Here is a 72,089-nt window from a genome sequence, read left to right on the forward strand (position 1 = left end):
TTCAGATGTTCAGAGCAGGAGAGCTCCAACAAGACCAGGACTGTGTATTTTCCACCATCTGCTGACATCACAATATAACTGCTTACTGTTAGTAGTGCAGTGTCAGTGGATGCATTTGACCAAAACCAGAGTGGAAACGCTCATAGATGTGGTGTTTCTTCAAGCAGGCTGTGAGGTGGGCAGCAAGCGGCTTCTCAACAAGCTTTGACCTGAAAGAGAAACTGATCTATAATGTTGATGTAATGTTGGATCTAAGCTGGGTTTGCTGAGCTTTGCTTCCACAACGGCATGTTTGAAAAAGCTGGAACACTCCAGTCTGAAGAAAAGCGTTAAAAGGTTTACAAGGCAAAAAGCTTTGTGGGGAGAATCTCTGAGGGAGCTGCAGACGGCTGATTCTCATCAAATGTCACAGGTGTAAAAGTAGAGCAGCAGTGAGCTGCACAACAAGAACGCTCTGGGGGGGGTTTGTCATTGATTTCTGTGATCTACAGAAAATCAGACTTTTGTTGCTGTCTGCTTTAGAGCCACATTTATAGGTGAGGCAGCTCAAGACGCAACAGCTGATTGTGTCAAACAAAACTTTGAATTTCTCCCATTTTCTGATCTGAGTTTTGTTTCTGAGGTTTCAAATAGACTCATTTATCCAATGGCACGTCCTCAAGTGAAGGTCAACAAAGACGCAGCTGTGGTCACTCAAAGCTACATCCTCCACAGACACGTTGCTGATGCTGAGGCCCAAAGAAAGGAAGCGTGTGAGACATGGCCGACTGTGGAGGCTCAGTCTGTCTGTTCTTCTTCATCCAACATGTCTGCAGCTCTTTACAGGACGCTGCAGACTAGTTACCAAAGAACGAGTCAGGAACACATCAGGAACAAACTGAGACACACAAGTTTTACAGAGACCCAACGAAGATGAAGAGAAAGCTGCTGTAACCTGGAGACCTCAGTCTGACCCTGAAATACCCACAGATGGAGACACAAACACCTCCACCTGCACCGTCTGCAGCAGGGAGGAAACATCCTGCTGAAGAAACAAGTGCTGCTCACTGTCAGGGCTCAGTGCTGTAGATGCAGGTCAGAGGTCAGAGGTCATGGTGGGACCAGTTTACTCCATTGAATCCATTCAGCCTGTGGCTGATAATGTTTCTAATAATGACAAACTGGAAACACAACTTTACGATTGTTTCTTTAACATCATATTTCCTGAAGTATTCAGACACTTCTTTGAAGCCCCTTCAGCAGGAATCACAGCAGCAGCTGTTTTTGATGCAACGAGCCTCGTCCCACACCTGGAGTTTCTGTCCTTCTACTTTCTAAATACTCACAGGCTCAGGCAGTGGGCTCACAAAGAGGTGGCTCTGAGCCCTTCATCGTTTGCAGTGCTGATGAACACTCTGATGTTTGCAGACAAAGTTATGACCTGTAGTGAGAGTGAGGAGGAGAGTCTGGAGAGAAGAGAAAGTACAAACAAGGAGAGATGAGGAGGAGGTCAGGGCTGATTTATGACAGGAGGAGAGCAGTAAGAGTGAAGAGGAGGAGATGGCAGTGAGACCTGCTGTGATGGAGACGGTGGCACACAGACAGGAGGAGCTGCAGGTGGCAGAGCTGAAGATGCTGAGAGTTTGGTTGGAGGTGAGCAGGATGGACAGGATTAGAAAGAAGAAGATCAGAGGGATCGCTCAGGTCCAGCAGAGCTGCAGTCAGACTGTGTGCTGGATGCTCCACAAACTGACTCAGTGTGTGTGTCAAGTTCACACAGTGCAGAAACAAACTCACTTTACAACATGATCACAGGTTTATTGATCCATCAGAGCAGCTGGAAGGAAGAGACGAGCTCCTGAACATTTCCTGACGCTGCTCCACAAACAAAGTGATTCATTATTAATTTGATTAGATCTTTGATGTCACAGCTGTCTGAAACATGCTGATGTCACACAGTTTGATCAGACTGTGCATTGGTGCATAGTGTTGGTTTTACCTGCATTATTGTCATATTTATGTTTGTTTATTTAAATATCAGGTTTTATCCTGATATTGTGTGTTAGTGTTGTTGCACAATATTCTTTTAATCCACTGTGGACTAAGATAAGATAGATAAGATAACTCTTTATTGTCATTGCACAGTCATACATAGTACAATAGTACAATGAAATTGGAAAACTGTCCTACGTCGGCACTACATGTAACACAACACAACACGACACGATACGACACATAATAATGCAACACAAACAACACAACACAGTATAATAACTTAGTAATAAAAAAGAAGAATAAGTGTATTTGTATTACTGTTATTATTGCACATTAATTATTATTGCACCTTGTTATAAATATAAATATTATTATTATTATTATTACTGTTTTTACCGTTATTAACGGTAAGTCCAGGTAGGTAGCCAGTCAGGTCAGCTATTTGCATTGATTAGGGCTATTGCCCTGTTGTAAAAGCTGTCCTTGAGTCTGTTTGTTTGGGACCTCAGCAGCCTGAACCTCCTGCCAGACGGCAGCAGCTTAAACATCCGGTGTCCTGGGTGTCTACAGTCTCGTAGGATGCTGCGTGCTCTCTTGAGACAGCGAGTGCTGTACAGGTCCTTCAGGGAGGGAAGAGGATGTCCAATGATTTTTTGGGCCATATTGATGACCCTCTGGAGTGCCTTTCTGTGTGCTGTGGTGCAGCTGGAGAACCATACACCGATGCAATATGTCAGCACACTTTCAATGGAGCAGCGGTAGAAGACGGTCAGCAGCTCCTTCTTCAGGTCCATTTTTCTGAGGATTCTCAGAAAGTGGAGACGCTGTTGGGCCTTCTTTAAGACCGCAGAGGTGTTAGAGCTCCATTGGAGGTCTGTGTCTATGTGCACACCCAGAAACTTGAAACTGGAGACCCTTTCCACACACTCCCCGTTGATGCTGACAGGCTGCAGCTCAGACTTCCTCCTTCTGAAATCAACTACCAGTTCTTTGTCTTGTTGGTATTGAGGTCCAGGTTGTTATCTACACACCAATCTGACAGCCTCTGAACTTCAGCTCTGTACGCCGTCTCATCTCCCCCAGAGATGAGTCCCACCACGGTGGTATCATCTGCAAACTTGATGACTGCGTTGTCTGGGTGGGTACTAACACAGTCATGTGTGTACAGAGTGTACAGTAGGGGACTCAGTACACAGCCTTGTGGGGAGCCGGTGTTAAGGCTGAGGGCTGAGGAAAGATGAGGCCCCACTCTAACTCTCTGTACACGATCTGAGAGGAAGTCTCTGATCCAGTGGCAGGTGGTAGAAGGAAGTCCGATTTCCAGCAGTTTAACTATTAGTCTGTCCGGGAGTATCGTATTGAAAGCAGAGCTAAAGTCAACAAAGAGCAGCCTGGCATAACGGCCCGGCACTTCCAGGTGAGAGATGGCGGTGTGGAGCGTTGTAGCAATGGCATCTTCAGTTGATCTGTTAGCTCTGTATGCGAACTGGAGCGGGTCGAGGTTGGGTGGCAAGCAGGACATGATGTGACGTCGGACCAGTTTCTCAAAGCACTTCATTATAACAGGTGTTAGAGCAACTGGTCGGTAGTCGTTGAGGCTGCTAATGTTAGTACGCTTTGGCAGTGGGACAATTGTGGCTGACTTAAGGCACGGTGGGATGCAGGACTGGGACAGTGAAGTGTTGAAGATCTTAGTAAAGACCCCAGCCAGCTGGTCTGCACACTCTTTAAGGACACTTGCGGTTACCCCATCTGGTCTGGCGGCCTTCCTGGGGTTCACTGCCCTCAGTGTGCGCCTCACCTCATATTCCTGCACGTTGAGGCTTGGGCTGCTGCTGCTGTCTGATGTTTTTGCTGCTGCTGCCTCTGGTCCCTTCGCCTCAAAGCATGTGAAGACGTGGTTCAGCTCCTCCGCAAGCGCCGCGTTACCCTCAGTCAACGTGGTATTGCAGGGTTTGTAGTTGGTTAAGTGCTGAACTCCCTGCCATACCTGTCGTGAGTTGTTGGTGCTGAAGTGGTCTTCGATCCTTCTCTTGTACGCTGCCTTGGCTTCTCTGATGCCTCTTTTCAGCTCAGATCTGGCTGCACTGTACTGCATACCATCACCGGATCTAAAAGCGGCATCACGTTGCTTCAGCAGGACCTGGACCTCTTTAGTCATCCAGGGTTTCTGGTTGGAATACACCCGGAGACGTTTGTCCACAGTGACACTGTTGACACAGAAGTTAATATATGAGAGCACTGATGTTGTGTGCTCTTCAAGGTCCTGATGTTCAAACACACTCCAGTCCGTGTTTTCAAAACAGTCCTGCAGCTGATCTGATGCCCCTTCTGGCCAGGTTTTCACAGTTTTTGTCACTGGGGGGGCTCTTCTCCTAACTGGAGTGTATGCAGGGATCAGCAGCACGGACATGTGGTCTGACAAACCTAGATGTGGAAGAGGGGTTGCTCTGTAGCCTTTTTGGATGTTGCTGTATGCTTTATCCAGTGTGTTTTTCCCCCTCGTTGCACATTTAATATGCTGTTCAAATCTGGGGAATACTGACCTTAAGTCAGCATGGTTGAAGTCCCCCGCTATAATGTGCACTGCGTTTGGGTAGGAATTTGGCTGATTGCTTATTGTCTTGTGCAGCTCCTCCATGGCCGAGTTAGCATTAGCATCGGGTGGTACATACACGGCCGTTACCATGACAACAGTAAACTCGCGAGGTATGTAGACGGGTCTGCTGCGCTTCACGGTAAAATATTCCTAAGCGCACAATAGTAGCACCTGTGGAGGTGGGGGCGTTCCCCGAGGCGGCCTATCAGCCGCCAGGCTGACCTGTTAAAGGGGATGGTGAGCGCAGAGACGGGAAGGCGACGCACGAAAGGCGAGCAGGAGGAAAAGAAACGCACGCAAGCCAGCATAGTGGGAGGCGATGCAATCCACAGCAGGGCGGGGGTGTCCCTCTGCCTGCATCTGGCGGTGCTACGACGGAGGCCGTGTTCAGGTGTGGAGTGGGGCGGGACTGTGACGCGCTGTCAGGAGGAGACAGGTCTGCGACAGGAGCCCCGCCCCCTTGTTCTTCTGGCCGGCGTGGTTTCCGTCCCGGAAGAGAAATTCCTCTCCTGTTTCAGACCAAGAGCACCTGGCTGCAGCCACTGTGGAGCTCCACAGTAACCGGATACACGTGACCTCCACACTAACCGGAAACACGTGACCTCCACACTAACCGGAAACACGTGACCTCCACAGTAGCCGGAAACACGTGACAGCGAAAACTAAATTGCGTTTTTGTTACTATTGATGCTGCTGAGAAATAAAAATGGTTTTAAGTGGGGTTTTTTAACACTCTGGGTTTGTTCAAAAAAAATTCACCATCCCCTAAATTGTTCGTGGCCAAAAGTGTACAGTGATCCCTCGCTATAACGCGGCGCACCTTCCGCGACACTCACTGTTTCGCTGATTTTTTTTTTTTTTTTTTTACAGCACATCGTGTTGTGCGTTCTGATTGCTGTAGACCATTGTCAATCGATCTAGTCCAGTGTCTCTTGTACAGGAGCGATCCCTAATAGGCCCACGGACCGGTACCGGTCCGCGACAGTTGAGGCTCCGGTGTGAAATGTATGGTTGTAGTTGTGTGTCTTATTTTGAAAGAACTATTTACGCGTTACCATAGCGACCAGAGAGCATTAAGAAGCAGAGAGGAGGACGTCACTGTGATTGTTGTTGGCGCACAGCTCAAGTCACGTTTATTATTATATTTACAAAATACCACAGTTTCTTTTTTATTCTTTTGTTGTATTTATCCGCGACACCTTAAAGGTCGTTCCCTGAAAACATTGTATGACATTAAAGTGGTCCGTGGTGCAAAAAAGGTTGGGGAGCGCTGCTGTACAGTACAGAATGCTTGTCGAATTTACATAAATCTTCGATCGCTAGCAGTGTAACTCTAAAGTGCTGCACTGTATGTTTGTAAGTTTTCTCCCAAACAAACACAACAATGCCGACGAAACGTTTTGCACCCTCAAATGCACCTTTTGGTTTCATTCCATAATACTGGACTTATGTTTCTACGAAGGTTTGAACTCTAAGAGCGTTTAAACAAAAGAGAAAAGTATGACAATGTTCATGCCTGTCTGAGAAAAGTGTATAAAGCATGTAGTGAGGGGTTTTACAGTCTTAACATCTATAATAATTGTAAAAAATAAAGTTGGCTGCTTCATGGATTTCACCTACCGCGGGTTATTTTTAGAACGTAACTCCTGCGATAAACGAGGGACTGCTGTATTATTAATAGTAGAGTCTGGGACATCTAATTGATTAACATCAACATTGATTATTATGCACTGTTATTTTTGTTCAAGGAGAGCAAAAAATATAAAACTCTCTCAGCTTGTTTGTTGCCAAAAATGGCCACTTTTTGTGTATGTTCACAAAATGCTATAAAATGTATATTTCTTAAAACATTTATCTACTTTTACCGACGTGACTCTTTAAAATAGCACCAGTCCTTTTCATCAAAATCAAAATTGTATCTAATTTTTTTACTCTTTATAGCCAGTTAGGTTATATATTACCATTAACTGTTCAGATAAAACGGTGATAAAGTCCTAATGTTTTCATGAAACTTCCTTCTTTTCCCAGCATCGGGGAAAAGGCTGTTTTGCAATTGGTGAGGTCACTAGTGTGTGCCCCATTTCTTCCAGGATCACTCTCTTTATAGGTTTTAGTGGACTCCTAGTACTGTGAAATGGTTTCATGGGACAAAGGCATTGTATTCCAAGATCTGGGAGATTGTAGAAATGAGCAGTGATGCCCTTGCTACCATCTTTCCAGAAAAATAAGTGATCTGGAAGCTGTTAGGCTTACTTACAGCAGCAGCACTTTCTGCACCTGCATAAACTCCCGGACACATTTACTAACAGTGTTTGTTGCTGTATGTGCTGCAGCTTTGAATTTTTATTAATATATATTTTGTTAATATTTTGGCTATGGTGTCTTTTATGAAATGTACAAGAGTAAAAGTGTTTTTAGCATGTGTTTCAAAGCTAAGTTTGACTGGGAAACTCAAATCTCATTAGCCAGTATCAACAAAAATTCACTGCAGCCTGTGTAATATTTGATGAGTCATTATTTATTTCAGTCTATCTTGCAAATACATATTTGTGTTGCAATGTCATGCACAAACACACAGAAGTATTAGATCCTTAAGATCAAACCTGCATCATTCTTTTGGTCCACTGCAGTGTAGCAGTCAAAAAAAAAAAAAAAAAGGTCAAGCCAAGCCACAAATGGCCAGGATAGAGCCCAGAGGGTAATGCGTAAAATGTATAAAAATATTATTGATTACAGGGTAATATATTAATGTTAATATCAACAAACAATGCTGTTGCATTTACACTTAATTTTTTTACTATAACATGGAAACAAGTGAATATTTAATAATAAGTTTAACTGGAATTCTGTACACTGAAAAACAAACAACAACACATAAAAAACACAAACAAACAGCCAGTGCCTTCATCTGTCCATTAAATGTCAAACATCGCATTGACCCGTAGTCCCTGCTCATCAGCACAAGCTTTTAAAAAGAGCTCCATGTCCTCTGCAAACTGAAAAACAAAGAGGAAGAAGTCCCTCTACACAAAAACACTGCAGATGACAAGCCAGGCAAACATCTATTTGAATGCCTCCTCATCATGAGAGCCTTGAAGTTTTTTTTAAGAAGACTAAGACCACAGTGAGGGCGTTTCATTTTCAAGGACTTTCCACAAGCCGCAGTTTCATTTAGCACAGAGGGTAGAGCACATGAATGTTCTACTGAAGATTCAGAAAATGGTTTAGATACTGGAGACAAGACATCGAGAGGGAGATGGGGCTCCTCGGAGAGTTCAGTGGGGAGCAGTCCTGAATCCTGACATGAGAAAATTTGCCTTGCCATATCCCAACGCTGTATGACTGTCATGTTACAGACAGGGCAGTGAAAGTGTCTGTAAGAGAGAGAAAAAAAGAAAACAAACAACAACATGTAATTTAAATGCAGTTGTATAGAATGCAATCAGTTTATCTAACAATCGGATTGTACATATTAACAAAAATATCCAAGCCATCCTCAATAATGAAAGCAAAATGGTGTGGATCACAAGAGCTGTCAGGAAATGTGGTGAACAGGAAAAAAAAATTTTTTAATGAAAACACGCTTTTTTCTCTTGCTGATGAATGCACTGAACTGTACAATGTGAAAAGCAACTTTTAAGTCAACAAAGAGACTGCAGAAGTGCTGAAAAGAAGAGCATATTTATAACTTTAACTATGAGGTATATTTAATATCAACATACCTTTGAAAGGCAAAGCATTTTTAATGTGTCCATTTATATGCTCCTCAATCTTTGCCTTGACAGTAGGGCTGAAAGTGGGGCACAGAGGGCAGTGAAAGAGTCTTCTGCAACATGTTGTGCATTCCTGCAATTCTGGATTGGTGGCAGAACTCCAAATTGATATGAGCATCTAAAACAGAGAGAAAAACAGATAAACACCATATACACATTTAAGTTCAGGTTTTAGCAGAAATACCACATTACAGTTAGCATGTAAGAGATTTGGTGAGAAAATTCTTTACAAAAGCATAATTTACAAAACACTTTTATTTGTGGCATACATATCTATTGACATATAACAGACAATTTAACAAAGGCTAATTAAAGTCTGGGCAATAAAAAAGCAGAACAGAATGGAATAGAGAATATTAGTATTTATACATATATAAACCTCTTTGTGACGACCTTGTTACAATGTTTTTGCAGGTGGAATGAAAGACATGAATAAAGTGCAATATGCAGTAAATGGAGCAATGTGCATTGATGTTACAGATAGTGAAAAGTAGTTCAATAACAAGCAAAAAATAAATACGTTTGAAACTGACCACTAAATGCTAACCAGAGGTGTCAAAAGTACACACACTCCTTGCTAAAGTTTAGATACTTCGGAGGTATGACCGTTTTTGTAACGCTAACGAAGTGCCAAAGTAATCAGTGTAAGCAAACTAGATGATTCCTAAAAATATATAATTATTAACGGCAAAAAAAAAAAAATTATACATGAAAGACTCTGTCCCAACCTTTAGGATCCACTTGCAAGATTTCCACAGTCGATGATCCACGCAGGAACGTATTTCTGCCTACTGTGGAGGTCACGTGTTTCCGGTTACTGTGGAGGTCACGTGTTTCCGGTTACTGTGGAGCTCCACAGTGGCTGCAGCCAGACCCTTCTCTCCTCTGGCTCCAAATTTGCAAGATGGCAGCCTCCACAAGCGGGATATTTTGGCTTCATTTTTGCACAATGGTAGGAGGTGGAGTCGCGTCGTCCATGTTTTCTACAGTCAATGCTCCAAAGCCCTATGGCAGGAGGCGGTACTTCCCCCTGTATACTTCAAGGACCATCAGGACATTATAGACATCTTCTGTTTTATTAATTCTCAACAAAATAATTTAACTTAATAAAACTTAACAGTGAACTCAAAATACTAACATCGCTCATAACACACTAAAACCCTTAGTAACTCACCAGGGTTACAATATAGTGTATTATCTTACTTTTTTCATTGATTGTACTTATTTGTGTTTTTGTATTTCCTTCTGATATCTGTACCTAAGCTGAGGTGACGCAAAAATTTCCCCGTTGTGGGATCAATAAAGTCTTATCTTATCTTAATGCAATGTAGCATTTTTCCACTGAACACTTGCAGTCATGGAAACTGTCTGTTGGATCTGTGTGACGTTGCTTTCTTGTGTTGCTTTCTTGGTTAGAGTTCCTCACAAATGTCCAGATTATTCTTCTAATGAGGCGTCGACCATGTTTTCAGTTCTTTGGAAGAAAACTTACTTTTCTTTGACTTCTTCAAATGCAGCTGAACTCCAGCTGGTATTTGATTGGACTTTGCAGCTGTTTCTGGTCATCAGTTCATTCCTGCAAACCTCTGAACCTGAACAACAATGATGCTGCATTGCTGGCTGATCCCAAAAGGTTGATTCTGTTCATCTGGACGTTTTCAGAAACGTTTGCTCACTGATCAGGTGACTTCTTCAGTCTCAGCTGACTGCAGCTTTACAACCTTACAAACAGCACATTTGCACAATGACTGAAACCAGCAGCACCTGATATATATGATACTAATATAATACATATACATATATAATCCATACTAATGATGAAGGAACTGAGCTCACAGTGTTCATTCAGTGAACTACTCAGTTTATTTTGGGCCTCAGAAATGCTCACTCTGTTTGTACATCACTGTCAGCAATAGACTCATTCTGCTGTGGACAGGAACACATGTGACATCACTTCCTGTTTGTTTGTGACTGAAGAGGAAGAAGTTTACAAGGAATCATTTAGAAGAGTTTCAAACATCAACTGATTGAATCCATGAATGTGAAAACGTGTTTGTGAGTGAAAGAGACAGACATGTACAGACTGAACTATCTGTTCAACAGTCAGAGTGTTTCTCTAACAGGAGACACTCTTTACACTCAGCACAGGGACACTGAGGCACCAGGAGACCAGAACATAAACCCAGGATAAAGAGTTTGAGTGAATGTGGTGTTGAAGGTGTGGAGGTGGATCAGAGTGTCAGAGGAGACTCTGTAGAAGGACAGAGTGCCAGCAGGACAGTCCACATACACTGCTGCTCTGTTAGAGACAGAGGAGGAGGAGGAGGAGGAGATGATGGATGTTTCTCTCTTATTGTGCCTGACAAACTGAGGACCATCATCAGAGCAGTACAGACTCCAGGACTGATCATTGAATCCAAACCCACAGTCATCTCTGCCTCCTTTCCTTCTGATTCTTCTGTAACTCACTGATATATAAACTCTTCCTCTCCACTCGACCTCCCAGTAACAGCGACCAGTCAGACCATTTCTACACAGCAGCTGATGAACATCAAATCTGTCTGGATGATCAGGATATGACTGAACCTTCCACACACGTGTCACCTTCCTGTTGTTGTCAGACAGTTGGAGCTTTGTGTTCACTGTGTTTGTGTCGATTGTGAGTTGACAGGAATCTGATGGAGAGAACAAACACAATCCAGCTGCAGTTATTGATCCATCATCTGTTCATTGATTGAAACTTTGATGATGACTCCTGACATGATGAAGATGGTTGAATGTGTGCTGCTTTGTTTTCATGAATCCCATTAAAAACACACTTACACTTCCTCAGACCTGGTCTCAACCATCGGACTCCAGCAGGCTCCACCCTGAAAGGAGGAGGGGTCAGAGCAGCACAGTCAGCATGTCACATGGACATTACATGGCTCTCATACACACACTGTTACACACTGATAAAGGAACAGTCCAACATTTTCACAGATACACTTCAATCCATCCGTGGATCAACCTGCTGATGATTGGACTGATCCTAGATCAGTTCATCACTGTATTGAATGAAATATGACTGATTCAAACTGTGACCTTCACTATCTTTATATTCCTCTTCTGTTTAGGTGGAAAGGACACCTCCCTGCCTTTGCTGCCAGCTGGTTTTCTCCTCTTGGAAACACATTTACCATGGCTGAGACTTTATTAGGTACACAGTGGCCACTGTCTCAGGTACAGTACACCTGTGACCTAATAAAGTGGCGGTCTCTTGTTTATGAGCCGTCTCCCTTCAGCTTTTTTAGACGACCTGTTTACCTCCAACTTTGTATCAGCAGCAGCGACACAGACCGAGTCCAGCAGGAGCAACAATCCCACCACAACTTCTCCAGAAATGACCTCGTCTGGTTTCATTGTTATTTTATTTCCACACAGAACAGACTGGATGTTATCAGCACACAGAACATGAACTTGTGCATTAAAACATGTTAGTGGATTATCCACCAATGAATGAGGAGATATTGACGTGTTAACAGATGACAGATTAGGCCTGGGTCTGTAATACTGTTAGCAAACACAGAATATTAACCAGGAACAGCTCTTTCATTTCCATCATTTAAGTTGGCTGATACAAACCACACCTCATCTCCTAATGCACTGAGCTTTCCTCATCTCTGACTCTAACTGACTGCTGGTCCATGGTGTTCCTCCCCCTGCTGAGAAGGTGCAAACAGCTGCCTCCTTTGTGTCACATACATCAGTCTGTCCACTGTCATTCTGTCCGTGACTTTCCCTGGATGAGATGTTAGAGCTGTAGGCCTATAACCTGTGGTCTTAGTCGGGTCTTTCCCTGGTTTCACAGAGCATCCTCTAACTGCTTCATCATGATGTGACACACCTGATCCTTCCCAGGTGGAGTCATTTTTATGCATTTAAGAGCTGCTTTGAATTCAAACAGTACAAACTGAACATTAGAACTATCCTCCTCTCCAGGATTTTCCTTATTTAACATTTCAATATGATCCATTTTTGTTCTCTCACATCTGACGTCATCACTTCAATTATTCCCACTGTGGATTTGATCAAATTGTTTGCCCAGCATCTCTACATTTTCCCATCCACACTACCTGTAGCTCATTAATACTATTAATATTGGAAACTGCTGTTGAAGCCTGATGGTGACACTTTATGGTGAAGAAGTTAAAGGCAGTAACAGGACTGGCTGGCTTATGATACACTGGACATTTCCATCAGTTTATGAAGCCACTGTGACAGGTAATAACAGGTTTATTACCTGTCAGGACCTTTGTGGTTATTAGTTTATTGCACGGCCTGTTAATGTGTGTCGAGAGGAGTTGTTGTTGAAGCTAACAGTATCATTATTATTTCACCTGTTTAACAGGTATTATGTAAACTACATTTATATTTCACTCATTGTGGGAGAATCAAAAGCGCTTTGTTTGCTCTGCTCACAGACAGCACAGATACACACATGTATATACAGCCCACGTCCAGCTCTGCATGTACTCCTTCTGCTCCATTTCTATAGAACAGGGGTAGGCAACCTTTCTGATGGCGAGTGCCATTTAAAATTTCCTCAGAAGTCAGTGTGCCATATGATTGCATTAGCAATAAATTTAATAACGCTCTATATTAACAGTTACACATTATATAGAACCACTTTATAGAAGTATATTTGGTCGCAGCTATCAGCGAATAGTTATCAGCTATTTTGAAACAAAAACAAAAAAAACTTCCATAACAAGAACTCCATAACAGCAAATACAGAAAATACAAATGCTATTTATGGTCTCCTCACAACAATGATAAGAAAAATAAACTGAGCCAATATGGCATGTTTGTTAATACAGAGACACACATGTTAATGTGATCTCTGGTCTCCCACTCAGAGACACAGGTCTCAGAGTGTCCAACATTCAGACAGCTACCTGAGGACACTCATGTGAGAGAAAATCTGCTCACACAGATATGTAGAGCCAAATACTGTCAATAAGGCCTCTGCAATGTTCTGAAGACAGTTAAACTTGTCAGGTAGTGATGTCCAGCAGGTGAAAATGCAAGCTCCATGAACATGCACAGCTGTGGATTCCAGCTGCTTCGATGTTATATGTATGATTTCTATACATTTTATGTCAGATAAAAACTTTGGTTGTAAGCTTCAGATAATTATTTAATAACAGCCAGACATTTTAAATGAGAATAAGAAAGCATTGCTTTGTGCCCCCCTTTCCCTGTTAATGCCCTACCTGGCCCCCTGGCAAAACTTTGCTAGACCCGCCCCTGCACAGTTACCAGCTGTCAGCTACATAGAAAAGGATCCTGGTGTTATTTGTCTCTCAGAAACAGTTCATAACTTCCCTTCAACTCATTCATGTCACCTAAAAGGTAAACCTGTTTCTCCATCACCTGTTCAGCTCTGATGATTCAGTAAGGACATCTCCTGGTTTCATCTGCATGTTTCCCTCTCACCAGATAACCAAACCGATATCATGACCAGCAGCTTTTACAGCTGTGGCTCCAGCAAACATCAGCTGATACTAGAAATTAATATTAAATAAATTCTAACAACAGCTGATCAAGCTTAAAGGTGCTGCTGTTGTTTAACGCGACATCCGCTGGTTTCTTCTTTCTGGCGCAAATAAACAAACACGAGAGAAAAGCCGATCAGCTGATCATTGATCGTTTCATGATAGAAGTAGCAACAGGAGAGAGAGCGGGGAGAGAATGAGAGAAGAAGAGGCAGCTGTGCAGCAAAGACAGAATAAATCCAGCTTTGTGTCTTTTTTTTCATTTTAGCTAAAGTTTCTGAAGTACGGGACAAACTGTGTTCCTTTTCAGCTTAATACGAAACGCGTAATAGTTTCTCTGAATGAGGGACGATTCCGTCTTTTTACAGTCAACTCTACTAACTAACCTTATGAATAAAATACAGTTCACTACGGTATCACTATCATAGCACCCACCCAGCTGTGTAGAAACTCCGTCATGCTAGCTAGTACGCAGTACGAGTTATTGTAACTGACTGTAAAAAGTCAGCACAACGAAAATAAACTACACCTAAACTTGGTTTATATCTGACCAGACAGACTGCAGGTCATAACTTCTTACCTGAAGTTCAGTTCACCTGAGACTCGGCCGCCTCGGGTCTCTCCTCCTCCTGCCTCCCTTTTCTCTCATCCACCTGCTGGCCTCCACCACTTGCTAATTTTACTGAATCTGAGGAAGTGCTGCCATAGCCACCACCAAACAACTGAGTTATTTTTACACACCGACCAGCATCTGGACAATCCACCACCTTTCATTGTTTATACCGTTACAAAGGGAAAAAAAAGTCACCGGGCCACCGAGCAAATGCCCGATGGCCGGTCCAGCATTGGTCGTGCCATCAGTTAACCCTTCGCGTGCCAACTGTGGCACGCGTGCCGAGGGTTGCCGACCCCTGCTATAAAGAATAAACAACTTAACAGAATCATTCTCCATTGTTTCCAACTCAACCAGCTGCATTTAATGAAGGAGTTTGAATTTACTTTACGACAACTGCTGTTGTTTCCTGTCTGCATTCATGTTCTTAACTGTACTCCACACATTCTGAATTGGTGTAGTTCTTCCTAAAGTACTGCAGTATTCCTGCCAGTGCATCCTTTTAGTTTTCCTAACTGTTTCCTCACCTCTGATGCTCGTTGCTATTTTTTCCTCAATGCAAATTCATGCTAAGCTCCTTCATATCCATCCCTGTTTCTAAATCTGTAATAATTCCTTTAATGTGTCTTTGGCCTAATTATGAGTCTGTCCACATGTTTGTAGTTCCCCACTTGCTTTGGTTTCTTAGCTCTGATTCTCTGAAATTTATCCTTGAAATCATTTACTGGCATCTCTCCCTCTCACTCCCACTATCCCCAGAATACCAGAGTATTCATCTCCTGGTTTATCATATGGCCTCTTTACATTTTCTCCAATCATCCCTGCTTCTACAGTCTTGCTCCATCTGCAGGCGGTCCAAGAGAAACTGCCTCTGCCATTTTCTTAATCTTTGATTTTTCTCTTCACTTTCTCCATTGGGTCTTCTTAGACGCACTTTCCAGAAAGCAGCAACATTTTTTGTGCCCCATTTTTCAAATTGTGCATCTTACTTCAGCTTAATGTGTTAACTGATTTGTTTTTACACAGGACATATAAAAAATGTGTCTGACATTCAAAAATCCTACCAGAGGCTCGACAAAGCTGAACTGAAAGACAGCACGGGCAATAAATCAGAGCAGCACAGAACTTAAGCACACGGTCCATAGAAGCTGGGGTCTACAGGTGTACCAGGACAAGCTTAGTGCTAAGTCCCCCGAAAAAGTTTCACTTGTGCTGTTTCTGTGTAAATTACTGGTTTATTTGAACAATTTCATCAGCTGAACCATAAATACTCCAAAACAATTTCTTTGTGACTCAGTGTGATTTTGCAGTTTGTAATATTAGCATGTCAAACTCTACATTCTCTACACAGATGAGAAATGAAGTGTATTTAATAATAAAAGTTATCTCTCAGAGACAAAGTTAGTGTCTCATTCAGGTCTGTATCTGTGTCGTCTCAGACACATGCAGTGCTCATATTTGCTGTTTTGTTTGTCGCTCAGACGTCTTCCAGCAATTTCATTTAAAGTCACATTCACTGATACAGGCTGCTGGAGCTCCAACCAGGAGGGTACACACATGATCCAGGGAAAAATCTGATTAGTATTTTTGTGCTGAAACTTGAACGTATATGTTCTCTTAAATAAATATTAAGAGGTCCTGTGTTTTACTACAAAATCAAAGTAGTAAAATAAAGGACCTTTGGGTTAGATATAAGGTGATTTGAAAAATCATGTCTGTTGTAAATGAGTAAGCCATTTATCGACATGACTCAGGTTTTAAATCATCATCAGAAAAGACTGAATCCTGACCTGAGAATTCCCAGTGTACACTTTGGACTTTCCACTGCAGAAAATAGAAGCTTCAGTCCTGAATCCTGCAGGTTGTTGTTACCCAGGTCCAGCTCTCTCAGACTAGAGGACTGGGAGCTCAGCACTGAGGACAGAGCTTCACAGCTTCTGTCTGACAGGTTACAGCCACTCAGTCTGAAAAAATGATGACAAGAAGACATGAAACACTTGTGTTAAAGTATATTCATGGTGCCATAAGGAGCTACTACATTTACAACATTTCAACACTGTTTCAGGCATACTTGCCAACCTTGAGACCTCAGAATTAGGGAGACATTCAAAAAGGCTGTTGGGGTGGGGGGCAGTGGTATACATATATACACACACACACACACACACACACACACACACACACACACACACGTCAGCGTTATTATTGTCTGGCCGGAAACAGCGGGGTGTCCAAATTCAGAGGCTGCATCCACCTGAGGACCCAGCTTTCGCGGTCTAAGTGGGCTATGTCCTCCGAAAGCTGGGTAGGCTGGAAGTGAGCAACTGTGAAATTGGACGGTCAGAATTACGTCACATGCTTTGTCGGTGGACTGGTCTGCTCCTTGCTATCTAAAATATAACCGGACGTTGGCGTAAATAGATCGGATAACAAAAACATATAACTTATTAACTGGTCTGTCTGATCATAATATGATTTTAACTGTTAGGAAATTGACTAAAAAACGATTGCAGTATTATAGTAAAAACAGCCCTGACCATGTAAAAACATTTATTCCCAAGTCTGAAATTGTAAAGTTTGAACAGGAGCTTGCGAATCGCAACTGGGATCATCTTATCAAATCAGATGATTTGGAGTTGTGTTGCAATTCCATGACTAGCTCCTTGACTGAAGTAATATCTAAATATACCAAAAGTATCAAATTTAAGCAAAGGAAGCAAAATCTACCATGGTTAAATAGTGAAATACATAAACTTATGAAAAGACGAGATTTGGCGTTAAAAACAGCCTTAACTACTAAAGGTATTACGGATTATATGATCTATAAAGGCCTAAGAAATAAAGTAGTCATGGAATTGCGTAAAGGTAAGGCTTTATATTACACTCATATTATAGAAAAAGCTAAAGCTCATAATGTCTCCCTTTGGAAGCATTTAAACGATTTAATTAACAGATCATCTAGCAGGAAGGAAATTGAGCAAGTAAATATAAATGGCACAATTATTATAGACAAGGGTTCCATGGCATACGAATTTAACAAATATTTTATACAATCTGTAGAAGAATTAATGCAAAATTTCAGCTCTCCAGTGGTCACTATTAAAAACAGACCTATCGATTCATCAGACTCATTTTTTATTGAAGAGGTTAACGAAGCAGAGGTCACAGAGGTTATTAACCCTTTAAGACCTACCATAGAACCAAGTCCGCAAGAGCTTATATTATATTTTTACATGCTGTAGTGCCAATTTTGGGAGCATTTCAAGTTGATATACATCAATACAACCATTACAGCCCAAATTTTAATAATATGTATGCATTAAGTGCATAGTAATTACATAAATTGCAAAAAAGTGCAATAAACTACAAAAAAATTGAAAATCGTTTTTGTTTTTTTTAACATATATTTCTAGTTAGAGAAATTTAAGAGGCTTATCCTCAAAACTGTAAATACAAAAAGTTGCACAAACTAGTTTCCCACCACAGGAAATTTATTTGAAGTGTCTTCATAGTTTTACTTTTGAAATACACCAATTTTTATATACTGCAGGAAAAACGAAAATAAATATTATAGTGCAAATTTGCAAAAAGCAGCATATGCATCAAAATAAACCATTTCCAGCAGTGCAATTTGAGTTCTAAGCATCCCAGAAACGACACAGAAAGTCATAAAGTCAAAGATAACTTTTAAAAACACCAGTATAGGCTCTGAGGCCCTGACAGTAAAAAAACCTACATTTCCGCGAAATGACGTCACTTCCGGTTTCGGGCGGGTAATGGCGGACATGCGAAAGTTCGCGCTGACGTCTATTCCAACGTAGGAAGTGTTATGAACAGCTGATCGGATCGGCAAAGCGTGTTTCTGGAATATTATGTTTTTGTTGCTGCAAGCGCTTTTTATGCAGTTTTTGCAAAGCTATATGTGGAAGAAAACCGTGACCTAGGACAAGCTGATGGCATAAGATGTAAGTACAACTTATCCGGTTTCATATGCAAAAAAAATTATTGCGCTAGCTTACGTGGTTGCAGTGATACAGGGATTTAAAAATAGATACGCAAATTGTAGCGGGGGCGCTACGCTCGGCTCTAAAGGGTTAAGAAATTATCAGACTCTAGGGCAAAGGATATTTATGGCTTGGACACTTGTTTTATTAAAAAATATAGAGATTTCCTGACAAAACCATTAACACATCTTATAAATTTATCAATAAGAAATAGGACATTCCCAACTGACTGGAAAAGGGCTGTAGTTACTCCAGTCTTTAAAGGAGGCGAGCGTGATTTGATATGTAATTATCGTCCAATTTCCATACGCCCTGTTCTTTCGAAGGTGCTTGAGAAGGTTGTGGCAGCACAGTTAATCAATTATTTAGAGACTAATCTACTGCTTCATCCAATGCAGTTTGGTTTTAGACCAAAATTTTCCACAGAAATGGCAAATTGCTATTTTGTTGAAAATATTAAGTGTAATCTGGATAATGGTAGTGTTGTGGGTGCAGTGTTCCTTGACCTAAAAAAGGCTTTTGACACTGTCAGCCATGACATACTTCTTTCTAAGTTGATAAAATTTGACTTTTCAAAGCAAGCAGTTGACTGGTTTGAGTCCTATCTCTACAAAAGAGAACAGTGTGTGAGGGTTGATAAAGAAAAGTCATCCATGTTGGAAAACAGAATCGGTATTCCCCAAGGATCTGTTCTTGGCCCATTGCTATTTAGTTTGTTTATAAATGATTTGCCTACCAGCTGCCCAAAAGCCAACTGTCAACTTTATGCAGATGATGCAGTTATACACGTACCAGCTAAGTCACCTGGTGAAGCAGCAGACACCTTAACAGTACATCTAAATGGTGTCCAAAAATGGCTGGAACAAAATCATCTTGTACTGAATTTAAAAAAAACTGTTTCTATGTGTTTTTCGATTAGGAAACGAAATTCATCTGATGATTTTAAAATCAACCTAGGGAACGAAGAAATAAAGGAGGTCAAAGATTTTAAGTTTTTAGGAATAATCTTAGATTCACATCTTAAATTTGACAAGCACGTAAAGAAGATTTCTAAGACGGTCAAGGCTAATCTGAATTGTTTTAAGTTAATTCGGCACTATATACCCACTTCAGCAGCTCAGTTATTTATGCATTCTATGATATTTTCGCATTTTTCATATTGTATGACAGTTTGGACTCAAGCAGCACCATCTACAATTCAGCCTGTGGTATCTTTATATAATCAAACCTTAAAAATAATGGATAAAAAATCGGTTCGGTGGCATCATTGTCACATTTTACAGAAATATAACTTACTTAGTTTTAAGAGTTTTAATCATTGGTGTTATCTTAAATTAGTTTTTAAATGTATAAATAGGATGGCCCCAGAGTGTCTTAATAGATACATTCAGAGACAAGACAGTAATCGTGTTACTAGGAGTAAGGTGAACGGTAACTGTAAGATATTATACCGCAGATCTACATTCGGTCAGTCAGCTTTTTCTATAAAGGCCTGCCATCTGTGGAACACACTTCCAACCGATATCAAACTGATTACAGACATTAGATCCTTTACATTGAAGGTTAAAGTGTGGTTAAAGGGAAACCAAAGTTGTAGTCATTTTATCTGATGATTTTAATTTTATTTTAAATTATTGTCTATTAAATGTAATTGTGTTTATGATGTAATTTGGTTTTATGAAAATGTATGTTTTATTGTAATATGTATTTATTTAAGATTGTAAGCCCAACAAGGGACAATTGTTGAAAATTAGCAGTAGCTATAAACCTTTGTGCGGTACATCAGTCTCATGTCTTGCACCTGAACTATGTTAAACTGCACTGTCCCTTTTAAATAAATAAAATTCAATTCAAAATTCTCGACCATCTCACACTTCTGTTTAATCAGTTTTCTATTTGACATTTATTGAGATGTGTGAAAAGCCCAGAGGATTTCTCCTGAGGGATTAATAAAGTTTTATTTAATCTAATCTAATAACTTTAATCTCAGCCAAACCGATTTACTCACAAACACATAAAACACTGAAAAAAGCCAAACAATAACATTTTTAAGTTATCTAAGTGACTTATATATCATGTTTAACGTGAGTAGCGAAAGACCGCGGGGGTTTGCTGTTCTCACCGGCTCAGATATTTGAAGTTTACCCAGCGACATTCTCACCTGAAAATATGTTAAAGGTTTTTTGGTTTTGTGACCCAGAAAGAGAAATAAGAGCAATATTAAAACTAAGTAGCTGTAGCCATAGTTGGAAACTGGAATTGGCTGGGCCGCGCTATGAATTCTGGGATATGGTTTTTCTATTTTGTTGTCCGGGTGGAAAATCGGGAGAAATACGGGAGAATTGTGGCTCCGGGAGATTTTTGGGAGGGGCACTGAAATTCAGGATTCTCCCAGAAAAATCGGGAGGGTTGGCATGTATGGTTTCAGGACATGCTCATGTTACAAAAGTCAAATGTGGCAGTTTACTGTGACTTGGATAGATTCACTATAAAAAAAACCAAAAAAACCCATACACACAATGTTAATTTTTTCCAAATGAAATTGATTAAATGACGTTAATTGATGAAAAAAAAAAAATCCATATCGCTCGATCTGACCTCAGCGTTTCCAGTTTGCAGTATTGACTCTTCATCCCAGCAGACAGAAGCTTCACTCCTGAATCCTGCAGGTTGTTGTTACCCAGGTCCAGCTCTGTCAGACGGGAGGACTGGGAGCTCAGGACTGAGGACAGAGCTTCACAGCTTCTGTCTGACAGGTTACAGCCATTCAGTCTGAAATCAAGAGGAAAGGGAGACAAGATCAACAAAACAAATCAGAGCTTATTGCTTTTTTTTGTGGTTTTTAAGCAGAAATCAGTGAGGTGCTGGTAGATTCTGTTCTTTTGGTTTATTACCCAATAACACACACATACACTAATATTTGTGACTTTTGTAATAGTAGCATTTACAATGCAAAGCAACAGCGATCACAGATTGAAGGGGCCTGAATAAAACTACAATACAGTGACTTTTAAGATGACCTGTTCTTCCAATTTTCAACAACAGATTTCTCCAACCTTACAGTTAAAAATAATTCTTTATCTGAATCTTGGTGCACCTCCCCCCAGTTTATTAAAATGAAGTGGTACTGAAGTTGCTGTAAGTGATGTGTGATGCCGGTGATTTCCTTTCTGATCCAATACAAAGTAAAATTCAGGCTGGTACCTGAGATACTGATGAAAACTATTCCTTCAGAATTAATACAAGACATCATAAGAAAATATGATGTTTTCTATAACGTAAAAAGCCTGAATTTTAAAATATTCAATTAATAATCAAAAACAGAAAAACAGAAAATAATAAAACTGAGAAACATTTTATGGCCATTGCTACGGGCCATTCGATCCTTTTACAACCATTGCAAGAGCTTGGTTGGCATAGCCGGCAATAAGTTGGATAGTAATAAGTCCGGTGGGTGATGGGCTCCGCCAGGGCTGCCCTTTGTCACTGATACTGTTCATAATTTTTATCATCATCATCATCATCATCATCAACTTTATTTATAAAGCACTTTAAAACAACCACAGCTGACACAAAGTGCTGTACATTGGAACTGTAAAATAAAATTACATGAAATATAAATAAAAAACAAATATAAGAAGAGTGAAATCATTAATTAAATAACTACTTCAATTAAAAGAGAAACTAAGTCTCACTGAGGTTAAAAGCCAAGGAATAAAAGTGGGTTTTGTTAAGGTTCAGCTATTGAGGGGAATTCAAAAATAACCACAGATCCAGCCGGGTGCAAATTAGACGGCATTTTAATGAACACATGTGTGAGTCCGAACGCTGTGCAGATTTCAGCGTCGAACTAACTACAATCGTCAGAACAAAGACTTTATAGGGTTGGCAGTCTTCCTGTTACCAGGCAGACTTAAACAAAGCATACATCACTCCAAAACCACAATGACTTTTAACATAGTTTAAAACAGAACATCTTCTTCGGGTCGAAGCCAGGTGCTTCCTCTCAGCCCGCCTTCGCTGTCGCTTATCTTCTGGGACATCTGGTGTACTTCCTGGAACAGACTACCACGTACGCACCCAAACTTTGCAGTTATAAACTCTTACCTACATGAGTCTATCTAATATGTGTGTGTGTGCACGTGCGGGGGCGCGTGCATGCTGTGTACTGCGTACGTGTCGTGACCTCTCTCACTATATGTGTCTGTATGTGTGTTTATGGGTGTCTCGCCCTTACATGCTCTCACATCTCACCCGTTACACTTCTGACCTTTCACCAGAACAGAGGCTCATCCTTACATATAATAACCTAACTGGAACTATATATGTAATCTACTGAATAAATGTTTTAATCAAAAGCCTCTACTAAAAGCTTAATACAGTTTCATATCCTACTCACAGTACTTGCATTCAGAGTCTGCTTTCAGTTTCACTTCTGCAAAAGCATGCCTTGCAGACGTGTTTCCTGTCAGCCTGCAACTCCGTCTCTCACCCACTGAAGACTATGTGTAAGAATATAAAAACATTCAAAAGCCTTTAAAATTATAGATTCAACTCAACCATTTAAAGTGGTTCTCACTGGACTTGTAACAAAGACTAATATAATACCAATATATTTGAACATCTAAATGCATCTAATGCAACATCACTATTAACATGAAATGGTAATGATGATTATAAAAATAGCAGCAAATAATGGCAGTGAAATATTTCTCCTCTTGACAGTTTTAAGACGCGATTTAAAAGTGAACAGTGAAGGGGCCTCTCTAATGTGTATGGGCAAATTATTCCATAATTTTGGACCCACAATAGAGAAGGCCTTGTCCCCTCTGAGCTTCCTCCTGGATCTCGGTACCTCCAGGAGCAGCTGGTCAGCTGACCTGACAGACCGACAGGGTGTGTGGGGATGAAGAAGCTCAGAGAGGTAAGGCGGGGCAAGACTGTGAAGGCATTTAAAAACAAACATAAGAATTTTAAAATTAACTCTAAAAGACACAGGCAGCCAGTGCAGAGAGGCTAGCACGGGGGTTATATGCTCTCTTTTTCGAGTTCCTGTTAGGAGTCGTGCAGTTTCAGTTGACTAAAAACGATTTTCTCTAAAACCTTGGAGACTAAAGGCAGCTTGGCTTATAGTTCGCTAAAACTGTGTGATCAAGGCCAGGTTTCTTAAGCAGTGGCTGCACTACTGCATGTTTGAAATGTGCAGGAACCACACCAGAAGACCGACTGCTGTTAATAATGTCAAGGACATACTGTCGTATACTAGGAAAAATTTCTTTAAAGAATTGTGGAGGGAAAGTATCCTGAGGGGAACCTGTGGGCTTAATATGGCGAACCACATCCTCTAAAATGGAGAGTGTCACAAGCTCAAACTCAGTAAAAACAGCAGCGCAAGGGACAGAGACAGAGGGGTCAGAGTCAGGAGCTGTGATAAGAGCCCTGGTGGTGACAACCTTTTCAATAAAAAAGTTCAGAAAATCATTGCAAATCTCAGGAGAAACTTCCAAACAGACATTCAGTGGTGTATTAAGAACAGTGTCAATGGTCCTAAATAACACACGTGGGTTATGACAGTTGGAAGAAATAATATTTGCAAAATATTCTCTTTTTGCCTCTTTAACAGTGTTCTGGTAGCGATGCCAGCAGTCTTTTAGAATTTGAAATGATACATGCAGTTTATCCTTTTTCCATCTCCGTTCTGCTCGACGACATTCCCTCTTAACAGCACGACTGCTCTCATTAAACCAAGGCTCATGTTTAGCCTTAGGCTGCCTGGTTTTTAAAGGAGCCACAGAGTCCATGGTTTTTTGACAGCAAGAATAAAACCAGGAATTTAGGTCTTCTGTATCAGAGGAAACAAAGTCAGAAGGGCCGCCGAGCTGATTAAAAGCAGCAGAAAACTGCGTGGCAGTGGCCAAATAACCCAACAGCACCGAGTAGCAGCGCCAGATTTAACTGCAGTATGTGTCAAACCAACGTTGAATAACACAGGCAAACCATATGACAGAACAAGGTCCAGTGTGTGTCCGTGCTCATGTGTAGGGCCAGGCACGGACTGTACCAGGTTAATAGAGTCAATAAGGCTTAAAAAGTCCTTGACCAGTGCCTTATCAGGACAACATACATGTATATTAAAATCTCCAACAATAAGAACACTATCATAGTTGGGCATAATCCCAGCTAAAAAAATCAGAGAAGTCGTTAATGAAGTTCTTATTGTATTTCGGGGGGCGATAGATGACAGCGCAGAAAACCGGGTTTGTACGACTCACCTGCAACGAGGTGAGTTCAAAGCTGGAGAACGAAGGCTGTAGAAAACACTGCTTACATTTAAAATCCTTTTTGTAAACAGTCACTGTGCCTCCACCTCTGCCTGACGTCCGTGGCAAGTTAAAATAGCAACAGTCCACAGGTAAAAGTTCAGATAGAGCACTGGACTCACCAACACTCAGCCACGTTTCAGTCACACACATAAAATCCAGATCACGGGAACTGAAGAAGTCCCGAAGAATAAAAGTTTTGTTTAAAAGTGATCTGGCGTTCACCAGGCCAATTCTAGCGGGAGCTGGAGTCGGCGCTCGGGGTTCAGGAGGTCCACAATCCCGCCGCAGCGATCTCAGGTTCCGATAATGTTGACAGCGGAGGTTTAGCCTGGGAGGGCATGGGCAGCGAGGCCGTGGAGCACCATCATCAAAGCCGACCACAGGTACCAAACAGGCATCAACAGGATCCAGAAAACGCCAAGACGCAAACAGCCTTGGAAAGAATCTATGCACTGGTTGGAAAACAGCAGAATAATTCTTTAGAGAAACCTTTAGCTTCACCAGGCGACCGCTTCGTTTACCCCGACGACGATGACGCTTTCGCCGGGAAGGTAGTGTGAGAACCCGGTACAGGTAACCCGGGGTTTCCGATGCAAATGGGGGCAGGGGTTGCTGCCCACCAGCTCCAAAGGACACAATATTTTGGACCACAGGTTTGAAGTCCAATGGTGTCTGGCGATCACACCTCAGCAGAGACTTTGTTTCGTGGATGACACAAATTAGAAATAATATAAACAGAAACAAACTTGGCAGTGACAGATGAGCAGCCACACACACCGGCGCCATCTTATGCCACACCACGCACACAGCAGTTCGAGCGATGGGAGAAGGAGGCGGGAGAACAATAGGTGGATGGTGCTGTGGCTGCAGTGATGCGGACCATGCACCGATCCATCATGGTGAAGAGAGAGCTGAGCGTAAAAGCGAAGCTCTCAATTTACCCAGCGATCTATGTCCTTACCCTCACCTGTGGTCGCGAGCTGTGGGTAGTGACCGAAAGAACGAGATCATGGATACAAGCGGCGGAAATGGGCTTCCTCCGAAGGGTGGCTGGCCTCTCCCTTAGAGATAGGGAGAGGAGTTCAGCCATCCGGAAAGGCCATTGAAAGGAGTCAATTGAGGTGGTACGGGCATCTGACAAGGATGCCTCCTGGGCAAGGTGTTCTGGGCATGTCCCATCCGGAGGCCCCGCGCAGACCCAGGACACGCTGGAGAGATTATATCTTTCAGCTGGCCTGGGAATGCCTTGGTGTTCCCCCGGACAAACTGGAGGAGGTGGCTGGGGAGAGGCAGGTCTGGGCTTCTCTGCTTGGGCTGCTGCCCCCACGACCCAGGCCCTGGATAAGCGGAAGAAAATGGATGGATGGATGGATGGTGTTATTTTCTCTCTCTTTCCTATATTAAATATTTTGAATTGTATTTTTGTTGCTGCTGTTTTACTCCCGGTACACTGTATATTTTTAAAATAGCTAGTCTATAGTCTACGTTAAATGCTCTACAATTTGAACAAATGGGATTTGTAGTTTTAAAGATGCAGTGAATTCCCATCATTTAAACATAGACAGAAAAACCCAGAGCCTGGATTTTAGTCACTTTACAAAGTTTAGCAACCGTGCTATATAACACTGCCAGCTCCATATTTCCTCCCTCTATACAGGGATAGTACCTGCATGCAGCACTACTCTGTGTTAAGATTTACTTTTATTTGTGTTGGACGAGGTTGTCACCCCTCCCACATTTCTCACAACTAGCATCCTGGCAGTTTGTGGAGCTGAAATATCTTCACACATGACTCGCTTATGATCATCACCTGAGTGAGCGAGCACACATCACCTGTGAAGCATTTTTACAGCTGTATTTCACATATTACTGTGACAGGTGGAAGAAGTAGTTCCTACTAATCATTTAGACAATCCCAACAATGCAGTTACTTTCAACTGTGTTCCTGTTAATAATAAACAAAATAAATACCCCAAATTACTAAAATGTTGGTATTTTAATAAATTCTAGAACAGAAATAATATAAATCAATAAGTAACAATCAACACACCACACCCAGCAGCCTGGACACCCCTGATTCAGGTGAACCAGCCCAAGGCTACGTACATGGAAAAATGACAAAAGAACCAAATTCTCAAAAATCCAAACAAAGAAATATTAGCATACATGTGATTCTGCACATGGGTCCATCCTACCAACCAACCTCAGATCTCCACGCATGCTCACATCAATGCACATACATTTGCAGACATACAGATTTTAATGTTCTGTTTTTACAGTTTAACTAGAGTGTTTGATGTGGGTTCATAGATCAAAACATTTTAAGCTCCTTAAGTGTTTAAAGGCTGTATCAAAAGTTCATTCAAGTTACAATATTGTGGTCAAAAGTTCTCCTTTTTTTCTTTTACACTATACAACTACGTAGGCTCATGGTTTTAGGACATGGATCTGTCATGGAAGAAATCTATGACCACTTTTAATCAACATTTTAAAAATAAACATGATCAAATATTTACTCACAGAGCTTTGTTGGAGGCTTTGACCACTGGCAGCAGCCTCAGAAGAGCCTCCTCTGAAGCAGAGTATTTCTTCAGGTCAAACACATCCAGATCTTTTTCTGATGACAGTAAGATGAAGACCAGAGCTGACCACTGAGCAGGAGACAGTTTATCTGTGGAGAGACGTCCTGATCTCAGGGACTGTTGGATCTCCTCCACTAGAGAACGATCATTCAGTTCATTCAGACAGTGGAGCAGATTGATGCTTTTCTCTGCAGACAGATTCTCACTGAGTTTCTCCTTGATGTGTTGGACTGTTTTCTTATTGGTCAGCGAGCTACTTCCTATCTGTGTCAGCAGACCTCGTAGGAGAGTCTGATTGGTCTGCAGTGAAAGACCAAGGAGGAAGCGGAGGAACAAGTCCAGGTGTCCATTTGGACTCTGTAAGGCCTTGTTCACAGCACTCTGGTGGAGAGACTCTTTTTTTCTAAAAAAGCTAGACCGCTTGGAGGTTCTTAGTTCTTCTTCCAGCAGACTGAGTCCAGAGTTGATGAAGGTCAGATGGACATGAAGAGCAGCCAGAAACTCCTGAACACTCAGATGGATGAAGCAGAACACCTTGTCCTGGTACAGTCCTCTCTCCTCTTTAAAGATCTGTGTGAACACTCCTGAGTACACTGAGGCTGCTCTGATATCGATGCCACACTCTGTCAGGTCTGATTCATAGAAGATCAGGTTTCCTTTCTGCAGCTGAACAAAAGCCAGTTTTCCCAGAGACTCCATCATCTTCCTGCTCTCTGGACTCCAGTGTGGATCTGTCTCAGCTCCTCCATCATACTTGACCTTCTTCACTTTGGCCTGAACCACCAGGAAGTGGATGTACATCTCAGTCAGGGTCTTGGGCAGCTGTCCTCCCTCTCTGGTTTCCAGCACATCCTCCAGAACTGTAGCAGTGATCCAGCAGAAGACTGGGATGTGGCACATGATGTGGAGGCTTCGTGATGTCTTGATGTGGGAGATGATCCTGCTGGCCTGCTCCTTATCTCTGAATCTCTTCCTGAAGTACTCCTCCTTCTGTGGGTCAGTGAACCCTCTGACCTCTGTTACCATGTCAACACAGTCAGGAGGGATCTGATTGGCTGCTGCAGGTCGTGTGGTTATCCAGAGGCGAGCAGAGGGAAGCAGTTCCCCTCTGATGAGGTTTATCAGCAGCACATCCACTGAGGTGGACTTTCTAGGGTCAGTTAGGATTGTAGTTTTGTGGAAGTCCAGAGGAAGTCGACACTCATCCAGACCATCAAAGATGAACACAACCTGGAAGTCTTCAAAGCTGCAGATTCCTGCTTCTTTGGTTTCAGTAAAGAAGTGATGAACAAGTTCCACCAAGCTGAACTTTTCCTCTTCCAGCACATTCAGCTCTCTGAAAGTGAATGGAAATATGAACTGGATGTCCTGGTTGGCTTTGTCTTCAGCCCAGTCCAGGGTGTATTTCTGTGTTAAGACTGTTTTCCCAATGCCAGCCACTCCCTTTGTCAGCACTGTTCTGATTGGTTCGTCTCTTCCAGGTGAGGCTTTAAAGATGTCTTCTTGTCTGATGGTTGTTTCTGGTCTGTCTGGTTTCCTGGATGCTGTTTCAATCTGTCTGACCTCATGTTCATCATTGACCTCTGCAGTCCCTCCCTCTGTGATGTAGAGCTCTGTGTAGATCTGATTCAGAAGGGTTGGGTTTCCTGCTTTAGCGATGCCCTCAAACACACACTGGAACTTCTTCTTCAGAGCAGATTTAAGGTTACGAGGACAAACTGCAGCTTGAAGTTCTGAATGAAAAGAAATATGTAGAATAGCATTTGAAAGTGGAAATAAACAATTAATTCCAAAATGAATGAATCTTTAAAAAAAATGTTGGTCCATCTCTTAAGACATCAGTAAATGTTTCATTTATCCAGCAGCTTAAATCTTTAGAGAAGTCATCTTACTGCTCTGCAGACAGTCAGCCAGCTCCTCCTGCTTCATTCTCCTCAGAAAGTCCACTGTGATCTTCACAAATGCTTCTCTGCTGCTGCTCCTCTGACTCTCTAAGCATTCTGGGTAATCTGGACTCAGAACCTTCTGGATCTTCTTCAGCTCGTTCTTCACAAAAGTGATGATGTTGTCCTCCAGCAGCTGGAACAGAATATTTATGAATGAGCCAATCAGACTGAAATCATGGAGCCAAACATCATGTTGGACACACTGACAATTCACTGGTCTACAAAGAGCAGCATGGAGATGACTGTGAACAGAATAGATGTAACAGTAGTTGTTGTACATGTACAGACCATAAATATGGAGTCCAGCTGTGTTTGATGCTGCTGGGCAGACTGACCACTGGGAACCTCTGAGCTCTGCTGGTCCACTCTGTGGAGGAATCATGAAGCATTAGTTCAAGCACAGGATAAAGATCCAGGAGTTTCTGCTCAAATAACTTCATCTGAATCAAGTTTGACAAATTTTAAACTCTCAGATTGTGAACATATCAGTAATTTTCAGTCTGTTTTTATGGACTGTCTTTCAGTGGTGATGGATGATATTTCAGAAGCTCAGAACAAAGTTTCAGATTTCATTAACCTGAAAAAATAAAAATATTAAAGTCTATTGTAGAAGCCTTGTGGAGTGATATGAGTCAGTGAACACTGGATACTAAATTACACAACACAGGAGGCTCATGACAGACACAATGGTGCACAATGATCATTTCACCAGCTGATCTACATATCTAAATAATTCTCCTGAGCTTGTGCGTTAGTGTTGGACTGTGAGCTGTGTGCTGTTCTTGTTCTTCACTCTTTCCAGCAGCTTCTGTCCTGTAAAGGTTTGTCAGCTGCAGTGAATCTACAACAACAGCAGGAGATGTTTCTGGAGTCTAAACGCTCACAGATCGACTTTGGGACTGACCTCAAACAAAATGTTGTCATGGTGATAGTCTAGACATCCACTGGCTCAAAGTCAGTGTAGTTGTGTGTGTGCAGAGTAAGAAGATGCTTCAGACAGATGTTCCCACACACACAGCAGTAAAACATCAGCCTGTGTGGACAGATGGATGCTTGAAGCCTCCAAACATTTATATTGAAAAGCTTCAAATGTCTGTTTGTGTCAACAGTTCAGTGAGCAGAAGATGAACTGATCTCCAGAAGGCACAAAGTGTTCTCCATCTATAAGATACAAATGTGAAACTTTTCCTACAGAATCTACAGCAGCTATAAACATTTGTGTAGCTGCTGATCAATCCTACATCACTGAGTGAATCTGAGCTCAGTCCTTCAAACAGACCAGCTTCAGCTCTGGGTGTTGGTGGATTTTCACTTCAGGAACTTTGATATTTCTGCTGGATCCAGAGTTTGAGTTTGTTTGGTGCTTCTAAAATATATTATCATTATTATTATTATTATTATTATTATTATTATTCGACTGTCCTTTGGAAGAACGACTTGTTTCCTTTGTGTCACAGTCTGACTTTCTCCTGAGACTCAGTGATGCTACAAGAGGAGCAGCAGTTGGAGGATTTAGATCTGAGTTAATAACACTAAATAAAATATGAGGTCTGTGACAGTTATTAGACATGATCTTGGAGAAATACTTTGTTTCTGCTGCTCTTACAGCCTTCTGATCGTTTAACAATGATCTGGTAACATTATTGAATCAAGGCTGGGTTTTAGGTTTTAGACTCCTGGTTGTGAGAGGACCAATGGGATCAAGGATTTCTAAACAGGTTGAATTAAAGAGAAAGTAAGTTGTGGTTTCTCTGAGTGGATGGATCTATCAAAAAGTAAGGAGCTGAGCCAGCATGAACACCACTGTGGTTCAGTGCTGTCCTGATGGAGTAACAGCAGCCAGTATGATCCAGGCTTTAGCTGCTGGGTCTCTGTGTGACCTCTCAGACTGTTTAACAGATCAGACACAAAGAGAATCAGAGCAGCTCTTTAAAGACAAACATGAACCCACTCAGGTCACACTTTCCCCACAGATATGAGCATCACTGTCCTCAAACAGCAAATGACCAAGTCTAACATTTGGATCTTTGTTGTTTCATTTTCAAACACAAACATGTAAAGGAGTCATCACAGCTCTCTGACCTCATTGGTCCAGGTTCATCACTGAAGTTTGGATTATAATCTTTGGACCCGTCACTCCTCACAGACGGACAGCTGGATCCTGCAGACTGTGACCTCTGACCTCTGCAGACACAAACATGTTTTATTCAATGATCAATTCTCTGATAAAGTCATTGAAGCAGCTGTGATCACACAGACTGCAGATAATGCAGCTGTTTCCTGTCAGTAGCATCCTCTTAGATTAGAGTTCAGCTTTTTACAGGAAAACAAATGTCCCTAAATGCAACAGTGAGAAACACTCTGCCTCTGTGGCTGTGATAGCTGCCGTTAGGAGCGTTCATGTGTTTGCAGTTAGACGAGGAGATGTTGCCATCATCTTAACAAATCCTCCAGCATCACGTGGCATAGAGAAAACGTCATGAAAACTAACAGTGAACACATGAACATCGCATAAAACTTACCTGGATGGATGATAGTACAGTGGATCTCTGGGCTGATTACTTCTCATAGAAACATCATCATCATCACCATCAGCTTGAAAAACTGTCTGGAGATTGTTAGGTGAAAAAGAGTGATGCCTCAAGGGACTCCGGTCATCTCTGACAGACAAAGAGAGAAAATTGTTGTAATTCATCAACCAAAGCAGCCGTTCTCTCCTCTTTCACTTAAGATGGATGCTCCGCTGATGCTGGTTCTGTTGGAGCGTTCTTCCTGTTAAAATGAAGTTCTTCCTCCCCCAGTCACAAGGTGCTGCTAATAGTGGATCATGTGATTGTTAGTTTCTCTCACCAATATCATACATCTTTACCTTGCAGTAGAATGTGAAAATGGTTGTTTAAGTTTCCATGATGCAAAATATTAAAGACATTTAACCATAAACATATCTAGTTTATTTCCAATATGTATTTGATAGCTCAGATTAAGGACACAGAGCTGGGTGGAGGTCCAGGCTGGTTCCTGTGAATAATGATGGAGCAGTGATGTGAGTGCTGAGCTGTGACATGGAGAAGAGTCATGGACAGTTAGAGATGGTCATCTCACCTCTGAGCTTTGGTCTGGCTCTCATGTTCCCCACACAGAGTGCTTTTAGAGGAGGGACTCCTCCTCTCTGTCCTCACACTGATCCATGCTGCTCAATTCACATCAGCTCACACACACTTTCTACCTTCACCTGCAGAGGAAACACAAATCATTCATGTGCACATCAACTGAAATCCTCCTTTCCATCATGTGTGCTGTCCAAATATCAGCTGCTTCTTTCCTGCATCATCTCAGTGTCAGCTGAGAGAATGACAAACCCACTATGTGTCAACATTTGATGGATGATGACACAGAAATGTGAAATGATATTGACCTAAATCTGTCCTGATGATAATGAGAAGCTTTGATGAGTTGTGACTCTCTGAGGTGTTACTAGGATGTAGAAACACTGGGGCTCAGCCCTGAAATCTTTGCTAATTTCACTTGATAACAGCAGCTGTTTAAAGTTACTGAGTGTGTTTGACAGTAAAGTGAATGTAAATGTGAGACACTGTGTGCTCACAGCTAAAGGCTGCAGTCAGCTGTGTTAGAGCCTCTTTCACACAATGATCCTTTAATAAACACTCAGAGCTCCATGTTGATGAAGCTGTCGTGTGTGAGCTTGTGTGCTGACATGTTGACAGTGTGACTTCAGCTTTTACAGGCTTCCTGTGTCATATTACATATTCCTCCTCACAGTCGGCCTGATTTCACAGCTGTAACTAAATTTCCTGAAGAAAATCCACAGAAGGCTGAAAGTGAAGCATCACTTCCTGTATGAGGAGCCAACAGTCTGTTTACATGTCATATCTGAGTTACAGCTGGAATAAATAATCATTTACAAAGTCTGCTGCTCTCTGTGTAACCATCTGACCATCAACTAACTCTGTGCTGCTGCTGCTGCTCTCATTCACACAGTGCTCATGTAGATTTTAACTTTTTTAAGAGCTCTTAGCATGCTGTCTTACTAGCTTAGCGTCAGAGCTCTGCAGGTGTCTCGTGTATAAATATTAATCACAGTGACAGTAAAGGAGGTAAAGAGCTGTGACATCATCACGTACGCTGCGTCCTCTGTGGACTCTGAGTGAACTCACAAAGTACAAACTACAAGTACACGAACACAAACGTAGCTCAGAGTGAGGACACACTCGGCCTCGTTGGTCCAGCTGTGAGTCCGTTACCGTGAACTATGGAGCGGCAGATTTGTGCTGAACTAAGCTGCACACAGCTGATGTTAGCCAGGAAACATTACACACTGACTTTAATGGAGAGACCGGAAATACAAACACACACAGTTTGTTGTGTGAAGAAATCAAACATGAGCTGAACAAACAGTAAAGTTCCTAAAGACAAACTGTTAAAGGGGGAAACAAAGCAAACTTACAGTTTCATCACCAACACCAAGCTCCACTCCACACCTGGACACTAAACACGGACACACAGGTGAGCTGCTTCCTGGAAGGAGGCGGGACTCCACCTGAAGCTCAGCACAGGTGGGAGGGGCTCAGCTCTTTGTGTGTTGATGTGTTAACTTTAAAAATATGCCGTCTGACTGCTCAGACTGAGTCAGAGTAAAGTTCACATGCTGACGTGTGGAGACATGAAACCTTGTTGTAGCTGCAGGTGTGAACACACTGATCCCAGATCAGCTCTGCTGTATTTGTAACATGAACATTTCTGCTGCAAAGCTTCAAATGTTCAGCATGTTTCTCTGTTTCCAGTCTATAGATCCAGTCACACTTTCTACCTTCACCTGTGCAGTAAAGACTGAGAGCAGAGCTGAAACCAACCGTCCAATCAGGGAGCAGCATCAACACCTGAGCTTCATTCAGACTCTGTTATTGAACATGTTGTTGGTACAAAGTTCATCTGCTGCTCACATGAATCCTGTGATGAAAGATTTATTTCACGGAATGTTTGTTCAAAGCTCATTTCAACCTGTTGAAGTCATGAATGAAAGTGCAGACTGAGAGTGGATCACATGATGTTTAAGGTGTGTCATGTGACATGTTCAGTATTGTCACACGTGTCTAGATTGTCCCTGATATCATAACTGCTCAAACACTGATGATTATATTTGAAGAATTATTACTGATGGCAGCAAAGTTTGAATGGAGCTCTCTGTCTGTGCTGATTTGTCGCCCTCTGGAGGTCAAAACACAAACTGCATGATGTCACTGTAACCACCACAGTGACAGGAAGTGTTTTTAAATGATGAAACACTGAAATGATGCTAACGGCTGTCGTTAGGCTCACTGATAGCCAGAGATAGGCAGTAATGCGTTACTGTAATCCGATTACTTTTTTCAAGTAATGAGTAAAGTAAGGGATTCCTTTGCAAAAACAGTAATTACATTACTATTACTTTCCCGTAAGCACGCTGCGTTACTGCGTTACTAAAACCGCGTGTGTCTCATGACAATGACGTAAGCGAGTGTGACGTTCGTGGCAAAAGCTGTGCGCAGATCAACATAATATAATAATAATATATATAATATATATACTCAATAATATATGGAGTGTGGAGAGAGTATGAGCGTGCAGCATTTAAGGTGTGGAAGTACTGACCTTACTTTGACTCTGATTCCGTAAAAAGTGACAAAAATATTAGCGTCCACTGTTCACTGCGTGGGAAGAAAACTTATTTTTACAGCGAAAAAAACCCCTAAACTTCCGAGCAAGCACCGACTATGCTGACACGGAATGAGAAATTCACAGAGAAACTCGCGGATTCTTCCACTAACCGTTGCGCTACACCTGCACCAGGGTAAACATCCGCCATCCCAGGTGAAAATACACTCTTAGAAAGGATGTGTTAAAAAATGACACAAAAAATGTGTTGTTACACTATTAACACATTTTGTGTGAATTTTAACATAACATGTGTAAGAAATTGTGTAAACATTGAAAAAATGTGTAAAAAGCTTAACACACTTGATGTGTTGCACAGTTTAACACATTTTGTGTGTTATTTTCAGAATCTAACAACAGGACCTAAAATTAGCAGCGCAGTAATTTGATGCTAGCCCTGTGTTTAGTGAAATAAATTGTAGATGAACAATGTATTATAAGTATATTAACTGAATAAATAAAATGTTTAGTTATTGTTTGTTTTCCATAATCCTTTTCTTATTACTTTCAACAAATAAAACATTTTATAATGTAATGTGGACCAAGGTGTGTATGGTGTACTAAAATTCTGAAAGAGGATTAATTTTTATTTCTCAGTGTGTATGGCATACCAATTAATGGCCATGGCTATACTATAATAAGCATAAGTATCCACACAGAACAGGCTTAATTTTGACCGTAACATGTGAACGAGGGCAATACAATTGAAGCAAAAGTAGAAAATGAAATGAGTAAGAACACACATGCTGAAAATTGAAACAAATTCTGCCCAGCAACATGACATACCAGCGGCGGGAAGGGGGCGCTATCTTTTCGCCCACTGAGACAAAGGAGACAAAGATGGAGGTTACGTCGCCTAGTATGTTGTCAGACCTTACAGTAAGTATAATTTACCAGTTTATCTTAATGTACTGAAAATATGTCGGGTTTCTGGAAGAATGCGAAACTTTGAATTTATATAAAATATAGGAGTTATGTAGGAGTTTTGAGTTTAAGTTAATTACTGCTTAACTATACCTAGCTAACCTTAATGTAACAGTCTTGCTAACATATCCAACTCTTAATTTTAGTATTAGTTCTTGGCTTTAGTGCCATACTTCATTAGAGTAAATGTGTTTTGGTAGTATTTTATGTATTACTTTATTCATGTATTTATCTATTTACTTTATTTATGTATTAGAGTATTCAGAAATTGCTCTTAGGACCAGAGTTGTAGTTGAGCTAGCGGCTCCGACCGGCATTCTGGTGTCTATGAGCAATGCCAGAGTCAGCGCCTAACCGTAGCAGTGTTGTGTAAAATGACAATATTGTTGTTAGCTCTGAATATAGCAAATGTAGTTATCACCGAGACCATTTGTTTGCTAGCACAGAATAGGAATAAAGACTGAGTAACTTTAACATGAAATATACCTCATATTGACAGAGATAATTATTTTTTAAGCAGTTAAAGCAGTTTTTGCATCTAGTATGATTAACTAAAGTATGTGCGCATTCCTTTTAAGGGTTATTGCTGGAAACATGCTCTGATATAGTTTCTTTTTATGCAGAACTTCTGAGGAAGTAATAGTCAGTGTTATTTAAAAAAAACAACAGCAACTTGACCATGCAAATTATCTTACTTATTCAGCCATGTGTTTCTTTTTTTTCAGCACGCATATGACAACTTAGAATCTGTCAAAGTCCTTGTAACCACTTTTATAGATGAGAAGTAAATTTTTGTAAAGTAAATTTAGCATTTTAATAATGTAAATTCCACTACATACTGTAAATTGCACTTGTTCCCACTTACTATGTATCTTTTAACCTTTATCTCATTATTTATTAGAGCTTTTTTTTCTCAGTTAAAATTGCTCAGCTGTTACCCATATACCTGTGTCCTTTCTTCCTCAGGAGCATTATTATGATCCAGTCTCCCATTATGGATTCCTAAACTGCGCAACCTTAGACGGAATCTCGACCAGGGCAGAGACGTTATAAGTAGCGAAAAGTGACAGATGACTGTGGTGAAGACAAGAAGCTCAGGCAAGAGGATGGGAATACCAGCAGCACAGATGAGTGGGTTACTCTGATCAAAAGATTGCGGCCCTCAGCTGAGAACCTTCCAACTATCATGTCAGGCATGGAGGAAACATAAACCAGTCGCAGAGCCTGGATTAGCAAGGACTCCCCCACTGCCGCTGAAATATTCAGAGAGTACCCACGGTTTTTGGACATGCCAAGTCTGGTAAGTTGCTTGGTTTCCTGGTAATTGTTTATGTACTCCTTCTTCACTCAGTTGTGTTTTGCATACAAAGTATGTAACAGGAGTGGATACATTTGGAGGTATGTTTATGAGCTCCTAGTGAATATTTTGAAAGTTTTATAATTTCAGAGTTGGATCATTATTCACTGGGCTTTTATTACAATGAGCATTACTTTTCACATGATCCAAAATCTTACTCGTACCACCAAATGACTATAATAGTAGGGACATCAAATGACAATGTAGAAGTACTGCTCATGGAAGTGAAAAACCTACAAAAAATCACCTAAATCTGTATGAAACTCTGCTTTCAGCAGCACTATTTTCAGCAGAAAAAGCTCTACAGGACAAACCGCAGACAGACAAAATAAGAAATTAGCTGCTAGAACATCAGCTAAAAAGTCCTAATTTTTTTCTAAGGGTCTGATGGGACCCAATTCATAGCTAAAATTAAGGAATAATGGACTTGTATTCAAATACCACTCCAATTGTTATGTTTCAATGTGTAGGTAAGCTTGATGTGGAAGTGGGTAACAGAAATGTGATACTGTAAAGTTTGATTTTAGCCATACAGCTACCAAATGGGCAGAATGTACTTTTGATTTCATGTATTTAATGCTTTATTTTAAACTTAAACACTGTTTTTTCTCTCCATAAGGTGGACTTGGAGTTTAGCAAGCTTACAGGAGGAAAGGCGGATCTCTTTTTACGAAAATGGGAAGCCAGTATCATTCCGAAGCTCACTACCCCCCCCCACGCGTGTTAACACACCTGCTTCCACCAGTTGGTGCCAGTCGTTGCAGCCTTAAATCAGCTATAACGCACCTGGTTGATTTTGCACTGGTATGTATTCAGTAAAGTTCACATGGTATTTACCTGAGGAAGGCATTTGTCGACACCTCACTGAATACTTCTCTAAAAATCTATCTTTATCTTCCCCATCTTCAAGCCTGGAACAAGTATTGCATCGTTTTGCAGTGATCCTGAAGCATCATCCACAACACACCAACCCCAGCTGATATGCATCGGTGATCTAAAGAGTGCAACCAGGCAGTACATCATTGTTGCTAAGAATGACAAAGTAACCATTCCTCTGAATGAAGCCCAGACGTGTGTTGTGGATAAGCTTTTCAAACTGTACTGGGTATGTAACTTGTCCTATCCAGCACTGCTTGTCTTCACCTTCTTTGAGTTTGTCTATGACCTGCCGCTGTCCACCCAAAGGAAAACCAAAGTACTGGAGCTGATTGCACAGATTAAAGCATGCAAGTAAAATGCTCACCTGTCCAAAATGTAGAGAGTCTCTGTTCACAAAGGTGAGAAACCTCATTTGGCATCTTTGTCAAATACACTGCTTATCGGGACTCTGACCATTTTATGCCTATGCAGTGGAAAGGTCAGACAATATGAACTGATTGGCTGAAATGTTTGATTTTCTGCCTTTAAGTATAGTGACAAGCTTTGATGCTAATAAGCTGTATTTAAACCCAAGGTACATAATTGTATAACCTGGATGCTATATTCGCCAAAATGTATGTTTTTCTGCTTGCATGCAACCGCACATTTGTTGAATGTTGACAATTTGTTGAAGATGACAATTGTTACCTTTAAAAAATTTTAATTCATGTATTGTCTGGACATGATTATATCAGAACATATGTATGTGTGTGTATATGTATATATATATATATGTATATATATATATATATGTGTGTGTGTGTGTGTGTGTATATATATATATATATATGTGTATATGTATATATATATATGTATATGTATATATGAGAGATATAGATATATATTTATATAGATATATGATATTTTGCCCTTTTTTCAATTTTTTTGACATTTTAATGATCTAGAGAGATAGAAAGTTAGTCAGATATGAATTTTGTTTGATTTTGTCAAGTAAAAATTGTGATATAGCTTTGGCTAAAATTGAATTTAAAACATTTTAATTGAAAAGATTCTGACAGCTGTTGTTTATTCAGTTTGTAATGATTTATAATATGCTAAATAAAAAATGGAATTCAATAAATGTATAATATATACCCATCTTTTTTCTCCTTTTTTTCAAAAATTGAAATGTACACATTTTAACACATTTTTGTGTCAAAATAACACATCCTTGTGTTTACGTTTTTTAACACAGAAGATGTGTTAAAGGAGCAGACACATTAATTGTGTTAAAACTGACACATCATGTGTTGTCCCTGAGCTGATGCAGCACATGTGTTAAAATTTAACACATCATGTGTCAATTTTAACACATCTCTTCTAAGAGTGTAGAGCAACAGGACCGCTGAGTCTTTGATTTTATTTATTTTGTGCTGTGTTTCACTTGCATTTATTTGAGAGTGTAAACACAAAAAAATATTTTATTTTATGTGCTGGAATGTGCAGAAAATAGGTTTAAATGTTAAACAAATTTCTTCCAGTCAGAGAATGTTGCATATAATTTAATTTTTGCTTGATGCATAAAGTTAAAAGATTAAAACTGATAAAACCAAATTTAAAAAAAAGACTTTTCCATTTGATTACATTTTGTATGATGGATTAAGCAGAAAAAGTAGAATTGGGCTGAAAGATCTATCGCTTTATTACCTATTCAGGTTGTAAATCGTGTTTTTAAAAAGTAACTAAGTAACTAGGTAATTAATTACTTTTGAAAATAAGTAATCAGTAAAGTAATGGGATTACTTTTTGGGGGAAGTAATCAGTAAATAGTTACTGATTACTTTTTTCAAGTAACTTGACCAACACTAAGAGACTAACATTTGATCAGCATTTGATTGTTATTATTATATATCCTGTTTATGTGGATGCACTTTTCTATCAGTGCTGAAGCAGACGTCACTGATCACATGACTCTGAGGGATGTTTCCAGCACCTCGCTGAATCTGAGCCATGAAGATTTTTAGCAGCTCTGAAGGCAAAGCAGGTCTGAGCCTGTGTTAGCAAGCTGTACCTAATAAAGTGGCAGCAACATACTGTCACACTGAGCATGTGCTAACACAGCTCTCAGCTTCCATCACTCACAAGCTCCACCCTCCACTTAAAAGCCCAGAACAAAGCTTGTGACCAACACAGCGCAGACAGAGGTGATGTTCACGCTCTGTTTCTGGGTGGGAAACTCACCTGTATTTCCATGGAAACAGACACAACCAGAGTTACAGGTTAAACCCCCCTATACAATAAAAAGAGTCTCAACACGCTAAAAACCCTGCGGGCAGAAATAACTCTACACTGTCAACACAAAGGCTAAACAAATGTTTCCATGTGCTAAAATTCCCATAATCCCACAGTCCAGCCACACACGGGCAGATGTTCCTTATCTGAAACAGGAGAGGAATTTCTCTTCTGGGATGGAAACCACGCCGGCCAGAAGAACAAGGGGGCGGGGCTCCTGTCGCAGACCTGTCTCCTCCTGACAGCGCGTCACAGTCCCGCCCCACTCCACACCTGAACACGGCCTCCGTCGTAGCACCGCCAGATGCAGGCAGAGGGACACCCCTGCCCTGCTGTGGATTGCATCGCCTCCCACTATGCTGGCTGAGCGCGTTTCTTTCCTCCTGCTCGCCTTTCGTGCGTCGCCTTCCTTTTTTTTTTTTTTTTTCTTTTTAACCTGTCCCGTTTGGTTCTTTTGCCATCAGAATTATTGTCTAAAGGCGAAGAAAGATGCCCAACGGATTTACTTTACCAAATGGACCATCCCAGCCTTGCCGTAATGGTCCATTTGATTCACCTTTTATTGTTTATTTTATTTTCACTTGCTGAATACGGGACAGACTTGACTGGTGGAAAGAAAGAGGAGAAAGAAAGAGGGAAAGGAAAAAAAAAACAAAAAACAAAACAAACAAAAAAAAAAAACCTGAGAAGAGGGACGGGGAAAAAGGGCAAAAAACCAAAACCAACAGAATAAGCAGACAAAAAATACATATATCGATCACCTGGATCACCTGTTGAGAAAGAAAAAAGAAAGCAAGCAGAAGAAAACGAGAGTAATAAACAAGATCACAATGATATATGGGAATATGACAGTAAATACTAAATATTAAACATTATTGTGCAGCACGTGAGAACGACAGCGCACAGTGTGCTTTGAGGTAGGAGCCAAAAAGGGTGTAGTTTGTGTGTGTGGGGGGAGATAGGCCTCCAAACCTTGGAGGGCCTGAGATGTCCCCAGAGAGGTGGGGTCTGATACCCAACCTGACATATAGACACAGACAAACAGGCACACACAGATACAAACATCTATTCCCACCCTCATGCTCTCATATACAATTACTCAACACTCACCCAACGTGGAGACAGACATAGAGAGACGCTGTACACACAATCACACTCCCCAAGCGTACTCTAAGCCCCGGGTCTAGGTACCCTTGCCCTGGAGGGGGAAACTGCGCCCAGACCCAGGTGGTGTTACCCTTTTCCCTGCGGTGGGGAGAAGCAGACTGCCCCGACTCCGCAGCAGCAGGAGGCCCCATTCCAGACCCCAGTCGGACGGCCAACTCCTCCTCCTAGCTCCCCGCTCCAGCAGGCCGCAGAGAACGGGGGTGTGGGAAGACTCAAACCTCCCTCCACCCGCTCATATGTACTGTTGATGTATGTGTGTTCTAAGGTGCATTTAAAACCCAGGAGGGCATGGAGCTACCTGCCAGAGCAGCAGGTAAGCGTATAGCCCCTCCTGCTAGCCCTCAATGTCTACGTGTATTTAAAATTGAGAGGTGGGCAACGACGCCAGGGGTGAGGTGTACACCCTGATGGTAATTTGGAATCCGTGTAGCGTGCCCACCCCAAGATCCTATATGTATGTGTAATGAGAGTGTGAGTAATGTGAATGTCTAAGTTGTGGGATAAAATTGAGGCAGAGGCAGCCAGAAGGGGACAGAGGGGGGATGTCTCCTCTGCACCCTGGTGACACACCCCTACCCCAAGGCCCTGCATGTGTGGGTGATTGTGGTGGAGCGGGAAGAGGAGGCAGCTGGAGATGGGGAGGGAAGGAAGGGAGGGCAGTGACCCCTCCCTGGGGTCAGCTCCCCGTTGACCCCAGTAGGCACCCCATACTCTGCAACCCGCCAGGAAAGGGGGGCCCAGGCCCATCCGGACCGGGGCCCAGTGCAGCAACGCCGCCCGACCCCACAGAGCCCGGGACAGTCCACCTGACCCCACCACAGAGAAAACTGCACCCACCCCATCATCCACTCATCTTCCAGACTACACAAGACAATAGACGCCCAGGCTGAGATCTTCCTCCACCTCTCCTGTATCTCCCCTCCTGCAGAGAGAGTTCCTGAAGAGAGGAAATCTCCTGCAGGATTTGGCAACCTCCCCACCAGTTGAAGAGCCCCCAGGTGGTTCGATGCACAGGCGGCACCCAGCGCCAGGACTGGGCCCCCATACACCCACCCGCCCACAACCCCGGCAACACACCAACCAGGACCCAAGCCCTGAGGCTTGGCCAGGGCCCCGAGGCCCAGAGACGGAGTGCCCCCAGAACCTCACGCCCATCCCGGACCCACCCAGGGGCAGCCAGGCTACCAGGTCAGTAACCCACGTCCGTCAGCACAGATCCTCCCCTAGCCCTGCTGCACGCAGCCACGAGGAAACCGTCACCTAAGAGCCAACAGAGCCCCTAATTGGCGTGCGTCGCCTTCCCATCTCTACCTCACCATCCCCTTTAACAGGTCAGCCTGGCAGCTGATAGGCTGCCTCGGGGAACGCCCCCACCTCCACAGGTGCTACTATTGTGCGCTTAGTCCACAGTGGATTAAAAGAATATTGTGCAACAAGACTAAAACACACAATATCAGGATAAAACCTGATATTTAAATAAACAAACATAAATATGACAATAAAATCATGCAGATAAAACCTACACTATGCACCAATGCACAGTCTGATCAAACTGTGTGACATCAGCATGTTTCAGACAGCTGTGACATTAAAGATCTAATCAAACTAATAATGAATCACTTTGTTTGTGCAGCAGGAAATGTTCAGGAGCTCGTCTCTTCCTTCCAGCTGCTCTGATGGATCAATAAACCTGTGATCATGTTGTAAAGTGAAGGCTGTTTGTTTCTGCACTGTGTGAACTTGACACACACACTGAGTCAGTTTCTGGAGTGGAGCATCCAGCACACAGTCTGACTGCAGCTCTGCTGGACCTGAGCGATCCCTCTGATCTTCTTCTTTCTAATCCTGTCCATCCTGCTCACCTCCAACCAAACTCTCAGCATCTTCAGCTCTGCACCTGCAGCTCCTCCTGTCTGTGTGCCTCCATCAAAGCAGGTCTCACTGCCATCTCCTCCTCTTCACTCTTACTGCTCACAGCCCACAGGCTGAATGGATTAAATGGAGTAAACTGATCCTGGTCCCACCATGACCTCTGACCTCTGACCTGCATCTACAGCACTGAGCCCTGACAGTGAGCAGCACTTGTTTCTTCAGCAGGATGTTTCCCTCCCTGCTGCAGACGGTGCAGGTGGAGGTGTTTGTGTCTCCATCTGTGGGTATTTCAGGGTCAGACTGAGGTCTCCAGGTTACAGCAACTTTCTCTTCATCTTCGTTGGGTCTCTGTAAAACTTGTGTGTCTGAGTTTGTTCCTGATGTGTTCCTGACTCGTTCTTTGGTAACTAGTCTGCAGCGTCCTGTAAAGTGCTGCAGACATGTTGGATGAAGAAGAACAGACAGACTGAGCCTCCACAGTCGGCCATGTCTCACACGCTTCCTTTCTTTGGGCCTCAGCATCAGCAACGTGTCTGCGGAGGATGTAGCTTTGAGTGACCACAACTGCGTCTTTGTTGACCTTCACTTGAGGACGTGCCATTGGATAAATGAGTCTATTTGAAACTTCAGAAACAAAACTCAGATCAGAAAATGGGAGAAATTCAAAGTTTTGTTTGACACAATCAGCTGTTGCGTCTCGAGCTGCCTCACCTATAAATGTGGCTCTAAAGCAGACAGCAACAAAAGTCTGATTTTCTGTAGATCACAGAAATCAATGACAAACCCCCAGAGCGTTCTTGTTGTGCAGCTCACTGCTGCTCTACTTTACACCTGTGACATTTGATGAGAATCAGCCGTCTTCAGCTCCCTCAGAGATTCTCCCACAAAGCTTTTTGCCTTGTAAACCTTTTTAACGCTTTTCTTCAGACTGGAGTGTTCCAGCTTTTTCAAACATGCCGTTGTGGAAGCAAAGCTCAGCAAACCCAGCTTAGATCCAACATGACATCAACATTATAGATCAGTTTCTCTTTCAGGTCAAAGCTTGTTGAGAAGCCGCTTGCTGCCCACCTCACAGCCTGCTTGAAGAAACACCACATCTGTGACCGTTTCCACTCTGGTTTTGGTCAAATGCATCCACTGACACTGCACTACTAACAGTAAGCAGTTATATTGTGATGTCAGCAGATGGTGGAACAGTCCTGGTCTTGTTGGAGCTCTCCTGCTCTGAACATCTGAAGCTCTCCACCACATGACTGAGCACAACTCAGGGAGGAACATTTACTGAAGCTGCTGCAACATTTCCTGTCAGCACATGATTGTGTGACAGTCAAGGAGCCACCAGAGGACACCTGCTAACAGGGCTCCTCACTCATTTCTACAATCATTCACTTTGAATCAGTTTGCCTCAGACAGTCAGAAATATTATCATTCATTTCCATATTTTTATATCTATAAAAGAAAGCTGACACTGTGAGACTTCATCAGAGGTGTGAGCATCACAGCAGAGGCCTTTGTGTCAAAGTCACTGAGGATAAAACAGAAGAACATGAAGCAGATTTTCCTGCCTGGCTTTTTATAGCAGATGACCTTAAAAATATTCTGCAGTAGAACAAAAACACATGTGAACATGACCTGATGAAGTGAAGCAAAGTTACAGAGGTTTGATTACAGACACAGCTGAGAGTTTTGCAATTTTGCATCATTTTACAAAGTTTGTTCAGTTTTGAGCAGCAGAAATGAGACTAAGTCAAAAACAACAACAAACCCAGCGGCCGACAGCACTGTCAACAACGGTAGACTGGTGGGTAACAACAAGCCAATAATGCAGAAAACAGAGATTTTTAGATGAAACTGATCCTGATGCGTCTTTGTGCAGAATCCGTGTTCCTGCTCTCAGTTACTGTTTTAGCTGTTTGATGGTTGTTGAAACTGTGGGAGCTTCAACCTGAGATTCAGGCGTTTCAGCTCAAATACATTTATATTTAAACATCGATTCAGGATTTTAATGAATCAATATGACGTTATCCAAGCTAGAAACGATTTAATCACTAATCAAAACCCACCCCTACCTGCTAACCATCGGCATTATGGGTAGTGCAGTAGGAGACACTCACCTGACTTAAAATAGTGCCGGAAATGAAATACAAGACCTCCAGAGACGACGAGAACAAGAACCAGGAGAACCAGGAGAACCAGCAGAACCAGGAGAGCCAGCAGAACCAGCAGAACCAGGAGAACCAGGAGAGCCAGGAGAACCAGCAGAACCAGGAGAACCAGGAGAACCAGGAGAACCAGCAGAGCCAGGAGAACCAGCAGAGCTGTGGCCCAGGATGGAAATGGTTCTGTAGAGAAACACAAATTGTCAGGTGACCTTTGACTGAATGTAATGAATTAAAGAATCTGCTCAGATTTAAAATGGTGAAGCAAGCATGCTTATTGTGACAATATTAAAAGTTCAGTTTGAGTGATTGTGATCGCCTACAGCAGGGTTTTGGTTTGATGTTGACCTTTGACCTGCAGAGGACATCTCTCAGTCTAAATGATCTGATGGAGCAGGTGTAGGTGGCGCTGTCAGACAGGTGGAGGTTGGTCAGGTTCAGGCTGAGGTCTCCAGTTTCCAGAGCGTCAGTCTTCATGGATGTTCGGCCGCTGTAACGCTGGTTTGGATCTTTCAGTTCGTCTCCTTGAAGCTGGTGGACGGTTGGAGGACTGAGGTCAGAGCGACTCCACACCACTGTGGGGCTGTCCAGTTCAAAAGTGGGAAACTCACAGGGCAGCAGGACAAACAGCTCTCCCTCATACAGCTCCACAGCCGAGGCATGCTGGGAAACTGAGGACACAGACAGAGTCCATGTGTCACTTTGAGGTCAAACGTGGACACAGCTTCAGTTACAGAATATCAAATATCTACATGTAGAAATAAAATCACTGCAGGTCAAATAAATAAATACAATAAAGAAAGAAATAAGACGTGGTATAAGTGAAAAGTCTGAGTTCAGCTCGTCGGCTCACAGAAACACTGACTTCCTTTTATTAATGAGGCGGAAACTTTATCACTGAGTTTAGTTTGGACAATCCACCAATCACAGAGCTCCATCAGAGACTAGGGCTGTGCGATATGACCAAAATCTCATATCCCGATATTAAGACATCTATCGTCCGATAACGATATAAATCACAAAAATGTAACATTTTCTGTAAATTCTGTGAATGTCGGGCAGCTCGACTTGCGTGAAGTGTTTCCAGCTGGGCGTCAGCGTACCTGGAGTCGAGTGTTTTAACTGATGCATGAAACGATACATTTTTAGACATAGGTTGTAACGGCCGCCGCGTTTCCTTTGTGAGTATTTATTACACAGCGTGCTGTGGGGAAAAGCCTGTTCTAACGTTTGAGTCTAAGGTTTATTTTTTTAGCACCTGACGGCTCTTTTTTGCTTCTCATCCGTAAATACTCTGCATCTTTCACGTGATTCAGTTTATTTTGAAAAGTCTCAACAGGATCTTGAGCTTTATTGTGAAAGGTTTATGTGGAAAATAAACAAGCGGACACGCGATGGTGTTACCGTCGTTGTTGCTAACGACAACGCATAAAAAACAGGCGCTTGTCCGTCTGTAGTGTGGTTATATTAAATATAAGAGAAAGAGAGAACTTTAGGAAATTAATATAGCCACTACAGTGACCATCAAAATAATGAAAAATATTGCTGTAAACAGTTTATTTTGCGACACCACGAAACAAACGATAGCGTAAAATGAAACGATAGACGTTTTATATCGTCATCCGATACATATCGTTATATCGAACAGCCCTATCAGAGACCTTACAGTAACTACATTCAGCAGCAGAGCTTTGATGGGACTACTCTCCACGACCACTAGATGTCTCCACACTCTGTGCTGACTCAATGAATGATCAGAGCTGCTGAGCCTGTTTGCAGACCGAGGAGGAGCTCCTGGTGATCCGTGTGGGACTAAAAGCTCTGATAACGTCCATCCAGCAGCTGATAACAGGGACATTTGGTGCCATGTCAGAGCTGCACAGTCAATCATCAGTTTGGCTCTTTAGTTTGAAGAGTTCAAAGCAGCAGCAGGAACTGTCATGACTGTGTGAAGGCAGGCAGGAATGGTGGACCCAAGAGCTGGACTCACGGAGGCCAAGTGAACTCAAAACACACGCCTTTATTGAGGGATTGCACACAGAACAAAAAATGTGTGGTTACATTGTAACCTTGGTTCTCTCTCCACTCCGTTACATATTCCATATGTGCAGGGTATGACCCGCCCTTGGTCGTGGCGTGTGGACACTTCTTTAAGACACTCCGGCTAGCCCGGCCACACCCCACAGCTCATGCCCTCACGTCCCTGTTAAGGCATGCAGCCCACCCCAAGAGGGAGCCTGAAGGGGCAACCAGAGGGGTGGAGAGATACTCTTGATATGACAGAGAACTAGCTAAACTGGGAAAGCAAAAACTAAGAGGCAGGCAAGTTGGCAAACAGAACACACAGAGTAGTATGAGGGACGAGGCGCAAAGTAAAGCAGGAATTGGACAGACTCAGAGACATGGTACAGACAGAGAACAGAGGGAACACAGAACCAAAAAGTCTAAACCCGAACACATAATCAGAATGAACTTGAACAGAAGATCATAATAATAATGATAATAATAATAATAATAATAATAATGATGATAATAATAAGCACAAAATGCTGGGTCAAATGACCCAGGACCATGCCAGGAACATTTGCCATCTGTGTTGCATAATGATCGCTAAAATAAATCTTCAAAGTGAAAGTGGTACAGTGATGATACAGTTTTGTAGACGTGCTTAAATCTTACCTTTTCTAACAGTGCGGGTCCAAACTGACTGAATGTTGGGTCTAAACTCAGACCCGCTGTATCCAGGACTTATTCCCATGAAAGAAAAACAAGGCAACAGCGATTGATCATTTACTTGCAAGGGAGGCCTCGTCGGTATCTCAGCTCAATACGAATGACCCGATGATGGCCTCCTCTCGCTGGCTTTTATTGAGAGACAGTTCACACAAAACACAGCAAAGCAACGCCCACATGCTTCTAAGGCATTGTATGTATGTATATGTGTGAAGCTTCTATATGTAAGTAGGAGTGTGTGTGTGTGTGTGTGTGTGTGTGTGTGTGTGTGTGTGGCAGACCTCCTGCTGACCAAAGGGTCGTAACCGCAGGAAGCTTACATCAAAAGAAGTAGATCCTCCAGATAGGATGTATCTGCAATAAAACATTACAGCCCCCTACCCAGAACCCCGAGAATCTGGGGGGAAGGACAGTGGAATCCCTTTCATCAGAGTTGGCAAGCATAAAAATGACAAACATTTAACAATCCACTCTAACACTGAAGTTCTTTTTTTTCGCGTAAGTCTGAGCTGGAAGTCACTGTCTGGATTCTTAATGTACACTTCAAAGAAATTTGGAGTTCTGCTTTCATATCTGAGCTTTAATGCCTGTTAAAGAATGAAAAGAAAGTCAGGAAGAAACCTGTAAGATATTTTTCCACTGAGGGAGATAAATCTGATGCTAATTCATTCATAAAATTTAAACAGACTAATATATTTACTGATTTTACATAGATTCATAAATAAATTCAACATACTTGAGGACAGATTTCTGCACCATCCAAATCTGCTCTTAGGATGAAATGATGAAACATTTTCAAGGACTTTTCTGAAACACAAAACAATGATTAAAGCAGGATTAAAGATTAAAAGAATGTGAGAAAACATGGCAGTAATAGATCCAGGTCACGATGTTCCTCAGTAACTTCTAACCTTTGAAACTTTTCTCATTCAGGTTTCACTCCAAACCAGACTGAGCAACGACCACAAGAACAAAAGTCAGAAAATAACGGAGTTCATATGGTGTTAATGTAAAATTATTATGGAAAACTTTTCTTCATGCGTCACATTTATACTGTGATGTGGATTTCTCGTCTTCAACAAAATGAGAATCATAAAGCTGTTCATGATATTTTTGTATGTAATTGTACACATAATGCTCATTTTCAGGTTAATATTTTTAATTTTGGACTGTACTCGAGTAACTTTATCTGAGTCACAGTTCAAAATCATTCTCATTTGTCTTATACTTGGTTTGAGACTCCCTTTTTCCAGTCCCATTATTAAAGCAGACAAACTACAAGCTCATTTTCATTCCAACAAGTCATCTTCTGACCTGGACTAACAACACTGGTCTCTATGTGCAGCTGGCTGTGAGACCAGTGCTCAGGGAGCGTCTACAAAATGCAACACTGAAAGAACATCACACACTCATTTGCTTCCATCACACAAACATCTACTGTCATTATTGTCACCAAACTCTGTGGATCCTTTATTGCAAATTCAAATGGGATCAAATGGTCAGACAAAAGAGGCTTATGAGGAAATATGATGAAATGTTGTGTATTAGCAGCAAGTTATTGAATCATTTTCCTCATAAACGAAACAAAATGATTGACAAACATGTTTTTACAAACTCAGTGTTGGACTTTGATCAGCAGGATAAGCTGATGTTTAAAGGCATTTTAGTCTCATTTTTCCAGTTATTACTCAATATTTATGGAGGATGTTTTTAAATTCGGCTCAAATGTGTGACAGACATTTGATTCCATGTCAGTTTGGCCTCATCCTGGGCCGGATTATCCAGCACACACTCTGACCACCGGCCCAGGGGCCACGCACAGCTGGGCTCCATCCAAGAGACAGGAAACAAAACCAACATGATAATAAAGAGCACCATTTGATCTTCTTACATTTTAGCTCTTCAAGGAAACACAGCAAAAACATGAGCATATCTGTGTAAAACAAGCAGATATCTGTTTCCTGATAAAATGATGTGACAGGTAGAATAAAGTGGTGGTGTTACAGCCTTTCTCCCCTCTGCTGCCGAGGCTGTTAGTCTCTCCCAAACTCAGCTACAGGACTTCCAAATGAATGAAAGCAGCAGAAGTGGCTTTACGAATGAAAGAGGAAGAGGAGAAGAAGAGGAGAGGGAGGCCACCCTGACCATCACTCCAGCTGAAAACATCACACTTCCATTAAAGTTGGTGAGAAAATGTTGAGCAGGATGAGCTGCTGGCTAATCTGGAGGCTGTAGCAGCAGCTCACAGTCACAGTGGATTTCCACTCATGAAAAAGCTCTGGCTGCTTCATTTCTCATCTCATATCAGAGACTTTAAGGCTTCAGTGAAGCTGGACTGTGATGCTTCCTGTCCATATTCAGCCAAATTATTACATGCAGTATTCTACCATAAGTAAACTTATATTATTAAAAGATTATGCTGACTACTAAGTGCAATTTTATATTGACAAACGTAAAAAGTTTATTGTTCTAACAATATACCTTTCACGTTTGAACAATATAATATCACGTTTGTACAATATAATATTTACATTGTACAAACATGATAATTATGTATATTGTAATAACGTAATATTATATTCTTCAAACATGAAAGGTATATTGTACAAACATTAAAAGTATATTGTTAGAACAATAAACCTTTCACGTTATAACGTGACATATTTTTCTTTTGCCCCGGTGGCCGCTCTACGCTTCGTATCCGAGGCTTTTCGATGTGGCCTCACAAAATTATCACGACTACAACAACCATGAAGAGTTGGATGGACATTGCTGTTCAATCACAGCTGCCTGGTCAATGTTTTTCATTAGTAATTTAGCAGAGTTGAGCCGCAGTATTGCTTCTGTTTAACAGTTAAAGCAGTAGAGACGAGCTGTTTGCATGTTCTTGGAACTCTAGCGTCATTAACCAGGCTAGCTGTTAGCTTATAGCTCACGCTAGTGCTTGTATTCAGAGTTGAGAGGGATGACGGCGGAGAATAACCACATCAGTTCAGGAGGTTAAGTCAAGCGATTTATTGATACACACGTGTGGAGAGATGAACCTGCACGCAGACAGCATCAATCTCTGCCCCAAAACGAAACAGTAATGGTTTTATACATCAGGGTACGCCCCCTCTACGTCAAGTGATTCAATACATGTGTACGTCAAATCAAAACCACAATGACTTTTAACATAGTTTAAAAGAACACTCGCTGCCAACCTCCGCGGGTGCTGTCCCTCGACCACAGCTCAAGCACAGCTTCTGGAACATCCTGCACCTGCTTCTTCATCAAACAGTCACGTACACACAGACATAAAATGCAGATCTTGTCATGGTTCGGCTGTGTGCAAGCAGGAATAGGACCCAAACGCAAACTCACTGGAGACAGGACTGAACTCAAAATGGCAGCCTTTATTGCTGAACCAAGAACATCTACAAAAACCTAAACTGAGAAAAATCTAACAAAACACACATAGGGAGCCACAGGTAGAAACACACAACATGAGGGAGATCGCGACAACGAGCACGGAAAACACAGGGCTTAAATACACAGGGCAGTAATGAGGGAATCGGCAACAGGAGGGAGACACAGCAGGGAGAGATCAGGGCTAACGAGACAGGGGGAACAAAGCTGCTCACATTAACATAAAGCACACGCCTTCAAAACAAAACAGGAAACCATAAACCACTAAACAAGGACGCAGACTGGGAGGCAGAATATAACACATGGAACTCAAACAATACATGACCACAATTCCAAAACACACGAATAAACAGAAAATAATAATAATAATCATAATCATAATCATAATCATCATACCACCAACACAAGCACTACAAGAGAATAAGAAAACAATCCATAATGCAAAATTAAACCAAAACATAAACTCAAAATACTGGGTCTAACGGACCCAGAACCGTGACAGATCTAGCAAAACATGCTTAAACTTTCACCTACAAAATGAACTCACTAGCTGTATGTGTGTGTGTGTGAACTGAAGTTAGACCAGGTACCAAATCAAATCATTCGTACTGTACAAATAATGTAAATATGACGGTGTATCACGAAAGATTGATATCAAACTGATCACTTGACCCATATTACGTTACTTGCTCTTCAAGTGAATCAACAAATGGCGAAATGAAAAGTCGAACAACAACAACGCTGTTTCTTTAGAGAGTCTTACTTTACATGTGTGTTTATTTCATATTTTCAGTTGTTTCCCTCCACGGCTAAATAAATCGGTTTCAGTAATGTACTGATATACAACAATGGACATAAGGAGCTTCTTTCAAAGAAAAAACTCAGGTAGATGTTATTTTATATATTATGCTTTGTATGTTGTTCAGTATATCTATGCAAAACAAGAGGAACTTCAATACACAGCAGTATATTCACAATTTAAACCAGATATTTACACTTTAGGAAAACACAAAAACTTTTATACTGTACAACATCAATTTAGAGTAAACTTGTTTTGTTTTGGATAAATATTGAAATATCTTCTGAATTAGTTAAATGTCAGAATAAAGAGAGACAGAGCTGTCTATATTTATCACTTTCATCAAATTTAGGAGTACATATACACTAAGTTTATTGTTAATTAATAAGAAAACTCCAGACGATTCCATTCTGAGCTGAAGAAGCTTCTGATAGGTTCGTAGAGTCCATGTGAGTAAATTGGTGGCACAGCTGTGGATGCATATAAGGCAAAACACAGAGCCTGTTTCTGTGACATGTGAAAATCAAGAGATGTCAACCAAAACACCAGGAAAAGAACTGTGGAGCTCCATAAGTGTGGCTCAATTTTGAATACAATTTGGTGCCATTTGCAATTAAGAAATACAGACAGTTTCTCTCTTTACTCTTAAAGTTAACAAATATGTTTTTATATTTATCAATCTAAAAAAACATTTAGTCTGATTTGATGTTACAATTAAAAAGTGTTTGTGTTTTTATCTGAAGAGTATGTAAATATCTGGTTTCAACTGTATATTTGATGATTGTCAGCACAAAGAGGGAGAGAGAGCAAACAGAGAGGGAGAGAGGAGCAGAGAGGAGAGAGAGAGAGGAACAGAGAGGAGAGAGGGAGCAGAGAGGAGAGAGGAGCAGAGAGGAGAGAGAGCAGGTGAGACAGACATGTTAGTCAAATGGTTGTTTAACAAAAGTATCACCGTATCATAGGTACTCATGTATCTCGTACCTAGTGTTTCTTTTAGGTTTGTTATTTTTCAAGTTATATATTTACTAAGTTATGCAGGCTTGTTTGCACAAGGCTGAATAATTATATAAACCTTTCTGAATCTAAATAGTGTACTTTGGTAGAATTAAAAAATAAGTGTAGTGCAGGTCTATGATGGTTTTTAGTGCTACTATCATCTAGTTTTGATTCTGGTTCTGTCTTGGTTAAGTCCTCAGTAGTCCTGATTTTGAACTGTTGTAGTCCTGTTTTAATTCCGGATCAGTTCTGGGTCTGGTTGAATGAGTGAGCGACATCAGACGTGTGCACTGTGGTCACGCCAGCATCGAATCATCCAAGTTACATGGTTTATTAAAATAATCAAGTTACAGCATTTACATTTATGGTAGACAGTGGAATGCAGTTTGTTTGCACTAAAACTAACCCAAACAAGCATTATCTTAATGCGGATGCCTCTGGCCAGCTAGAAGGCTCCAAGGCCAAATGGCTGGCTGGAACAACAAATTCTCCCAGATTACAAGACTGTGTTTTGACTCTCTGCCTTATTCTTGATTTCATTCACCCAGTTTTATCTAAAAGTCACCTGTTCTGAGCTGTCTCCACAATGTGATGTTTGTGTAATGTATATATGGTTGGAAGGGGTCCAATTTTTACTGCAGACAACTGCAAGCAACAAATAAAAACTCATACATTAACCTGCAACCCTAGATTGCTCAGGGTGGCAAAGCGATCTAGAAACAAAGAGAAAGATAAAATGTTTATGTCACGGCGGGGTGCGCCGGTGTGAGGAAAGAGGTAGACCCAGGTGCAGACACGGTGGAGACAAAACGTAGTTTCAAAAATAAAGCGAGCCTTTATTGGCTGATGCAGAAGAAAAACAAGCAACTAGGGAAACTAAGGAGGCTATGAACACTGTGTTACAAAAGGGCTGAGACACTCAGTGAAAAACTATGACAACTAAGAACACTGAGCAACTAGAAAATACAGAGAAACAATAGAGCAAACCTAAGTAAACTGTGGTGAGGTTAACAGACGATCCGACACTGACTGAGGGAACACACACAGACTAAATACACATGAGGAATAGTCAAGGGAGTCGGATCACATGGGAAACATGGCTGACAACAATTAACATAATGACAGGACACGTGAAACTAAATACAATAAACACAACACACCAAGCTCTTTCAAAATAAAACAGGAAACATAAGAAGACACGGCCATGACTTGAATCTTACAACCAAGGAAAACTGAGACACAAAACATGGCAGAATGAAACTAAATATGCTGAAATGAAAACTAGACTAAAAAGAATAACAAAACACCAAAAAACTCAACATACTGGGTCGCATGACCCAGGGCCATGACAGTTTATCTTTTTGGACATCTCATTGGACCTCAGACTGAGCGCTCTATAGAGAACAAATGCAAGTTCAAGACTTTGAATGAAGTGCAAGAATAGTTGCTGATCAGTCATTGCATACTGCTGCTTGTTGTCCATTAATTGCTGACTAATACATTTTTTTTTTAAATTGAGCATCAACAATGTAGTACAAAGACATACGTATAGCAAGGCCACAACGCTCCTTTTTATATATTTACCCCACCCCAAGAACATATTGGACACCGATCCAGAGGGGGGAAAAAAAATTAATCCCGATCACACACAAAAAAAGGATTTACGGCAGCTGTCAAGCATCTTTCAGGTGGGTATGGTTTTAATTTTCTCTAAATGTTTTAGCAATGTGTCCCAAACAGCAAAGAATCCACTAATACATTTTTACAATTTATCGGATTAAAGGGTTTAACTACCAACCAAGTAACATTGTTTATTGTTTTAACATTATGTTTAATTGGAGTCGATAAAACATGAGTTATATATAGCAGGTGAAGAAACTATCCAAAATACACCACTTTTGTTGATCATAAACAGATTAAGGGACATTAAACTTCCAGAAACATCCAGCAGATAAACCAAGGAATGTAGCTACACATTTATTTACAGCAGTATATTTTTTAGACACTAACTTTTAAACTTTATTACAACAATAACTGGTTAAACCTCTGAATTTCTAAAATGTTAAGGCTTCTTTGGAGAACATAAACCTACCCACTCTGTCTATTTCAATTTAATGAACTCTGCTGTGTCTCCTCGCTCAAAAAGCATAAGTCCAGCATAGAGCGGCTGAGTGAATGTGGTCTGGACTCTATGGAGTAGAGTCATGGTTTCAGAGACGCTGTAGAAAGACAGAATACCTGCTCTGTGATCCAGGTACACTCCTAATGTGGAAGCCTCAGGACCTGAGAGCTCAGTTTGGACTTTGTTGTAGAAATATTTATAACTGTTGCTATCGCAACTTAATGCCCAAGATTTATCATTTAATCCAAATACACAATCATTTAGCCTTCCTACTCTGCTGATATTCTTGTATGAAACTGCTGCATAAACATTTCCTCTCCACTTCACCTCCCAGTAACAACGTCCACTCAGACTCTCTTTACTCAGGACCTGCCAACAAGGAAGAAATCTGTCTGGATGATCAGAATAAGACTGTTGTTGTTCCTTAAATGTTGCTTTTCTGTTCCTCTCAGATAATAACAGATGTGTGTTTGCTGTGTTTGGATCCAGTGTGATTTCACGTGAATATTTTAAGAATCCAGCTCTGGTCTTTGGCTCTGCTGGTGACAGTAAAACATCCACTTCAGTGACTGTCAGTGAGATGTTTGTCCATTCCTCTCTCAGAATGTCCTGTAGTTTATCTCTGGTCTCTGACACAGCTGCTGTCACATCCTCAAAGTAGCTCAGAGGACGGATATTGATGCTGGATGAGTGTGTCGACTCACTGAGTGCTGACAGTGAGGGGTAGTTGTGTAGAAAATGGTTGTGATCCTCTGTGCGTGAGAGCTGCTCCAGCTCGCCGTCTTTCCTCTTCAGCTCAGCGATCTCCTGCTCCAGCTTCTCCTGAAGCTCTTTGACTCGACTCACTTCAGTTTGCTGCTGGGATCTGACCTGCTGCTTCACATCAGAGCTTCTTTTCTGGATGAGACGGATCAGCTCAGTGAACATCTTCTCACTGTCCTCCACTGCTTTATCAGCAGAGCCATTGATGGCCTCCACCTCCTGCTGAAGCAGCTTCACATCTTTCTCTCGCTCCTGGATTCTCTGCTGGATGTTTAGTCGTCTCACCGCGAGCTCCTTCTGCTTCTCAGTCCTTTCTGCTGCAGCTGGGACTGTTTCGTGGCCTTTATGTTCATCTCTTTTGCAGAGATAACAGATACTCTGCCGATCAGTACGACAGAAAATCTTCATCACCTCATCATGACGAGAGCAGATGTTCTCCTGGAGCTTGTTGGAGGGGGCCACCAGCTTGTGTTTCTTTAATGGAGCTGCATCATAGTGAGGTTGGAGGTGTTTCTCACAGTAAGAGGCTGGACAGACTAAACAGGACTTGATGGCTCTCAGCTTCCTCCCAGTGCAGACATCACAGGCCACATCTTCAGGTCCAGCATAGCAGTGATCAGCTGGAGCAGCTTGGAGTCCAGTCTTCTTCAGCTGCTCCACTAAAGCTGCTAACATGGTGTTTTTCTCCAGGACAGGCCTCGGTGTGAAAGTCTTCCTGCACTGAGGGCAGCTGTAGATTCCCTTCCTGTCCTCTTCATCAAAGTGGGTTTCGATACAGTTCTTGCAGTAGCTGTGTCCACAGGCTGTAGTCACTGGATCCTTCAGTAGATCCAAACAGATCGAACATGAAATTGTTTCTTGGTCCAGTTGAACTCCTTTCTGTGCCATCTCTCCTCTCAGTGTCAGTGACTGTGTGAGCTTTTGTCTTCATGAAACCAGTTTGATCTCTAGTCTAAACGTGCATTTCTGCAGTGAATGGATCCCGTCAGTTCAGAAACATGACCACATGTTGGTTTCACCCATCTTTAATCTGCATATCTGAACAAGGGAACACAAGCAACAGTGAGTCAACATCAAATTTTCATTGAAAATTGTGAATAAAGAAGGTAGCACTATGTAATGGGGAAACCAGTGCTACATTGCAAACTAAGCTACACATACAAGTGCCAAAGATTAGAACGTCTAGACCCTAAGACCTGATTGTTCATGCAAAAAATGTTTAACAAGAATTTAGTATTTTGGGAACATGGAACTTATTTATTTTATTTTAGTTAATTTTATATTATTATTATTATTAGTAGTAGTAGTAGTAGTAGTAGTGGTGGTACAGTAATATTTGATGTCAAATTTAACTAAGCTTAAAATATATTTTTAATTTCTCTTGTTCTGACTTCTTGTAGATCCCATCTTTACCTTCAAGACCCACCAGATGGCTCCAGTTCACACTTTTATAATCAGAGTGCTGTCTTCTTATAAATTCACTCAGCAGTAAATGAATAAAATCTGCTGCGGCATCAGGTTGATAGAAACATTAATACACCAGTAATATGTTGTGTATGATTTTGCATCAGTGCTTTCGATTTTAGTGCTTTCGGTGCTAAAATGTCTGCACAATGTCAGTTTTTAAGGATTTGCGTTCCTTTTTCACAGCTTTGCAAAACAGTCATTAAATTGTTCTTTTAAAAATAATACAACTGCATGAGAGCACAGGGCTGCACGTCAGCCTGAAAGTCATTCCCAACCTTTTTTTCCTCCTTCTTTACTTATTTCTGATCAAACGTTCTGATTTCATAAGTGGGTCTACAAGAAGGAAGTATGTAAGGCACACATGAACTGCCACCGTGTCTGTCCTGACTTGTCCTCCCTGTAGGCTAAAAATAATTTGAGTGATGCCTGGAAACAGCTGCTGAAGTCTCTGCAGAGCCGCACTAGTGAAATGTCCCTTTAATAAAAGCGTTAGTTTGAAAAGATTAAACTTACATGTCCGTTAAAAAAAATAAGATACAGACGTGAACATGTACAATAATCTCTTTAGCATACGCCAAGGAACACATCACAAACAGGTCAGTTATAAAATAAATGCTTTTATAATTTTATAGGTCCAAAAGAAAAACAACTTACCAACGGGCTCTGAGATGAAGCAAACCAACGGAAGCTGGGATGGATCAGATCATGCAAATGAGCGGGGAGGAGGGATTGGCTTGCATTGGCTCGTAATTAATAGTAATCGAATGTACTGTTTGCAAATGTAGTCAACCCTTTTCATATTTGCAAATCCTAATTCAGTATTTCTTATATTCGAACAGTACTCAAACACAAGGTCATATTTACAGACTGAACGCAGGACAGGAGCACATTCTGATCATATCAGTGAGAGAAAACAAAAGATGTCTGTCCTTAACAGAAGCTGCAGGTCATGCTGTTATCTGACATTCGCATGAGGAGTATATAGAAATGTTTGCTTCATATTATTTTACTTTAAACAATTCAAGGACAGAAAATGCTCATTCGAAGTGAAAAAGAGTTTCCCTACAATCAAGCATGTGGAAAGTTCCATCATGATTGCCACAGTTGCAAATAGTTTAAGAATTTTTTCTGCATGTCTTTCACTTTAAAAACTGGTATAAAGTCCACACTTTTTCCGTCAATTGTTCCGTCTGTCCTGCTCACATCTCCAATGGTTGGACACGTTGTCATTAACGTGGCTTCACTGCACATCAGCCACGCCGCTTTGCTAGCTAAAACACTGGTGTCGGCACATAAGGACGCTGTCATAGCCTGTCAACCGCGTTGATTGGCTACGTATATACGAATGTGAATCGCATTATTGGCTGGACTATGGGATAAGGTGGCATCGTTCTAATCCCATACAGGAGCAGCCAGTCACTTACTAACACTGCAAAACAGAATTGTTAAAGTATTAATTTTAATTTCAATTCAGGTTAAATTTTTTTTTGTGCACAACGCAGATTTTCTGTGCGCAGAGACCGTGCCAGCAGTGTGCAATTGTGCACGTGCGCAGCTTAGAGGGAACATTTGTGGTGGGGGCACGACTGAGGCAGATAATTTTGTTAATATTAAAAAATTCTGATTTTTAATCCAAATCAAACTTCGATACATTTCATTATTATATACAGTTTTACTTTATTGATCCTCCACTTTCAGTGGGAGAAACATTTCGTCACTCATCCAAGCGACTTCTTCAGTCTCAGCTGACTGCAGGTTTCCCCAATCTTATAAACGGTACATTTGCATAATGACTGAAACCAGCCCAGTGAAGAAACAATGGGCTGGGAGTTCAGTTCCTTCATCATTAATAGGCAAATTCTCATGACCATTGATCAAGGCCCACTGATCAATAGCAATGAGCAATGAGTTGGGGAATGGCTGCAATCACAGCATTGTAAGATGGTGAAAGATGTACCCTTAGGCCCCCCTACTCGATTCAGGTCTTTCCATTTTCACATAAATGGCCTCCTTGACTCCGCGCTCAAACCAGCGTTCTTCCCTGTCCAGGATGTGTACGTCCTCATCATTGAAAGAGTGTCCACTGTGAATAGACTGAAGAGTCCTGGACAAAAATCGGTTCACCCCAAGGGTTTGGGTCCCCCAACACAGAGTAATGTGTTGGGGGCGACCTTGGCTCAGGGGGTTGGGAAGGGCACCTGTAACCGGAAGGTTGCCGGTTCGATCCCCGGCCTCTCTGTCCTGGTCGTTGTGTCCTTGGGCAAGACACTTTACCCTACCGCCTACTGGTGTTGGCCAGAGGGGCCGATGGCGCGATATGGCAGCCTCGCTTCTGTCAGTCTGCCCCAGGGCAGCTGTGGCTACAACCGTAGCTTGCCTCCACCAGTGTGTGAATGTGAGCGTGAATGAATAATGTCATTGTAAAGCGCTTTGGGTGCCTTGAAAAGCGCTATATAAATCCAATGCATTATTATTATTATTATTATTAATATATTGTACCCTGTTAAGTGCCAGGAGGATTCCCCAGGATTTATACATCAGGGAAACCAAACAACCTCTGGAAAAGTAGATGGCACAACACAGAAGAGCTACCTCGTCAGGCCAGGACTCAGCAGTTTACAGGCACCTACAGGGTCCTGTAGACAGGACAGGCTACACTAGGCTAGAGAATGTCACTCGCCGCAGGGAGGACAGACTGGCGTGTAAGCCGGTGAATGCGGGCAACACGCCAGGAGAACACAGCATACCAAGCCACTCGAGCACGGCAGCTGGCTATTGCAGTGACAGACAAAACCAGTAAAATTACAAAACAATCAATCCTTTAAAGGTGGAATACTTTCTGTTTAAAACTATTAGCCTCTGTGTGTTTCAGAGCACTAAAGAAAAGCAAAATATCCCTAAACTAGCTAAATTAAATCATCTATGTCTAAATAACAGAGCTCTGAGGCCTAGACAAACCTTTAAAAAGAGTTTAATTAAAACACATAATGGTTTCATTAAATAAAAACTATTAAACCCTTGTGAACTCATGTGACCCCACATAACCCCCGAACTCACATGCACGAGCAAAAAGTCCGTTCACGCTCACACGCACTCACGTGGACGCGCAGGGGGGAAAGGGGAAGGGGTGAGGAAAAGGGAAGTGGGGGAAAAGGGGAAGTGGGGGTGGGTGGGGGCAAAAAAAGTATAACTATATTACTACTGGCAGGTAGAGATCATTATTTTTTTTATTTTTTTTTATTTTTTTTTTGTTTTTAACCTGTCCCATTTGGTTCTTTTGCCATCAGAATTATTGTCTAAAGGCGAAGAAAGATGCCCAACGGATTTACTTTACCAAATGGACCATCCCAGCCTTGCCGTAATGGTCCATTTGATTCACCTTTTATTGTTTATTTTATTTTCACTTGCTGAATACGGGACAGACTTGACTGGGGAAAGAAAGGGAGAAAGAAAGAGGAAAGAAAACAGCTGAGAAGAGGGACGGGAAAAAGGGCAAAAAACAAAACCAACAGAATAAGCAGACAAAAAATACATATATCGATCACCTGGATCACCTGTTGAGAAAGAAAAAAAGAAAACAAGCAGAAGAAAACGAGAGTAATAAACAACATCACAATGATATATGGGAATATGACAGTAAATACTAAATATTAAACATTATTGTGCAGCACGTGAGATCGACAGCGCACAGTGTGCTTTGAGGTAGGAGCCAAAAGGGTGTAGTTTGTGTGTGTGAGCACCCGTGTGTACACCTGTGAGCATGAACGCTTGTTGTTTTTAAAAAGGTTCCTTCATGTAATGATCTGCTAGAGGGTGTGGGGGCCACTGCCCCGTCCTCCAGGGCATGAAGCAGGTATGGAGGAGATCAAAACTCCAGACATCCAGATGCCCTCAGAACACAAGAGACCAAGGAAGACCAACAGAGGGGCAGCTGCGCCACTATCCCAGAAAGAGCTGAGGAGAGTCCCAGATGAGGGGTCACTCAGCAGCCGCGGAGCAGAAGCCGGGGGTTGCAGTGGCGTGCCCGTGAGCTCCGCCGGCAGCCAGCTGTGCCTGAGTGACCGAGCCCGGGCCGAGGCCGAGGGCACCCCATCCCCGAGGTGGCCCGAGCGAGCCCCAGGCTCCATGCCCCGATAAGCAGCCGCCAAGGAGTGAGCCGGTGGGTACCTGGGCGCCCACCCCCGGACACAAAGAACCACCAACCACCAATGTAGTGCGTTGGTGAAAAAAAAAAAAAAAAAAAAAAAAAGGTAGAGATCATTATTCTGACACACAACACAAAACTATCCACAACACTACACACTAACTACACAAGACAACACATTAACTACACACTCCAAACATGCTAAACGTCACAAATCTCTCATATCTCAAAACTCGCTCTCTCTCTTTTTCTGCTGTCTTTTTCTCTCTCTCTCTCTAATTAGTAACGCCGTTACTTATAACGCCGTTATTCCCATCACTGAAAATCAAGCAGGCAAAAATGGAGTATGCTCAAATCTTCCTGAAGTAGCAGAGCCATGACTGAGCCATAAGAGACTGGTGAGGTCTACTACTACCTATTACTACTGGTAGTAGTATGAAATTAAAGAAATTTGAGACAGCCAAATATTGTGGATGGGACACCAAGGAGCTTGGACAGGATGGGAATATGCACTGGAGCAGACCTGAAAACCAGACAACCACTGCATAAAGTAGAGACACAACACAGGTTCATCCTTTGAGTTAAAAAGCAGCCAGTTTCAGAAAGACTGGAGAACTATTGCTCAAGACCACTATAGAAAATTACAAGAAAGTCTGGCTCCTTGCAGGCAAAATAGACATAAATGAAGGTTAGATCAAAGCCTTTGAACAGGACCAGTCCAGGACTGTACTGTGCAAATCATCAATTTGCACGGTGGTATTACTCTATAGTTGTACTCCTGATGATCATTTAAGCAAATGTGATCATTAGTAAAATGATTAAACAACATGTATCCACACACAGTGTTTAATTTAATGCAACTAGCCCTATAATTATCTACTAGTCACAAACACACACATAGGTGATTTAACTGTTTTAGGAGCATTTTGCTTTTCTTTAGTGCTCTGAAAGACACAGAGGCTAATGGGTTTTAAACAGAAGGTTTTCCACCTTTAAAGGACTGTGTATTCCTTTAGAAATGAACTGTTATAACTATATATTCTTAACTCAGCAACAGTTAGAAGCCCTACAATCAGCAGAATAAGTTATCCTTATCAAGACCATCCCAACGGTACCTCTATAGTTTCTACCTATTTCATTAGAAACATCTTATCTTATCGTGTCAGAGGTCACATTGTGCCTTTAATGCAACTAGTCCCATAATTATCTACTAGTCACAATCACACATAGATGATTTAACTGTTTTAGGAGCATTTTGCTTTTCTAATAGTTTCACAGGCTAATAGTTTTAAACAGAACACCACAAACAATGTGTATTCCTTTAGAAATGAACTGTTATACTTATATAACTATATATTCTTAACTCTGTAACAGTTAGACCCCCTACAATGAGCAGAAGAAGAAGTCATCCTTATCAAGACCATCCCAACAGGGGGTTACAGTTAGACCCCAACAGTCAGCAAGAGCATCCCAGCACTCACACATCCAAATGTAGTTCCATAGTTTTAAACCTATTTCATTAGAAACAGTTACTTTATCTTATCTTATCATGTCAGAGGCCAACTGAAGCCAAGTCCACCTATATAAAAACACCCCATCAGACACACAGTATTTTCCTCAGCACTTCACAACTGCCGCAAGGTATAGCGTTTTAACTTTTTATTTTTTTCGGATCCCAGACACAGCGGTGTGAGGTAATTAGCACACAGTTTGGACATGTAGAAAACATCGTTTGTTTGGAACACATCAGCAGAAAGGTAGAATTCATAGCTGTTCATAAGAGTTTAATTTAATCAAACCTCATTTTACGGATCTAAGTGGCTCCTCATCACTAGCCAATTCACCATTTTATTTAAATATCTGAATTTTCGGAATGATGATCCAAGCGGGACACAGAGGCTGCTAGTTTTAACGCACCAGAATGCAAATATAAATAAAAGCCCGACTATCCTGAGAGCCTAGCTGCAGCGACACCTTTCTTTCACACGGATTCCTGGATGTGCGTTGGAGCCAACTTTGCTACCCGCACACAGCGTTTCTGACAGTCGGGCGTTGCTTACACAATAGAGAAAAGCAACAATACAGCGTGTTTCTCTGCTCCAAGACATCGGCGGGCCTTTCACACGGTAAGCATGTCTGTTATACCCAGCGCATAAATGTCTGTGTGTCAGTGCTGATTATTCAAACCCTGTTTAAAATGTGACACATATGTTGTCCGAAAACAAATCCTCTAAATTTGCAAAGTTACTGATTTAAAAATATATTTTGAATTTTTAATTGCATGACAAACATACGATAGACCCTTGAGCGTATTTATATAGATAATTTCACAATGGTATAACCGTGCTAAATAAAAGAGGCCCAAGCACCAATGAACTCTAATGCAAGCCTCTGAACTGTATGTTGATAAGTGCATGAAGTTAACCTCTACAGCTGAAAACAGTCTGTATCCGCACTCTGAGGATCTGCTGAATTGTTTTTAATGGCACTTTTTGACGAACTGCAGATGATGAATTTCTCTTTATTGGAGAAACTGTCCCTAAGCTATTGTTGCTCATACTTACAGAGTTCCCTAGCTACATCCTTACTATGTCAGTAAACTTTTTGAACAATAAAAGGTATGGTAGATTTAAAGAAGCATCCTAATTGTGTGTGTGTGTGTGTGTGTGTGTGTGTACCCTCACAGAAGGAAGGTCACAGCAGGAGCTTTTCTCAAACGCATTACCAATCAGATTATTTTTACAAGAAGTGTAGCTCATACGATGGTATAAATGTATTCTTTGTGAAACTTTATAAATATGAAACTAAAGATTTTGAGTTCATGCACATTGTGAAACAAGAATCTAAATATTTTGTGTCACAGTGATTTCTATAAAAGCATGTTGTTTATGGGGATAATGTGACAAATCTTTTGTGGCCCTATTAATGATCAATCGTGATTGAAGAGGAAGCTGAACCCAGGCTCTGGACATTTTCATGACAAGTGACAGTCCAGACATCTGCTAATGAGAGAACATGTTTTATCATCATAAACACGGTGATATGCAGCATCGTTAAAGTGTCACTTCAGTAATGTTTTTAATAGATGACTTTAAAACACTAAACTCTAATTTCTGTGGTTTATTTTAAGTTTGCAGAATATAACATGTGGTAAGACGATGAGTTTTACTTCTCACAGGTCGTGTTATGTGTATCTATTTATCATGTATGCTACTTTGCTCTGTGGACTGTAAAATGTTTCATTGTGTTCATGAAATAAACCAGACTTTCACCGTCTGAATCTTTTACTGTTTTTCTGCTTTTGTTCACTCCAAGTTTGACAAACCCACAGACATCCAGAGTTAACTCACTAACAATGTGGAGCAGTCTCAGTGTATTTAGCTGCTTTTTCCCTAAACACAACCAACTGAGAGAAACACCTGTAGTCCTCACTTTGGTCATTTGAACGCTGAAGGAGATTTGTTCCATAGACCCCTTATACTAGTGTTTCCTGCACTTAATCCAACACTACTATGTTCTATTAAAATCCAGATTCCTTTTATAGTTTGCAGTTTCTTTACTAACACATTTGTAGATAAGTTTATTGCTGAAAGACACAGTTAGCAGTCTCACTCACTCTCTAGGTTTTGAAGTTTTGTGTGTAATGGTTTAGTCTATCAAAGCTTACCCTAAAATCAGTAAAACACCAATGATTCTAAAGCCAGAACAGAAAGGAAGATGCATGATTGCGTTTTTTTATGATGCGTAGTAAAACTACACCGCTTCTTCTTTTCTGTGTTGTTGTTGTTGTTGTTGTTGTTGTTGTGTGTGTGTGTGTGTGTGTGTGTGTGTGTGTGTGTGTGTGTGTGTGTGCCTTAGAAGTCAAATAATACATTAGCCACACTTAAAAAAACAAAAAACATTTGAATTTCATGTAGAACTGAGATTCTAACTTGTAAGCAGAAATCTTATGCTCAGCCACAAACATGTTTCCCCACTTTCACAATGCTGAGGTGTCAAATCCACAACCCCCAACAAATGGTTTGTTACACGCGGGTGTGAAGGGCAAGCTTTACTCACACAGCCTTACACACAGTAGATTTTTAAAGTTTTTGGGGACAATGGTTTAGCCACAGATGTAACTTCTACTTTTGATAAAAACCACTCCACCTGTTTATTTCTTAAGAAATTAAGCTCTTATTTATACATGTCTACACAATAATAGACACCGTGTGCTCTGTGACATTATAGGCTTCTACTTCAGCGTTCATTGGTTTGCATTTTAAACTCCCAACCTTTCAGGTTGTTATGAACGACTTATATTTCTAACATTTTGTGATATAAAAGTGAACCATGTGGGTTTTTAATTTTCTGTGTGTGAATGACTTAAGACACGAGTTATTTAAACAATTCTAAATGAAAGTGTGATGGTCATAGTACTTTATGCTGGGCCAAATATGTTAAGGATAATGTTTATCAATGTAAAATTGCAAAGAACCTTTGAATAGATTATAACATTTTGTAAACAGTTACCTCAGAAGCTGTAGTGTCAGCCCTATGTATGTAAGGTGAAACTTTCCACAGTACTTACACTTAAGTAACTAAACACATAAAGTCACCCTCACCAATAATCCACTGCTCCTTGAAAAAAGTAGCACAAACAGACAACTGACTCAGCAATGATGAGTAGAGCTACCCCGAGGCCGAGACTCAAGCAGAAGAAAATTAAAAGTTGTTTTGTTTTTTTGTTTTTGTGGCTCGAAAGTTTGAAGAAAAATATGTTTAATAATTCAACAAGACCCGCACCTTCAACACATGTACATTCAAATTTTGGTACAGGCTCAACATTGCTGTTGTTCAATAGTTTTTATCCACTCTCAAAAGCCATTTTACGGCTTTAATGTTTCCAGCTGATAAGGAGAATGAGTGCATTTCATCAAATGGGCGTCCAAAGGCTTTAAACATCCGCTTTGTCTGTAAAGACAGTATCAAACTACAGAGCATTGTTTTTACTAAAATTCAACATTTTCAGATGAAAATTAGGCTGCTTCATGTTTTTCACTGTAACACCCCCCTCATTGCCATTTTTAGGATATTCTCGGTGATCCCATTTTTTTCATATTCATGCTTTTGGGACTGAGGGTATCTAACACGCACGTTGTCACTGTGTTTCTGTACTACCAGCTGTGAGGGCTCTGCTTTTGCTTTAAGCAGTCTGTTTTTATTTTGTCTCGTGAGTGTGTGTTTTTCAAACAATATCCTCCTCAGTTTGATTTTGTTACCACAAACTTTGTGTGAAGTTCACAACAGAGGTAAAGAGATTTAAACACCCCAGTTTGAGGAGGCAGGGGTTGGACCAGCTGCACAGGGCAGGTGAAACAGAGAGTGTCAGGGGAGATGTGCAACAGAAGCAGAGGGAACATTTTACAAGATGATAAATGACACATTTAGATGATTAAGGATTTGTTGACAAGATTAAAAGACACGTCCGTCAGAGTTCAACAACATTACAGTTTGATTAAATAAAAAGTTTTTAAACCACACAAGGTTCATTTTTTTCTCCTCTGGTAGTAATCATATTAAACATGTCAAGAAAGAAAGAGTATAAAGAAAAATAGTAAATGTGTGTCTAATTCAACTCTTCCTGTGAACCTTATATCATCCTTTAATATGTTCGGTGTTACAAACTTGAAGAATCAGAGAAAAGATCATCAGACATTAATCTAATCAGTTTTCAGCCTTCATTCATTCATATTGAAAAGTTGGAAATCTTCCCTGCTAGACCGAAGTGTAGCGTTTAACACCGTTGGCCATAACATTTTATTACAGCTATTATTAAATGGAGAGGCCTCTTTACACACTGAGGTTAATTATGAAGCTCCACAGGCTTCTGTGCAAAGACCAGTTCTGTTTACATTATACGTGCTTTAGAAGACATAGCGTACATTTTCACTGCTATGCATATGATACCCACTTTTATTGGTTAAACTGTCGGGATGTCTTAGACACATAATGAGCTTTAATTTTCTGCTTCTAAGTTCAGATAAAACTGAGGTTATTGTAACGGGTCGTAAAAATCTTAGAAACACTGGCTAACAAAATCCTTACTCTGGACGGCGATGCCTGAGTAGTCTGTTGTAGTGATTTGGCGCATTATAAGTAAAACTGAAGCACACAATCCCATAGCACAACATCAACATTGTACAAAAATAAAAATGCTTTTTTACAGAAAAGAATTGTAACTTCATATTTTATCAACGATTATTCGAGTTATTATTTATAGTTATTATTAACGAGTATTATGAATCATAGTGTGCCTCTAAGTTAACGTTATATTTAAACATCACACAACATCAACATTTATTTATATACAAAAATAAAAATGCTTTTTACAGAAAAGAATTGTAACTTCACAACTGATTGTGTTTAGGGAAAAAGCAGCTAAATACACTGAGATTGCTCCACATTGTTAGTGAGCTGTGGGTTTCGTCAAACTTGGAGTGAACAAAAGCAGAAAAACAGTAAAAGATTCGGACATTGAAATTCTGGTTTATTTCATGAATACAATAATAATAATAATAATACATTTTATTTAAAAATAGCGCCTTTCAAAGCACCCAAGGACACTGTACAATGAATAAAAATACAAAAACTGGAAATATACACAGAAATAAGAATATGAAACATTTTAGTCCACAGAGTAGAGTAGCATACATGATAAATCGATACACATAACACGGACAGTAAGAAGTAAACTCATTGTTATACCAGATGTTATATTCTGTAAACTTAAAATAAACCCCAGAAATTAGAGTTTAGTGTTTTAAGTCTTCTATTAAAAAACATGAGTCAACACTTCTTTCTCCTGGCAGCATTGCTGAAGTGACACATTAACGACGCTTAAATTCGCAGTTGTTATGATGATAAAACATATTCTCTCATTAACAAATGTCTGCGCTGTCACTTGTCATGAAAATCTCCAGAGCCTGGGTTCAGCTTCCTCTTCAATCACCACTGATCATTATTAGAGCCCACAAAAGATTTGTCACATTATCCCCATAAACATCATGCGTTTATAGAAATCACTGTGACAGAAAGATTTAGATTCTTGTTTCACAGTGTGCATGAACTTAAAATCTTTAGAGTTTCATATTTATAAAGTATAGAAAAGATTACATGTGTTCCAATGTATGAAATACACTTCTTGTAAAACAAAAAAGTTTATTCAAAATACATTAAAAAAAGCTCCTGCCATCACCTTTCTCCAGTACACACACACACACACACACACACAGAGAGAGAGAGAGAGAGAGAGAGAGAGAGATCATTAATACAAAAGATTGCAGCAGATTTTGGATTTTCACTCTTTAATATGAACATAAAATTCATTCCAATTTTTGCCTTTGCTTCAATGAAGATGTGTCTTTAAATCTATGATACCTTTCCTGTTCAGAAAGTTTGCTGACATAGTAAAGAAGTGGTTAGGGAACTCAGTAAGTATGAACAACAATAGCTTAGGGACACTTTCTCAAATAAAGACGATTTCATCATCTGCAGTTCGTGAAAACAAAAGTGCAACATTAAAAACAGATCAGCAGATCCACAAATTATGGATACAGACTCTTTTCAGCTATAGAGGTAATTAAAGGCATGCATAAGAGTGCATTGGTGGACACTTGGGCATCTTGTATTTAACATGTTTATACCACTGTGAATTTTGCTATATAAATATGCTCAAGAGTCTAGAGTGTGACATCCAACTAAAAATCGAAAATATATATTTTTAAATCAGTAACTTTGCAAATTTTGAGGAAAGATTTTTGGACAACAAATGAGTCGCCTTTTAAACAGGGTTTGAATAATTAGCGCTGACAGACAGACATACATACATACCGTGTGAAAGGATGTCTTGGAGCAGAGAAGCACGCTGTATTGTTGCTTTTCTCTTATGCATAAGCAACGCCAGCATGTCAGAAACGCTCTGTGCGGGCAAAACCGGTTCCAACGCACGTCGAGGCATCAACTGGCCTTTCTGCCGGCTGGCTGGACCCTCAGCTTTCATACTGGGATCTGCAGCACAGCTTCGCACTGGCCACTGGGGCAAAACGGATTCAAAACTTTGAAGTACTAGTTTGGTTCTTCACTGCTCGCAGAGAAGTAACAATTAAAGAAAGCGATCCAGCACGAAACACAAATCAAACAGTGCAGTCGGAATTGTCCACAACCACGCTCAGTTTCACAAATAAACAAAACACTTGCACCAGCCATAGACACAGGAGGGAAAACTGAAAACTTCCCAGAAACTGACATTGTAATAAATTAATCACGCTAAAGTCGCCTCTACACTTTTTTGGAAAGAGCCTTTATACATAGCATATGCCAAGCAGACTTAGTGTGAGATAAATAATATGTAGCCTTAAAATTTAACATCTTAAAGTTTTATCAGTTTTATCAACAGAGGACCCATGAAACGAGCAAAGCTGACAGGTCTGAAGAGCACGGTGCATGCTCTCATGTCACAAGTTGACCTACATTTTCCAGAAAGACAGAAACGCTGTTAAAAATACTAAATTAAGAGTTTCACACTATGTTTCACCAAGTTAGAAAACAAATCCAGCAAAGCTGCATCTACCGAAAGCATTTATCTTTCAGATCAGTGTCTAAAAAGCACCATTAAAAAAAAGATGTGATCCTGCATTTACAAAAGTAACTCATTCACAGTGAAAACCAAAACGCACACAGCGTTTGATAAACAACATTAAAATAATGTATTGCACATCTATGTTTTAAAAATGGCATCAAAATTCAATGCGTATTTTCTCTAAAAATTTACGGTCGAATACACAAACTAACGTGCGGGTGTCAGGCTCAAGGATAGAGTTTGCTGGCTTTTATAAACCTTTATGCCTCTTCCCCCACCCCAAAGCGCAGACCTCAAATTCACCTTAACTATCCCCCCCTCCCCAAAGTGCAGTTGTTAAAAACACACAAAATCTACCATTTCGGTTAGAGTGTGTAAAAACACTATTGCAAAAGTAACTCCTGTTTGTATATATTCACACTGAAAACTAAAACACATCGGCTGATAAACACTAATTAAATAATGCGTTGCACATCTGTGTTTTAAAGAATGTCTGGGAAAGCCCTCGCATATTTTTGTCTTAATTATTTTAAATTTTAACTGAAAATTAATGCGAACTAACGGCGCTGTTCTTAGGTGAAAGGTTTTTTTTTGGGGGGGGGGGATGCAGTTATTTAATGAAAGGGATAAAAGTTTGGTCTCTCTCCACCTTCTTATTCACCATTTCTTGAGATAAACGGCGTCTTAAAGTCTGAAACAGCCAACAATGAGTTGATAGAAACAAAGGTTGGGGAGTCGCTTAACTAACTGTAGAAAATCTGCTTATAAACACACTGCCGTTTCAGCTCGATTGTCTGACAACAAAAGTCTTTCTATAGAATAAAAAAGACAAAGTCATTCCTGTTTGTGTAAATTTACCATGAAAAGACAAAATGCCTACAGCGGCTGATGAACCTAATTAAAAAACACCCTGCTAGGAGAAGACAGAGCATGCGCAGTGGGACCGCATGGACACAGGAAGTGTCCCTTTTCGGAAGAGTGAAAGCGCGTGCATGAGAGTGCATGCGCACGTGCTCGTACATGCACAAGATGTCAGTTTTTAAGCTCGGCAAAGGGGGTGTGGGGGGCAATCCCCCCAGGCAAAACCCCCACCCCTCCCCTGACCTCTGACCCCTCACTTTAATATTAACAAAATTATCTGCCTCAGTCGTGCCCCCACCACAAATGTTCCCTCTAAGCTGCGCACGTGCACAATTGCACACTGCTGGCACGGTCTCTGCGCACAGAAAATCTGCGTTGTGCACAAAAAAAAATTTAACCTGAATTGAAATTAAAATTAATACTTTAACAATTCTGTTTTGCAGTGTTAGTAAGTGACTGGCTGCTCCTGTATGGGATTAGAACGA

General features: G+C 41.1%; 2 protein-coding genes and 2 long non-coding RNA genes across 4 annotated transcripts; 1 reads left to right on the forward strand and 3 right to left on the reverse strand.

Moving 5' to 3' along the window:
- Positions 1-7,275: 7,275 nt before the first annotated feature.
- On the reverse strand, positions 7,276-9,253 carry LOC120437869. Its single transcript, XR_005611455.1, has 3 exons — positions 9,075-9,253; positions 8,296-8,464; positions 7,276-7,947 (listed from the first exon to the last, which is right to left on the reverse strand). It is a non-coding gene; the product is annotated as an uncharacterized LOC120437869 (long non-coding RNA).
- Positions 9,254-10,485: 1,232 nt separating this feature from the next.
- On the reverse strand, positions 10,486-32,508 carry LOC116318420 (NLR family CARD domain-containing protein 3-like). The gene is made up of 10 exons (XM_039603800.1): positions 32,454-32,508; positions 31,874-32,011; positions 31,434-31,535; positions 29,640-29,718; positions 29,298-29,484; positions 27,344-29,138; positions 21,099-21,272; positions 16,287-16,460; positions 11,170-11,216; positions 10,486-11,021 (listed from the first exon to the last, which is right to left on the reverse strand). The coding sequence occupies exons 2-10, from the start codon at positions 31,918-31,920 to the stop codon at positions 10,486-10,488; spliced, it is 3,141 nt and encodes a 1,046-aa protein (XP_039459734.1). The 5' UTR covers positions 31,921-32,011; positions 32,454-32,508.
- A 4,522-nt stretch (positions 32,509-37,030) lies between these two features.
- Positions 37,031-38,664, forward strand: LOC120437874. The gene is made up of 3 exons (XR_005611461.1): positions 37,031-37,287; positions 37,964-38,148; positions 38,255-38,664. It is a non-coding gene; the product is annotated as an uncharacterized LOC120437874 (long non-coding RNA).
- A 16,068-nt stretch (positions 38,665-54,732) lies between these two features.
- On the reverse strand, positions 54,733-58,679 carry LOC116329743 (tripartite motif-containing protein 16-like). The gene is made up of 2 exons (XM_031751815.2): positions 58,634-58,679; positions 54,733-57,550 (listed from the first exon to the last, which is right to left on the reverse strand). The coding sequence occupies exon 2, from the start codon at positions 57,398-57,400 to the stop codon at positions 55,730-55,732; it is 1,671 nt and encodes a 556-aa protein (XP_031607675.2). The 5' UTR covers positions 57,401-57,550; positions 58,634-58,679; the 3' UTR covers positions 54,733-55,729.
- Positions 58,680-72,089: the final 13,410 nt, after the last annotated feature.

This window comes from Oreochromis aureus, linkage group 3, assembly GCF_013358895.1.
Source record: "Oreochromis aureus strain Israel breed Guangdong linkage group 3, ZZ_aureus, whole genome shotgun sequence".
Taxonomy (NCBI): Eukaryota; Metazoa; Chordata; class Actinopteri; order Cichliformes; family Cichlidae; genus Oreochromis; species Oreochromis aureus.

What these genes read in the sequence shown, in the direction of transcription:
- LOC116318420 (XM_039603800.1), bottom strand. Translation starts at nt 31,920, where the DNA reads ATGAGAAGTAATCAGCCCAGAGATCCACTGTACTATCATCCATCCAG. An exon ending in CTGTACTATCATCCATCCAG is followed by an intron (nt 31,536 to 31,873) that starts GTAAGTTTTATG and finishes TTGTGTCTGCAG; the next exon opens with AGGTCAGAGGTCACAGTCTG. An exon ending in GGCTGACTGTCTGCAGAGCA is followed by an intron (nt 29,139 to 29,297) that starts GTAAGATGACTT and finishes CTTTTCATTCAG; the next exon opens with AACTTCAAGCTGCAGTTTGT.
- LOC116329743 (XM_031751815.2), bottom strand. Translation starts at nt 57,400, where the DNA reads ATGGCACAGAAAGGAGTTCAACTGGACCAAGAAACAATTTCATGTTCG.